We start from the raw sequence: 71,296 nt of genomic DNA on the forward strand, positions 1-71,296 counted from the left end.
AAACGCCATTGAAAATTGCTTTGAAAATTGCCAAACTCAACATAAAGGAGAAAGATAAAAAAATACTTTGTGTTGTTTACAGTTAAGCCTCAAATTTAGGGTTATGCATTTAAAGATTGAGTAAACTACTTTTTCCCACCCAAGGTTTGCCTTAATTGCCTTTTTCACCCAAAAAGTTTCAAAAATACCACTTTCCCCAAAGTTTATATTATGTTAATAGTCAAAATACATTTCACTTTCTTAGCCAGTGTTTGACGAGTTTCCAGGAACCAAGGTAAAAGAAGTTTTTTAGAGTAGAGGCCAGTTGGTCGAATAGTAGTGATTGATTGAATATTTGTTATCAGAATCAACCGAAAATCAACTAAAAATAAGAAACTCTAGCTTTACGATGGCCGAAAATCGGTGAGAAATTGGGTGTCAGAGTGAGAGAAGTTTTGTAGAGAGGAGACCAAAGGTTCAAATGGTGGTGATGGAGAGAGTTTCGCTGTCGGAATCAGCTTTGGGTAGTAACGAAATATTAACTTTGGGTAAAAAAATAGTATTTTGAAACTTTTTGAGTGAAAAGTTATTAAGGCAAACCTTGGATGGGAAAAAGTCGTTTACGCTTTAAAGATTTGGTGAAGTGATGTAGCAATCAGCAGTGGCACCTGAATTTAAATGAATTGGGTGTGGTCTTTAATTCCAAAGGGTTTGACAGTTAATTTACCAAAATCAAAAGTTAAATGACTTGTTAACACTTGGCGTGAACGTTTTGCACTAACATTTTACTTCTTTTTAGTATCAGAGACAGTGATTACTGATTTGGGTGTTCCCTTTTTTATAAGAAAACAAAAAACTTCGAAATCAACTTATAACATTAAATTTGACTATCCTTGTTCATTATGTTGTATCTTTTCCAAAATAATAATAATAATAAAAAATTCCTTTAATTCTATATTAATGTTCAATTTTATTTTTTCAAATTTATTAATTACAATCTGAATTTTAAAAAAAATATTTTAACCTTTTTTTTTTTTTTTTCTGCGAAAGGCAAGGGTTCATGACTTGAATTGGCCACGGTACAGCTTGGAGGCGTGACTGAAGACCGAGTTTGGCCCATTTTCAATTTGGGCCCAACCAGAGTTTCTCTATGTTCATGGTTTCAGGCTTTCAGGTAAGAGTTTGGACAGTTTCTCTATATTCAATGGTTTCAGACTTTCAGGTAAGTGTTTGATTTTGCAACGGTTATATATATATATGCATGCTAAAATGATTAAAAAAATAAAAATATATTAATGTAGTTATTTAAAAAAATTGATATCATCAAAATTTTATTCCGATTAATTAATTTATAATATAAAAACTAAAGTAAATTTTACATAAAAAAATGAAAGAAAAAGAAAACACATAGTGAAATTCAAGTCTTGGTCTTATTTATTATTTATAATATCAGAACTACAATATCCAAAATCTAAGTCATAAAAATGCTTTCCCGCATTTACTCCACACAATCAGCTACATTCTTTTAGTAGTAACACTAACACACCCTTATAACTTCAAAAATTCAACAACAATTAATAATCTCACACAATAAAAAAAAAAAAAAAATGAAAAATAACAAATTGATGTTAACTCAAATATCAATCTCACATTCAGTTCTCTCGAAATTCTTTGATGAAGAAAAGTGAATCGTCACCGGCGAACATATAATTCTCATAGTACGATGATCCGACTTCCATAATCCAACCTTGAATCGAATCTTTGCCTTGAGACGAACGTCTAAGTCAATTTCCCCCTTGGATTTGTCACGCCTCAAATCATTAGAAATGGATTTGGGTAGAGCGATGTTTTGAGCTACAAGATTCGCCTCTAGATGAGTCACATTCCGGGTGGGCTGGTGGAAGGGCTCCAGCGTGGTGAAGGCAATGTTTTGATTCTCATACTCTGCTGAAACTTCAATGCTGTCGTAGTAAATGGAGGCTCGTCCATTCGGGTTATATGCCCTTATGGTGAAATCAAACGTGGAATTGAGGCGGCTGTTGCCGGTGAGGTTGTAGTTGTGGATTGAGGCATCTTCAATGGTGTAAACAAGTTGCTTAGGCTTCACTATCCACCAAATGATGAGCACCGCTACACCCACAATCACGATTATAGAGAGCAAGAAAATGGCAATGTAGCGAAACAGTTCTTTGCGTGGTGGGTGGCCGGGGGGCGGCTGTGTCGTGACGCTATTATTAGCCATTGTGTTCAAGATTTTGTGGGAAGGCCTATTGTAACGATCAAGTAAATATAAGAGAATGTTTTGGGTGAGCCCTTTATTCTCTATTGTCACCATCTTTCTCGTTGTCATTCAACACTTTTTTACTTTAACATTTCTTGTATGAAACTCAAGATATCTCAGAGATTCTGGTTCCATGGTTCCTATACTAACTTTTTGGTGAAGTTATTATACAAAATCTCTAATATTGGGCTATGTTGATATCTGCCGCTTTAAACCGAAGGTATCAATGATCATCTGGTGGAGTCAGACCGAATCAGAAGACCTTTAAAGTTGATTATGCTCATAATCCCTCTAGTGCAAGTAACTTGGAGAAAAGCAATACATATATACAGAGTATATTGTTACTAAAGTGCAAAAGAATTCATATTTTTTTCTACTTGATGGTTCTTGCTTTGCCTCCAAGGCATTCCATAATGGCTTTATAAACTCTTGTCCCTTCTCTTTTTCTTGGTTGGGATTGCTGAACAAAACATATTTCTCAGTTTGTATTACTACTACTGAAGGCATCAATATTTATTTATTATTTGGTTGTGCCTGTTAAAATAGATGAAATTCTGCGTTTTTAATCTCAATCTCATCATCAAATGCATGCGGTCACCAAGAAACTATTGTGGCAGACGAGGGCTCTGTTTTGGTAGTGACATAGGATGGGAAAGAAAGCAACGGTCAATAAGCTGAAATTTGGGCTTTTTCTTAAGATAAAGAATGGATGTCTCAACTCAAATGAGAAAGTAGATAGACAGAAAGGAAAAGGTATCCATGAACTCACACTCCATGTTCAAGGAGAGGGCCAGAGGATGCCTATGCTAAATGGGCTTAAACAATGGTCTAGTTCAAATATGCTTTGTGTATATGAGAAGTACTAAATATTAAAACCCAAGGAGTTGGTCTGAATTTACTCCCTTCCCTTGACCTTTTAAGTTTGAACCTTGGATAGTTTATCACCTTACCTAGAACATTAAGCTTGTAAAGTATTTTATAGACCCTGAACATTAGTTGAAGTGTACGTAAAATTAATCTAGATATCCTGATAAAAAAATAAAAAAAATAAAAAGTAATAAATATTGGACTAACTAATGAGTTTTGATTTGGAGAAATGCTAGGCTTACAAAGAAGAATACAAAGATAAACATACAAAGATAAATCCTACCCTTAATCTTCATGATTGTCTTTCTCTCTCTCTCTTTTCCCTTCTTTTAAGGGTATAATTTATCTTTGTATGTTTGTCTTTGTATTCTTCTTTGTAAGAGTAGCATTTCTCTTTGATTTGATGCAGCATCTAACCATTTTAATAAGTATAATACTATACAAACAACATTTTTATACAATATTTCTCATACTAACGTTAATATTATGTTGTAAAAAATAATTGGGTAAAAATTTATTTTTAATTTAAAATCAACTAATCATATTTTGACATATAATATTGTATAAAAATATTGTATGTATAGTATTTATTTTTTAATAATAATCTTCATTTAAACCCGCCCGGACAATCTTTTCATGCAAGTTTGAACTTTAAGGAATCAAGCTGGTGTTTTCTTCCATGATTCCTGCTTCTCCCTGAAGTAATGCAAAGGAAACCCACCCACTCGCATATATAACATTAACTTAAGTAATTAAATTAACCAAGGCTTATCTCCAGATTATTCATGACATAAGTTGCACGGTGACGACTCTACCATAAAAGGAGATTTAGTGACTTCTGATTGCTGAATCCATTAAATTAAAATTAGGTATGATTTTTTTTTATAACCTTATATGATGACTTTCACATGACCCATCAATATCTCTTGTATTTATTTTATTAATGCATTACGCCATCAGTGGCTCCAAACTAATACAAAATCAAGCATTTTCTTTACAAAATCAGAACAGTGAAAGCCAGTGCTTTAGATAGATAAAAAAAAAAATCATTCGAGACAAAGACAAACACACAGCTAATTAACCAATATATTATATATATACCACCAACTATATGTCTATCGAATAAGTTGACATCATTTCTTGTGTTAAGGCTAGCTATATATTTAAGCCTCTATCTATCTAAACTAAAGGCATTAAATTGTTGGCTGTGTTGGGGCAAGGTATTGATTCAGTGGGGTACGTGTTAAACTAATTAGCACAAAGTAAAGGTTGAGAAAAGACATAACTTGGCTTCTCTTGAACAGTCCAATAACAATGGCTAAACAGAATTAACAAGAGAAATATAGAAGGTTTGGATTAAACTAGGTAAAGGGCAGTGGGTGTGGGGTTCACATTAGAGTACTTGTAATAAATATAAAAGAAAAGAAGTAGTTTAATTCGAAAATTAATATATAAATAAATAAAGGTGTAGTGTGGGGAATAATGTGGAGCAATGAGAGGTGGTCGCCGCATATACCCTGGAAGATGCCATCTTTTTACAAACCCATAGGAGAAGCCACTCACCCTGTCTTCTTTTATATAACCTTCCTATCTCTTACTCTCTTCCTCATCTCATTTTTTTCTACTTATATACACATTCAAGGCTGCTATGTATAGCATCAATATTCTTAGTACGTACTAGTAGCGGCGCCACCCCCACCATGGCACCAAATGCCTTGGTGGGTCGGTTTGGTGTGGTGGTGGAGGTGGCTCAAGCTCAAATTATCATCATCAACTTTTGGATTCGTTTTAATGGGAGAAATGGGATTGGTTAAGTTTCTATTTCTTCTCTTGAAGAAGAAGAAGACCTAATTAATCTGGTTTCTCTCTCAGGGCAACTTCAATCCTTTGGCATTTTCATCACTTTCCTAGCCTAGAATCTCTCTTGAAACGTTGTTTACTATCTCTGCATCGTAACTGCAAGAAAGATTCAATTTCCCCTCTCTCTCTCTCTTCTCTTTTATTTATTAATGTTAGCATGAATGAATAATGAAGAGCAGCCTGTAGCGCTTATGTTTTGATTTGAGTTTCTGATATGTATCAGAAGTTGGCATGCAGCCTGCAATAATCCTTAGATTTGATGTCTTGAGTTTTGATTTGAGTTTTTTTTAGTTTCTTTAATGTTATTTACTTGAGAGATCGTTGCGGCAATCCCTTGCTTCAAAGTCTTGGAGAGTTAATTTCTTCATCCAAACATCATGCATAAAACCAATATATTAGGAGAGTATGGACATTAATTCAAGCTCAAGGAAGCTATACAAATGAAATCTTGATGAATTACATGAAAGAAATCGGAAAAAAGGAATATTATTTTGGGTTGTGTTATATTAGTGAATCTCATGAAGCATGAACAATTTAATTGTTAGATGATGCCAACTTTCACAATCCTAAATAGTTTGTAACATTAGTTGTATTATAACCGTCGATTATGTTAAATCATCTCTCCTATATTAAAGCTAACTCATTTTCTTTCTTAATTCAGTGTTGAAACTCAATATTCAGAGCACTAATATTGTCATCCCCTCGATGTATATCCTCACATAGAAACCGAATTCGACTAAGGGAAGAAGATTGAAAAATAGTTTTTGGATCCGTCGCTCTAATCAAGATTAATTATGAGATGTAGTTAATTATTAGAGTAAACAACTTTTTCCCACACAAACAATGGCTTAATGACATTTTCTCTTTCACATACTTTTAAAATACCACTTCACTATTTAAATTTATATGCTGTTTCTGATTCTAGTATTGTTACGACCCTACACCACCACAATTCTCTTTATTGATTATCACTCATCAAAACGTCTTAAACCCTACTCTCGCCGAGCCCGCCAATCGCCAACAATCGAGCGATTAGAGTTTGCGTAGTCACCCCTCCCAAGTCAAATTTCAATCAATCCAACCTTTCACCATCCAACGACTCATCAGTCGCCTCTTTCCAAAAACCTTAATAGCTTGGATCGAGTTTGCTCTCAGTTCGTTGTCGGAATATAAATTTGAATAGTAAAATGATATTTTAAAAGTTTATAGGTGAAAAAATGTCATTAAACCATTATTTAGGTGGAAAAAAGTCATTAACTCTTAATTATTATTATCAAATTGTACTATTATTAAATTTACCCCAATTTTAGGGTAAATTTTCCGAGTTGCTTAGAATGATTTGATTTAAAGAATGTTTTCATTCAAAGGAATGACATAAATATAGGACATGTGCTTAATTTTATATTTTAGTGCTACTTACATGTTTTGATTCGAAATGTGCAGACAAAGCATGGTGGGTTACAATTTTTGCTCAGAAACCAAGAATATTCCGCATCTGTTCATAGAATTTTTCTCATATATGTGATGATATTAAATAATATGGGCCACGACCACAATAATACATTTTATCCAATATTAAACTGACGATATTAAAGATGTTGTTGTTGTGACTACGGAGCCAAGTTCAATCCAAATTAGAGTTGGATTAAGACATATGAGTTTTTCTAGTTTATATTTAAGTAAAATTATTTTCTTTTAAGAATATAATTAGAAATAAAATTATAATTGTATTAGGACTTAAAATATAATTCATATTAAGATATGAGATTTGAATTCTATTAGGAATTGTGTCTCATGTATGACCTATAAAAAAAGGGCTAAGTTCTAGAGTTAGAGAACACAAAAATTGAATAGAAGGCAAAATCACAATCAGAGTGAGAGCTACCAAATAGAGTTTAGTGAGTGGGCCAATTTGTGAGGTTTGAGAGATTCTTGTAATTTTTCTTCTTCTTCATAGTGAAATTCCGTAGTGGCAAAGTGGACGTACCTCTCATATAAAAAGTGAACTACTATAAATCTTGTGTTTGTGTTTGTGGTTATTTTGTGTCATTTGTTCCCATTATTTTTCGCTTTCAGGGATTTAAGATTTACTAGTATTCAATTAAATTCCCCCAACAACTGGTATCAAAGCTAGGTTCAAAGAAGAAAGCGATGGTTGGAGAAGAAGGAGGATCTGGACCTGGGATCAACAAGTTTGATGGAACATATTATGCATTCTGGAAGATGTAAATTGAAGATCATCTATATGGCAGAAAATTACATCTACCTCTCTTAAGAGAAAAACCTAAAAAGATGTCAGATGAAGATTGGACACTCCTTGATAGACAAGTGTTAGGAGTCATTCGATTGACATTGACCAAGAACGTGGCAAGTAACATGGTGAAGGAGGAGACAACCACAATAGGGTTGATGAAGATCTTGTCCGATCTGTATGAGAAGCCTTCTGCGAATAACAAGGTACATCTTATGAAAAAATTATTTAATCTTAAGATGAGAGAAGGTGCCTCCGTGACAGAGCATATGAATGATTTTAATACAATTATTAATCAATTGTCGTTTGTAAAAATTGATTTTGATGAAGAAGTTCGTGCCCTAATTCTTTTGGCCTCCCTACTAAATAGTTTGGAGCCTATGAGAGCAATAATTAGTAATTCAATAGGTAGTGCAAAATTAAAATTCATAAATGTCAGAGATAAAATTCTCTCTGAGGAGGTTCACAGGAAAGACTTGGGTGAGATAACGTCAAATGCTTTGAATGTTGAAACCAGAGGCAGGGGTTATGATAGGAATTCAAACCAAGGCAGAGGAAGATCAAAATCAAGGAACGGAAGAAGCAAGTCCAGGTTTGGGAAAAAAATAGATTGCTGGAATTGTGGCAATAAAGGCCACATACAGAGGAGTTGCAAAGCACTAAAGAAAGAGGTGAACAACAATGACGACATCGCCAATGTCGTAACTGAAGAGGTACAAGATGCTTTACTTTTATCTGTTGATAATTCTATTGACTCTTGGGTTTTAGATTTAGAAGCTTCATTCCATACCACTGCACACCATGAAATTCTAGAAAATTATGTGGCTGGAAATCATTGAAATGTATACCTAGCAGATGGAGAACCTTTGGATATTGTAAGTATGGGTGATGTCAGGTTGAAGATGACAAAAGAATCTGTGTGGAAAATCCAGAAAGCAAGGCATGTACCAAAATTGATGCGCAATCTAATATCAGTTGGGCAACTTGACAATGAAGGGCATAGTGTGTCCTTTCTAGCTGGTGTATGGAAAGTTACTAAAGGAGTCATGGTGGTTGCTCGTGGAAATAAAACTAGAACTCATTACATGACTTCTAGCTGTAGAGATTCAGTTGCAGTCGTAGATGCTAGTGTTACCTCGAGTTTGTGGCATCGTAGACTTGGGCATTGACCGTGAAAGGAATGAAGGAGCTTCAATCAAAGGGAAAACTATCAAAGTTGAAGTCGATTGATCACAATTTGTGTGAAGGTTGCATCTTTGGCAAACAAACAAGAGTAAGTTTTTCTAAAGTAGCAAGGTAAGTTTTTCTAAAGTAGCAAGGGAACCAAAGGCAAAGAAGTTGGAGTTGGTTCATACAGACGTGTGGGGACCCATTCCTGTGTCATCCCTTAGAGGCTTGATGGGAATGCAAAATGTCATATTTAACCCCCTTAATGTTTAGTCTTTTATACGTATTTGTTTCCTAATTGTACTCATTATTACTTTATTTTGGTTTAGGAAGCAAATGGAGGTGTTAATTGAAAAACGGAATTAATTAGGGGAATTCGGACAGTTTCGCCACTGCTTCGTATTCTGGGCATAATTCTCTCATCCGAGCTCCGATTGAGATGATTCAAAATGCTGTGGAACGCTAAGAAAGAGATCTACAACTTTCATGTTTTGAGTTTTTAGAGATACTGGCTGAATAAAGGTTGTAATCGAGCTTGAAGTTGATGCACCTGCATTGCCGACGTCCTGGAGCGTTCTGACTTGTTATGCAAGTCAGTCTATTATTGCACGTTTTGAAGACATACATGCTGCACGAAAATTACAGCTGGAAACACCACTTTCCTATTTTATTAGGACTCTATTTTATTTTATTTCCAATTAGAATTAAATTAGGATTAATGTTATTTTAGGATAGGAGAATATTTCTTTTAGGAGATTGAGTGGGATTCGAATTCTAAAACGGGATTTTTGCAAAGGGATCAGATTAGGGTTTTTGAGGGGGACCACGCCTCTCTCTTCTCTTCTCTGGAATTTTTTCTTTCTTTTGAGTTTGGATTATGGCCATGAGCGGCTAAAGCTTTTGTAACTTGGTCGTCGGAAACGGAGACCTCGGAATCAACCAACTGTGAGATCTAATCTATTTTATTTTAATGTTCAATTTTTGTGTTTGAGTATTGAATGTTATTCTGTGCATATCTTCATGATTGATGCAATTAATTACTAGGAGGCCTACTAGTGTATTATTTGTTGCAATCTACTGCTGAGTTTGATATCAAATCCGTAATTGTTTGATCCCTCTAACTTGTGAAGCAATTAGGGTTAATAATTTGCTGCGCCAGGAATTAATAATCTTAAGAAGAACATTCAACTAAATTAAATACAACCGCTTGTGTTTGTGTTGTTTAGCTTCATCGATTTCTCTAATTCTTAAGGCTGCTATTAGATTAAATTTTGAGCGCTTGTATAGGGTTGTTTAGTGGTAAGATTAATTAAGATCGCTTGTTTCCTAATTAATTACGATTAAGGAGAGGTAGGAAAATAGTTCCAACGGTGAATATTCAAAGTAAGAATTGATTTACTTTTGCATCAATGATCAGTTGTAAGATTCCGATGGTGGATGTTGACGGAGACCAAGTTTCGTTATTTTGATTGATTTTTGATTTAAATTGCTTTTGTTTTCCTGAGATTGTTTTCTGTTTTTACTCAAAACACCCAGCCTTGTTCACATCATTGAAAATTCGGCTAGACACTCTTCGTGGGATCGACCCTTGCTTACCCTATTTACAGTTCGGTAGTTAGGTTCGGAAGGTTTTAATTCTGGGTGCCTACGACAGCACGCCAAGGCTCAAAGTACTATGCCACGTTCATTGATGACGCAAGCAGAAAGGTATGGGTTTATTTTCTAAAAAATAAATCTGATGTTTTTAATACTTTTAAAAAGTGAAGAGCCATGGTTAAAAATGAGACAAACCTGAAGTTGAAGTGCTTGCAATCCGATAATGGGGGAGAGTACATTGATCAAGGGTCTAAGGAATATTGTGCCAATAATGGGATCAAGATGGAGAAGACCATTCCTGTAACTCCTCAATAGAATGGTGTCGCCGAAAGGATGAACAGAACCCTAAATGAGCGTGCAAGAAGTATGAGATTGCATGCTGGACTACCACAGACATTTTAGGCTGATGCAATCAATACTACATCCTACTTGCTTAATAGAAGACCCTCTGTATCGCTAAATTGCAAGATCCCAGAAGAAGCTTGGAGCGGCAAAGAGGTAAATTATTCTTTCTTAAGAGTGTTTGGTTGTTTAGCACATGTTCACATCGACTCTACTCTTAGAAGTAAGCTTGATGCTAAATCTAACAAATGTTTTTTCATTGGTTATAGTGACGCCAAGTTTGGTTATCATTTCTGGGATGACCAAAACCACAAGATTATAAGGAGCAGAGACGTCATATTCAATGAAGAAGTGATGTACAAGGATAAACTCAACATGAAGTTAGAAAGTCCAAACACTAAAGTGAAGAAGCAAAAGGTAGTTCTTTTGAAAGACTTCCCAATGAATGGCATGCAGGACAATGACTAGGAAGATCAAGATAATATAGCCCAAGAAGTTGAACCACAAACACTCGTGTTTGAACCTAGAAGATCTTCCAGGACTATAAGACCACCGCAGAGGTACCCTTCTTCTTTACACTATATTTTACTAACTGATGGTGTTGAACTAGAGTGTTAAGAGGAAGCAATAAAAGTTGAGGACTCAATCAAGTGAGAGCTAGCTATGAGGATGAGATGGACTCATTATCAACAAATCAAACTTGATAGTTGACAGAGCTACCACAAGGGAAAAAGGCATTACAAAACAAGTGGGTTTATTAGGTGAAAGATGAACATGATGGCAGCAAACGATATAAAGTAAGACTGGTCGTGAAAGGATTTCAGCAGAAAGAAGGCATTGACTACACTGAAATTTTCTCTCTAGTTGTCAAGTTGACAACAATAAGAACAATACTTGGGTTAGTGGCAAAAGAAGACCTTCATCTTGAGCAGTTAGATGTAAAGACGGCGTTTCTTCATGGAGAACTGGATGAAAAAATTTATATGCAGCAGCCACAGGGTTTTAAAGTACAAGGAAGCAAGAGAATGGTGTGCAAACTTCAAAAGAGCTTATATGGGCTAAAACAAGCACTTAGACAGTGGTACAAGAAGTTTGATGGGTTTACGTGTAGTAATGGTTTCCTTAGATGCCAAGCAGACCATTGCTGTTATTTCAAGAAACTTGGTAACTCCTATATCATCCTATTATATTTAGATGACATGTTGATTACAGGGACTTGTAAACAAGAAGTAGACAAGCTAAAAGGCAATTGTCAAATGAGTTTGCTATGAAAGATTTGGGAGTTGTAAAATCAAGACGGCGTAGGCGTGCAATCTGCGATCTGGCCACGCGATCGGAGAACTCTGATGCGTGCGATCTGCGATCTGGCCACGCGTTTGGAGAATTCTGATGCGTGCGATCGGAGAATTCTAACGCGTGCAATCTACGATCTGGCCACGCAATCGGAAAACTCTGACTCGTGCGATCTGGCCACGCGTTTGGAGAATTCTAATGTGTGCGATCTGCGATCTGGCCACACGATTGGAGAATTCTGACGCAGGTTTGAGATCTGAGCACGCCATCAAGGAACTTGGATGCAAGTTTGAGAATCGGATCTGCATGGGCCACCAAACTGTTGACGCTTGATTTTGGACGCCAACGACTCGCACGTGAGAAGCGCTAAACGGACTTAGGAATCACACATGATGGATCCATGAGATTTGAATATAGAGCTGAGATTATATATGTTGTAGAAAACATAAATAAAAGATTGGCAAGAGGGGTTTTTATAGTGGTTCGGATGCTCAACAAGCGACTCCTACATCAACTGTTATTTTATTCATCTCTGAATATTTCTATGATTTTTCCCAGAAGGCATACAAAGATAAAAGAAATACAGTGTTTACAGAGAGAGAATGAAATGAAGCTCAAATCTCAGCCCCTGCCCCCTTCTTCGGGAAGAGGAGTGCCCATTTATACACCTAAGCACTCAATGTAATGATTGTTTTGCAAGTTGTCTTGACACATGGAAGGCTCTCGTCCATTCATATCTTGAAAGGAGATAGAGTTGGTGAGAATATCTTTGGAGATATAGGGTTGACAGCTGGTACAAGAAGACATTAAATGAGCTGACAGAGGCGTGACTTTTTAGGCATAACAAAACCTATGGCTAGTGTTCCTCCACAGTTGATTTTGACATTCATGATTTCTCCAATTTGCATATGGTATGCAACACCAGCTTAAGGAAGTTTGGTAAAATACAATTTAGAATGTATGTATTGGAGAATTTTTCCATATATACAGAGGAGACTTATGCGACCTCTCTTTTTTAGTAAAAACAATGACACGAGTGTTAGGCTATTGAACCTAACACTTTGAATGCTTAATACTAAATACAACTTACACATTTAATGCACTTGGAAAATAACATAATTTAGATTCAAATCTTAAATCTATCCCTTATAGGTAATTAAAAAAAAACAATCCAAATGAGGAAGTTTTCTTTTACTAAATTAGGAAAAAAATAAAACCAAACTAAGAAATTATGTAAAATATATTAATTATCCTAATTCCTTAACAAAGGTAATAGATTGGAATAATTACTTCAATAGAATAATTTCAACTTTAATGAATTTTCTTTTCAAATAAGAATTAACAAATTTTATTACTACCCAAAGCGCACCAACTCTATCAACAATTCTTTTTCATGTAAAAACATTTCTATAAAGTAGTTCAATTGTGATAGTGAAATCTATTACAACAAACTAAACCATTTATCTTTTATCCCTTTGTAGTGGGTAATTAAGAATCTTGATTATAATTTTAAATCATAATATTAAAAAAGAATCTTATTAGAATTGTTGTATATGCATAGTGTCGAAGGGTATTCTCACACATTAGAAAAATTAGTGATTTCCAACTAAAATTGCATCGTAGTAGGGTAAAAAAATTATCTTGATTATAGTTTATGTCAGAAAAGATAAAACACCATTCTTGACGTTGTATTGCATTAAAAGAGATGTTTTATACCAATACTTGTTTTTGCATCGGGAGAAAATGGGTAAGAAAAACACAGTATTCTTATAATATTAGGACACGAGATTATGGAAGGCTTTTTTAGAAGAATAGTGGCCAACTAAAACCCCAAGGGGTGGTCTAGCGATCAAGGAGTTCAAACTTTAGAGTCACCGATCACATTGTGACTTACTTAATCATTTGTGCTTTTATAAAGTGTTTAATGGACCTTGAAGATTAATTGAGGTACACATAAGCTAGTTCAGACATTCTGATTATCCAAACAAACAGAAAAAAGTCACCAGCTAATATAATTGAAAAAGCATGGATGAAAAATTTAAGTAGTAAGTAATTATTTGAATGTTTAATTAATGAATTTAGATGTTCATTTAAATTAGTATCAGTGGTTTGGTGGTTAGTACAAAATTGTCTAAATTTTAATCTGAAGCCCAAAAATTGCCTAATGCAAATCCGATACACAAGTTTATATTAGCCGAATCCGTAAAGTATAGTATCCGTATATCCTTGTTTGTGTATGTAATTAATAATTAATTCAAATTTAAAGTGGGTAACGGCTAGGGAAAAAACATATTAGCCAGATGGCAGCACAAAAATCATTCCCGCCACGACGTAAATTACGAATACGACCAATAAAATTCCACATTTCCAATACAATTTAATTACACATTTTATCTCACCACCAGTCCGAGGCCGGGCAGACACAGCGGCCAATTTAGTCATCTCACGCTCCATTTTAACGTGCGTAAACTACACTTTTATTTCATATCGTTTCAGACAAGAGGCAAGCATTGCTATTCTTCCAGCCTAATACTTGCAAGAGGCCAGGCTGTTAAAATATTTGCAAATGAAATTCTTCTTTTTTATTTTGATTTTTTAAAAAGTTTTTATTATTTATTATAGATACTATAATATAGTATAATCTCTATCAATTAATACTCGATAAATTAATAATTTCTTACGATCTCGACTTGGTTTAATAAGTTAAATTAATAATTTTGATAAATTAATAAAATAATACTTTTTTGGAAACCCTTACATAACTTTATGATCTCATTCATATTATGAATAAATAATTTATTAATTGACTATGGTATTTTGTTAAAATATATCTCGATTGTTACTTTTTGTAATAGCACAAATATTTTTTTGTTGAATACATTTAATTAAACTAATAAAATTATATACAATGAATATTATTTAATTAAGTACATAAATTCAATGAATTTATTATACACAATGAATATTATTTAGTTAAGTACATTAGTACAATGAATTTAAATTAATGTTTTAATGTATATTTAGTGGATTAATTCATATTCAATTGATTAGATTGGTAAAATATAATAAACTTTTAGTTGATTAAATGTATGTTCGTCTCTATGAATTAATTTATCAATTAATTAATACATCTTTTAATTAATAGAATTTATATGGTCCTAAGGTTATTAATTTATAGAGGCTATACTATATACATATGTGTGAGATATTTTAACTAAATATTATATAAACTATTGTTTATAATTGGACACAAAAATAGAGTAAAACTATATTGTATTTCTTAAATATAATGTATCTTGCTAAATTATATCGTATAGTTTAAATTTTACAAGTAAGTCAGGAAGAAAAAATTGTAAAAATTAACTCCAAGGGATTAACTTAGCGGTCAAAGAGGTTTACTCCATTCTTTGGAGTATTCAAACCTTGAAACCACTTATCACAATAACATTAAGACCAAATAAGTGACAATGTTTTAGAATTACCTATCACAATAATATTATGACTTATCTAATCACTTGGGGTTATAAAGTCTTTAATGGACCTCGGAGATTAATAGAAGTACGCATAAAATGACTCCAAAACCTTTGTTACCAAAGAAAAAAAAAAAAAAAAATCTAAAGTAAAAAAATGGTAGCATATAGGAAGAGTGTGAACACGCAACAAAAAAAGTGGTGGGTAAGGTATTGATAAGCAAAAAGTCAATAGGTCAGCACAATCTAAAGCAATCGCGCGAATATTTGGCAATTGCCTATTGGCCAACCTCCCTATTTTTGTATGTGTGTATTGGCTCAGCCGCGAAAATTCACGACTTTCAAAATTATTAAGGCAAATTATTATCAGTTTTTACGATTCCGTTACCCTCTCCATATCTTTTATGTCCCGAATTGCCCCTCAATATTCTTTTAATTTCCATCTATACGACTTTGTTGTTAGTTTTTATTGGTTTTTCTTTTCAGGTACGTACATTGTCTTTATTTTGCATTTGCACCCTTGTATTTTTAGAAAATGTTAAAATTATTCACAAAGAATATGATTTTTCGTAAATTAATTAGTTAATCCCCATTCCTCAACCAAAATGGTTGTATTGATTCCATAAATTATATATTTCATATACGTTTTAATTAAAACGATTATTGTTTTAAGAAATGTCATTATTGAATGAATTCATTATGTTCTATATTATAAGAGTAATACTACACTTACAACCAAATTTTATAAATTTTTTCTCACAACCCGAACGTGTTAGCTTGCAATTAGTCTATGATGAATTTTTTCGCTTGACCAATTGCAAGCTGACTAATTGTGACTTGCCATGTCAAAATTGTGAGAGAGAGTTTATGAGATTAGGTTGTGAGCCAATTTTTATTGATATTATAATTAACATATGAACACTATAGTTGTTGAGATATATTACAAAGTTGAATCTCATATCAGTTACCTCTATAGAATTATAATTGCAATGCGTTACAACTTGCAAAAATCACTACGAAGCCACGTTATTGGTCAAACATAAAACTTTTTGACAGATCATAACTAGAAAAGGCCACAACCATCATTTTTTAAATGTAGTTTTGTTTTTTTCTTTACACAGATTACACGGTCATGCATGTTAGCCATTTGGAGGAATACCATATATATACAAAATACAATTAGGTTATTATTAAAGAAAATCATAATTGTGAAACGTTATAGTTGTTAGGGCCACATCAAAGCTACGTTGGCACCAAATATGCAAGTTTACAACCATATCATAATTTAAAATAAGATTTTTAGAATTCAATTTTAATTTTCTTTTCACATATTACAGAGTTAATGCTAGCTATTTGTGGCAATATCATTAGTACATAAAGCTATTGTCAGCCAATCTGAAGTTAAGAAATGGCACTACAAATAGGGTACCATTAAAGAAATCCGAGTGGTGAAACATTACAGTTTGCTAGGGCCATATCAAGGCTACGTTGGCACTCAAATGTGCAAGTTAGAGTTATATATGCTAATCATTAGGAGGAATATCATAATTAAACAGAGTTATTGTTAGCCACATTGAAGTTATGAAAAAACACTACATATAAGTTACCGTTAAAGAAAATCTTAATTATGAAACATTTAAGTTTGCTAGGGCAATATCAAAGCCACATTAGCACTCAAATGTGCAAGTTTACAACCCCATCATAATTTAAAGGCATCTTCTCTATTTTCAAATTTCAACTTTATTTTTCTTTACGCATACTAGTCATTTGGAGTAATATCATAATTAAATAGGCTCATTGTTAGCCACGTTAAACTTACAAAATAGCACTACAAATAAGTTACTATTAACGAAAATCAGAATTATGAAACTACATTTTGATAGGACCATATCAAAGGCACATTGGCACTCTAATGTGCAAGTTTAAAAACACATCATAATTTTAAAAACATCTTCTGTATTTGTAAATTCAACTTTAGTTTTCTTTGCATAGATTACAAAGTTATACATGTTGACCATTTGGAGGAATATCATAATTAAATTGAGTCACTATCAGTCACGCTGAAATAAGAAAGAACACTACAGATAAGTTACCATTAAAGAAATTATAATTATGATACGTTACTTTGTAAAGCGTATCATGGCCGCTTTAGCGCCACGTTTTTGTTCAAACAACTCAAACAAGCCATTTGGTAGCCACATCATAACTCAAAAGGGCCACTTCCTCGATTTTCAAAATTTCTCTCACTTATTTGCATATAAGTCCTATCCCGACTATTATTATTATAAACATTCTATCTAAAACACAAAGAACTAATTTCAAAACCAATCTTCATCTCTTACCTACAATCTTCTCACATGCTCCCCCTACGACAATAAGGGTAAAAGTGCAAAAAATTAGAACAATAAAACCATAAATGGAAATACCATAAATATTAGAGAAACAAATAAGAATACCTAAAAGTAGATGACCACCATTATCAAGAACAAAACAAATACTCGGAAACAACCCCAATGGTAATTGAAAAGGGGTAGTTTCGTCCATCTATGAAACTGAAAGTAGTGTTTATCCCTCTCCCAATCTCTGTTCTCTTCTCCTTCCAAGAAACAAACCGACTTGCCCTTCTCTGTCCCCATTATTTTTTTCCTCTTTTCTCTTAATCAAATCCTAAAAAGAAACCCTAAATTTTTCTCCTTTTTAGTCACCCTCCACAGAAAGACTCAACAACGCAGATTCTACTATTCAATTCAAGCCTGTCCAAATCAATACCATGAACACCCAATACATATACATATAACCCAGAAATGTTTTCTTGATTTGTCTCTTGTTTGTGTTCAAAATTTGAAACTTATCAAGAAAAATAGAGAGGGGAAAAGGATTGAAGTGTCGGGTTTCAAGCCATGGCGAACGGTGCGGATTCGGAGGATAAGTTTGTGGTATTATCAAAGATCCGGACGGGTTTGAAGAGGGAGTTCGAGTTTGCTTTGAAGGTTCAATCGGAGATCTGCGGGTCACTCGGGCGGACCCGGTCCAAGAAGGCACATGATAATGTGGATTCGGACCATGAGTTGGTTTCGCCGCCGCTTAAGAAGTTGAAGACTTATGTGTCGAGGAGGAAAAGGAAAGAGGAGGCGAAGGGTGTTGATGTTGTGAAGGATCTTGATAAAGATACAGAGGTTATGAGCGAAGAAGAGGCGAAAAGTGACGTGGTTGATCTTGTTGATGAAGTCAAGGTTGAGAGTATTTGTAATGTTGGTGGGGTAATACCTAAACCCAGTGGTGAGGAGGAATTGATGTGTGAAGATGAGATAGAGAAGGAAGAATTATGTAAGAATGATGGCAAAAAAGCTGTTGTTTACGAAAAGGAGGTTTTAGTAAATGTTGAAGAGGGCAAGGGCGAAAATAATCATGTAAAAGAGGGCAAAGGCGAAAATCAACATGAAGAAGAGGGTAAAGGTGAAAATCATCATGAAGAGGGTAAGAATGAAGCTGAAAAGGTGGTAATTGGCGTTGAGGAGGAGAAAAGTAATGGATGTGATAAAGTGTTAATGGATGTACAGGAAGATAAGTATGAAAAAACGGGTGAAGAGAAAGAGAAAGAGAAAGAGACTGAAAACGTAGTAGTTGGTGTTGAAGCGGAGAAAAAGGAGACTGAAAACTTAGTTGTTGGTGTTGAAGAGGAGACAAAAAATGAGACTGAAAATGTAGTAGATGCTGTCATAGAGGAGAAAAAGAACGAGACTGATGGGGGATTAGCGGAGAACGGATTGGTTGAGGGGAAATTGAAGGAAAAAGTATGGAGTAATTTGGGCGAGGAAGCTTCAAAGAAATCTGGTAGTTTGTGTGAAGAAGGGTCTGGTGCGGTAGAACCTGTTGTGGTTGGTGGTAATGAAGATGTTAAGGTAACGAATGGGGTTTTTGAGAGGCCTTTGAGAAGGTTTACGAGATCGTTTTTACAGCAGAAGGTGCAGTCAGTGAAGACACGGGGTGGAAAAGAGAGTGGTATGAAGGAAGAAAGTGATCATAGAGCAGCTAGTCCATTGTTTACTACTCCAGTGAAGCAAGACAGCCCAGTGAAGTCAAAGAAGGTCGCGAGAAAATTTTATACCAAGTTGAAAGCTTTTCTTGAGTCAGGTATACTTGAAGGAATGCCTGTAAGATACATTCGTGGCTCCAAGGTATGATTTTTTGGCTGCCATACTAATTTGATGAACCTTAATTTGTGAGGAGTTATATTCTGGTTTCAAATGTTGATTATGGTTTTTTTTTTTAACACTTTAGGTAAGAGATCCCGGTGTTATGGGCCTGCAAGGAGTGATTAAGGGCTCTGGGATATTGTGTTTCTGTGGTGATTGTAATGGGAATGAAGTGAGTTTTTTGTTTTTTTTTTTGGGACAATTTTGAATTATTTGCTTTTATTAATGTGTGATTTTAAGTTACACTAAGGTGTAAGACAATGAATTGAGGCTTCTCCCTGTCTCCTAGGTTGTTACCCCTAATGTGTTTGAGATGCATGCTGGTAGCACAAATAAGCGTCCACCAGAGTATATCTATCTGGAAAATGACAAGACACTTCGTGATGTGATGAATGTTTGCAAAGACTCACCATTGGAAACCTTGGAGGAGACTGTCCGTATGGTTGTTGGTTCTTCTAGGATTAAGTCTGGCTTTTGTTTGAACTGCAGAGGTTACTTTCACATATCTTTATTATTTTTCTTGGCATGCATGTTTTGCAGGCATGAAACTGTGTGTGATTTAATCAATTGCAGGTTCTATCTCTGAAGTTCGTACAGAGGAAATGCTGCTGTTATGTAATTCATGCATGGATTTGAAGGAGCCTGAAGCTGTCTCTGCTGGTTTGACTGAGACTAGTGATGGGTATGCTTTATTATGTGCTATTTGAAATTAGTGTCTTTGCAACAGCTGGGTTAATAGAGGCTTATTTTCCTAGTTTTTTTTATTTGTGCCATTATACTTAACTAGAGAGTTTGCTGATGATTCATTAGAAATGTGATGATGAGCTCTGTATTTGGGAGTTTTGTTTATTTATGATTATTAGAAAGACATAGGTAAAAATGAACAGATATGCATACATTTTGCTTATATTGTAGTAAATCATATCTTTAGTGTTAGACATGTCCTGAAGTTCCTTGTGGCATACATCTCATCTTGCAAAAATGGACTTTATAAAAGTTGTTACGATCCAACAATTGATGGGTTATTAGGTTTGTGGTGATAACACAAATTTTGTGTTGGCATTTTTCTTTCGCCAGATACACAATTGTGTCCCACTTTCCAGTCATTGAAATGTCATTACTATATAGAATTTATATTAAATTGTCAGTCTCAGATGTAGATGTGCATGTTAACTGGGCTCAAATGCATGCATATACACATTCAAATTAGGCTTCTCTTCCTTCTTTGAGTTAAAAATAGATAAAAACTCTTACCCTTCTGTCGATAATTTTTTCCCCCTCTGAAAATAAGTATATTTCTTTTGTTATGTCAGATCTCCAGAACCAAGTTCAGCCCAAAAGTTATCTTACAGTGTGATGAAGAATAGCAGTTCATCAAAAAGTCAAGGAAGAGTAACTAGAAAGTAAGTGTCCTTTTTGTGCACATAATATATTCTCTTTTCGTTAGTTCTTTGTTTAATCTGCTGTCCAAGGTTGAGTATTTTGTTATTGTCCACTCATTGTAACCAGAACTTTAAATTGTCTCCATCTCATGATGTTCTTTTGAAAGGGATCTGCGGATGCATAAACTGGTCTTTGAGGAAGGTGGCTTGCTAGATGGAACTGAGCTAGCATATTTTGTTCGTGGCCAGGTTGCTAGGAATTTATGCTAGAAAATGTTTATGTATTCTATTTTGGGCTATTTTGTTTCTGACTTGTTCTATGTTTTTGGTAGAAATTACTTGTTGGATACAAAATGGGAGCTGGAATATTGTGCTCTTGCTGCAAATCTGAGGTATTTTTACTTTTGCTGGAGCTATTCTTTTCCCAAGAATTCTGTTGTAGGGTTGATTTTATTTACATCTAATGAGCAGGTTAGCCCCTCACAGTTTGAAGCACATGCTGGTTGGGCAAGTCGTCGTAAACCGTGAGTATTTATCTCAAATGTACATATCATTGAAATTTTGCAAAGATGAGTTATAAGACTTGCAAACTTAATACTTTTCTTTCACATTTTTTATGGCATGATTTAAATGCAAAGATGTTTGGTGCTTGTTTTTGTGCATATTTCACAGTCCTTTCATGATTGTTTGATTTGGTCTCTGTTGATCTGACAGCTTTCAACACATCTACACATCCAATGGAGTTTCTCTCCATGAATATTCTATAAAACTATCCAAAGAACGGAGGTTCTCTACTAAAGAGAATGATGACCTTTGTGGCATTTGTATGGATGGAGGGAATTTATTATGTTGCGATTCATGTCCAAGGGCCTTCCACAAAGGTGAACTTCAAGTTCTTTTTTTCAATATTTTGGCTTATCAAGAAACCATGTTATGGTACTATGCATTTCATTATGTAGATGCTTACTATTGTTATGTATTTCTTAATTGTGAATCTAGGTAGAGAAAGGTGAAGGTAGCTTTTCTTTTTGTTTTATTTTTTGTAACCACTAGTTCTTTTTTAGGATGTTAGATTGTAAAAGAAATTGATTGAGAAAGGACACTGGCTGTTAATGTGTTGATTCCTAAATTTGCTGAGACAGCGGAAAGTAGGACGATAGCCATTGAAAATAGTCAAAAAATCCTAGGTAGATTTGACAGAGATTCATTTGTCTTGTTGAACTAATAGAAACTTATTGCTGATATACTCCAGTAAATTATATGCTCTTCCCAAGTAAACTATTATTCTTCAAGGATTCTTTCAGTTTTGCTTTGTGATTTATGTGAAATTTGTTAGTGGATTACTTATCTTATGAAATACGTAGGTGCCATTTGATTGAGGAAAAGGTCTTATTTTCTTAACTTTTTCTACTCATCATCTGTTTTTAGTACCCTGAACCTTATACTCCATCAATCAAGTCTGGTCTATGTGTATACTCACATGCAAATCTTGTAATTTGTTTGGACTTATGTGGATTGGTTCTCTGTGGCTTCTATTTTCATTTACATTTTGATGTAGGAGTGCTGTGTATTTTGACTGTTGTTACTTTCCTGAGAAATAAAAATATCTATTCTTTCATTCCAAGTTCATTTTCTCTCTTAATTTCATTGAAATAGTTGGATTTTAGCTTTTGTTATCAGTTACAATTGTATTCAGATTTATACCTACTTTCACCCGAAGCTAATCTCCTCATCTGTAATTCAAATGTAAAATTAATGCGGTGTGTGTGATCTACAGGCACCACTGGTTTCCTTAAAACCTTTTTTGGGTATCACAGCTTTGTGGCTTTTTTAACTTGATTAACATGCATGTTATATGGATAACTGTGGTGAAACATTGATCCTATTATCTTCTTTAGTTCATGGCTTGGTGCTTATCCTTATATTGACCAATTGCAGACTGTGTCTCTTTACTGGGTATTCCGAAGGGTGCTTGGTACTGTAGATATTGCCTGAATATGTTCCAAAAAGAAAAGTTTGTGGAGCGTAATGCCAATGCTAAAGCTGCTGGAAGGGTCCCAGGTGTTGATCCTATAGCACAGATAACTAATCGGTGTATTCGGATTGTTGAAACTCCGGAGACTGAATTAGGGGGATGTGTTTTATGCAGGTCAGTTCTACTATATTCCTGCAAATTGAGAATTTTCAAATTATGAGCCCTTTTTTCTATGACTTTTTGCCTCATTCATTTTTGGGTGTGTGTTTATTCTTTTACCCTATCCTTCAGTGTATGTTTTGGCTCTCTCTTGCTTACCGTATGTATTTCTCTCGCTCTTATCGTTTGGATATATCTGTTACATTTGTAGAGGACGTGATTTTTGCAAGTCAAAGTTTGGTCATCGCACTGTTATACTTTGTGATCAGGTATTACTTTTTTTTTTTTTGGGTTAAGTTCAAATGACACACACACTTTCAAAGTTTGGTTTCTAAGTGCTCTCCATATTAACTCTGTTCCACAATGATGTGTTAATTTGCCCAGTGTGAGAGAGAATACCATGTTGGCTGTTTAAAGGATCATGGAATGGAAGACCTTAAGGTGCTGAATATTTCTTTTTTACTATGGTCCTTAATTTGTGAGGAGTTATATTCTGGTTTCAAATGTTGATTATGGTTTTTTTTTTTAACACTTTAGGTAAGAGATCCCGGTGTTATGGGCCTGCAAGGAGTGATTAAGGGCTCTGGGATATTGTGTTTCTGTGGTGATTGTAATGGGAATGAAGTGAGTTTTTTGTTTTTTTTTTTTGGGACAATTTTGAATTATTTGCTTTTATTAATGTGTGATTTTAAGTTACACTGAGGTGTAAGATAATGAATTGAGGCTTCTCCCTGTCTCCTAGGTTGTTACCCCTAATGTGTTTGAGATGCATGCTGGTAGCACAAATAAGCGTCCACCAGAGTATATCTATCTGGAAAATGACAAGACACTTCGTGATGTGATGAATGTTTGCAAAGACTCACCATTGGAAACCTTGGAGGAGACTGTCCGTATGGTTGTTGGTTCTTCTAGGATTAAGTCTGGCTTTTGTTTGAACTGCAGAGGTTACTTTCACATATCTTTATTATTTTTCTTGGCATGCATGTTTTGCAGGCATGAAACTGTGTGTGATTTAATCAATTGCAGGTTCTATCTCTGAAGTTCGTACAGAGGAAATGCTGCTGTTATGTAATTCATGCATGGATTTGAAGGAGCCTGAAGCTGTCTCTGCTGGTTTGACTGAGACTAGTGATGGGTATGCTTTATTATGTGCTATTTGAAATTAGTGTCTTTGCAACAGCTGGGTTAATAGAGGCTTATTTTCCTAGTTTTTTTTATTTGTGCCATTATACTTAACTAGAGAGTTTGCTGATGATTCATTAGAAATGTGATGATGAGCTCTGTATTTGGGAGTTTTGTTTATTTATGATTATTAGAAAGACATAGGTAAAAATGAACAGATATGCATACATTTTGCTTATATTGTAGTAAATCATATCTTTAGTGTTAGACATGTCCTGAAGTTCCTTGTGGCATACATCTCATCTTGCAAAAATGGACTTTATAAAAGTTGTTACGATCCAACAATTGATGGGTTATTAGGTTTGTGGTGATAACACAAATTTTGTGTTGGCATTTTTCTTTCGCCAGATACACAATTGTGTCCCACTTTCCAGTCATTGAAATGTCATTACTATATAGAATTTATATTAAATTGTCAGTCTCAGATGTAGATGTGCATGTTAACTGGGCTCAAATGCATGCATATACACATTCAAATTAGGCTTCTCTTCCTTCTTTGAGTTAAAAATAGATAAAAACTCTTACCCTTCTGTCGATAATTTTTTCCCCCTCTGAAAATAAGTATATTTCTTTTGTTATGTCAGATCTCCAGAACCAAGTTCAGCCCAAAAGTTATCTTACAGTGTGATGAAGAATAGCAGTTCATCAAAAAGTCAAGGAAGAGTAACTAGAAAGTAAGTGTCCTTTTTGTGCACATAATATATTCTCTTTTCGTTAGTTCTTTGTTTAATCTGCTGTCCAAGGTTGAGTATTTTGTTATTGTCCACTCATTGTAACCAGAACTTTAAATTGTCTCCATCTCATGATGTTCTTTTGAAAGGGATCTGCGGATGCATAAACTGGTCTTTGAGGAAGGTGGCTTGCTAGATGGAACTGAGCTAGCATATTTTGTTCGTGGCCAGGTTGCTAGGAATTTATGCTAGAAAATGTTTATGTATTCTATTTTGGGCTATTTTGTTTCTGACTTGTTCTATGTTTTTGGTAGAAATTACTTGTTGGATACAAAATGGGAGCTGGAATATTGTGCTCTTGCTGCAAATCTGAGGTATTTTTACTTTTGCTGGAGCTATTCTTTTCCCAAGAATTCTGTTGTAGGGTTGATTTTATTTACATCTAATGAGCAGGTTAGCCCCTCACAGTTTGAAGCACATGCTGGTTGGGCAAGTCGTCGTAAACCGTGAGTATTTATCTCAAATGTACATATCATTGAAATTTTGCAAAGATGAGTTATAAGACTGCAAACTTAATACATTTCTTTCACATTTTTTATGGCATGATTTAAATGCAAAGATGTTTGGTGCTTGTTTTTGTGCATATTTCACAGTCCTTTCATGATTGTTTGATTTGGTCTCCATTGATCTGACAGCTTTCAACACATCTACACATCCAATGGAGTTTCTCTCCATGAATATTCTATAAAACTATCCAAAGAACGGAGGTTCTCTACTAAAGAGAATGATGACCTTTGTGGCATTTGTATGGATGGAGGGAATTTATTATGTTGCGATTCATGTCCAAGGGCCTTCCACAAAGGTGAACTTCAAGTTCTCTTTTTCAATGTTTTGGTTTATCAAGAAACCGTGTTATGGTACTATGCATTTCATTATGTAGATGCTTACTATTGTTATGTATTTCTTAATTGTGAATCTAGGTAGAGAAAGGTGAAGGTAGCTTTTCTTTTTGTTTTATTTTTTGTAACCACTAGTTCTTTTTTAGGATGTTAGATTGTAAAAGAAATTGACTGAGAAAGGACACTGGCTGTTAATGTGTTGATTCCTAAATTTGCTGAGACAGCGGAAAGTAGGACGATAGCCATTGAAAATAGTCAAAAAATCCTAGGTAGATTTGACAGAGATTCATTTGTCTTGTTGAACTAATAGAAACTTATTGCTGATATACTCCAGTAAATGATATGCTCTTCCCAAGTAAACTATTATTCTTCAAGGATTCTTTCAGTTTTGCTTTGTGATTTATGTGAAATTTGTTAGTGGATTACTTATCTTATGAAATACGTAGGTGCCATTTGATTGAGGAAAAGGTCTTATTTTCTTAACTTTTTCTACTCATCATCTGTTTTTAGTACCCTGAACCTTATACTCCATCAATCAAGTCTGGTCTATGTGTATACTCACGTGCAAATCTTGTAATTTGTTTGGACTTATGTGGATTGGTTCTCTGTGGCTTCTATTTTCATTTACATTTTGATGTAGGAGTGCTGTGTATTTTGACTGTTGTTACTTTCCTGAGAAATAAAAGTATCTATTCTTTCATTCCAAGTTCATTTTCTCTCTTAATTTCATTGAAATAGTTGGATTTTAGCTTTTGTTATCAGTTACAATTGTATTCAGATTTATACCTACTTTCACCCGAAGCTAATCTCCTCATCTGTAATTCAAATGTAAAATTAATGTGGTGTGTGTGATCTACAGGCACCACTGGTTTCCTTAAAACCTTTTTTGGGTATCACAGCTTTGTGGCTTTTTTAACTTGATTAACATGCATGTTATATGGATAACTGTGGTGAAACATTGATCCTATTATCTTCTTTAGTTCATGGCTTGGTGCTTATCCTTATATTGACCAATTGCAGACTGTGTCTCTTTACTGGGTATTCCGAAGGGTGCTTGGTACTGTAGATATTGCCTGAATATGTTCCAAAAAGAAAAGTTTGTGGAGCGTAATGCCAATGCTAAAGCTGCTGGAAGGGTCCCAGGTGTTGATCCTATAGCACAGATAACTAATCGGTGTATTCGGATTGTTGAAACTCCGGAGACTGAATTAGGGGGATGTGTTTTATGCAGGTCAGTTCTACTATATTCCTGCAAATTGAGAATTTTCAAATTATGAGCCCTTTTTTCTATGACTTTTTGCCTCATTCATTTTTGGGTGTGTGTTTATTCTTTTACCCTATCCTTCAGTGTATGTTTTGGCTCTCTCTTGCTTACCGTATGTATTTCTCTCGCTCTTATCGTTTGGATATATCTGTTACATTTGTAGAGGACGTGATTTTTGCAAGTCAAAGTTTGGTCATCGCACTGTTATACTTTGTGATCAGGTATTACTTTTTTTTTTTTGGGTTAAGTTCAAATGACACACACACTTTCAAAGTTTGGTTTCTAAGTGCTCTCCAAATTAACTCTGTTCCACAATGATGTGTTAATTTGCCCAGTGTGAGAGAGAATACCATGTTGGCTGTTTAAAGGATCATGGAATGGAAGACCTTAAGGTGCTGAATATTTCTTTTTTACTATGCAGTTTTCTTTGCTGAAAATTCAACATTTTGTGTACAAGTCTTACCCTCATTGTTCAACAGGAATTGCCAAAAGGAAAGTGGCTATGTTGTGCAGATTGCAAAAGAATTAATTCTGCTCTGCAGAAGTTGGTTGATCGTGGGGAGGAGAGGCTTCCAGACACTTCTATAAATGTCTTAAAAAAGAAGAACGTTGATAACACTTCAGATTGTGGGCCTGATGTTGATGTCAGATGGAGGGTTCTTAGAGGGAAGAAAATGGATGCTTCTGATGGTACTAGAGTGTTGCTTTCCAAGGCAGTTTCTATATTCCATGTGAGTATTTTTATTTATTTTTTATTTTTTTTATTTTATTTTTGTGTGTGTAGATAATTGCTGACGAAATGACATGAAATTGTCTTTGACAAATAGGGTCATGTTGCAGGCATTTTCCTGTATTGAATACAGCATAACGAGTTTTTCATGCATGATTTGAGAACTAGGCATTCATGATAGTTTGTTGTTTTTATTTTGTCCTTGAGCGAAGTTTTGGCATCAAATTCTAATGGATGTATTTTGTTCTTCTTTCTTCTATAGGATCGTTTTGATCCGATCATTGAATCTCAATCTAAACTTGACCTTATCCCATCGATGGTTTATGGGTGAGCTATAAGTTGTTTTTTTTTTTTTTTTTTTTTTTTAACCTCTTGGCTAACCTTGATTCTTACCAGTAACTATAGCTATCATCTGATATACATAGGAATGACTACATCTAGTTTATTTATTTTGCAGGAGGAGTCATAAGGGACAAGATTACCATGGGATGTATTGTGCGATATTGACAGTAAAGTTAGTGTCACTTCTGATGAGTTTTACTGTTAGTCTATAGAATTTTATTTATTCTGATTACATTGGTTATTATGCAGCCAAGTTGTGGTATCAGCTGGAATCTTCAGGATTTTTGGGCAGGAACTGGCAGAGCTACCTCTGGTTGCAACTAGTACAGAGTGTCAAGGCCAGGTGATTACATTAGGCTGCATGGCTCTCAATTTTTTGATTCTCTGCCTAATTTGTTTGTCGTGAACGATATCTTAACCTATTTAAAAACTGTTTCTGCAGGGTTATTTCCAGTGCCTTTTCTCTTGTTTTGAGAAGCTACTTGGCTTCTTAAACGTGAAGACTCTTGTACTTCCATCGGCCAGTGAAGCGCAAGCCATTTGGACTAATAAGTTTGGTTTCAACGAGATGAGCCAAGATGAGGTGTGTGTGCATTTTCACTTAAATTCTCAGTTATATGAATATTTTTATGTCGTTATTCTTACTGTCTGCATTTGCAGCAAAACAAGTACAGAAATGACTATCCTATGATGATATTCCAAGGAACATCAATGCTGGAGAAGGCAGTCCCAAAGTGCCGAATTGTTGCCAAATCAGTTGGTTGAAAGTTGGAAATGGATTTTCTGTGAAGATGGAGAAGCCATGTTATTTTTGTAGATCCTTTTTCCTAGAAAATGTACAGGGGTCCATTGTCTTTCTATGTACAGGGATTAGTGGTAAAGTTTAATATTATAATCTGGGTTAGCTGACAGAAAAGAAAGAATGAGAGAGATATCAGAGTCAAGATACATCAAATTTGGGGGTAGTTTATTTGGATTGAATCATTGAAAGGGGTTTTTTTCCCAATTTTGAAATCTGTGTATTGATCCATCTATCTACCTTTGAACTATTGAGTTTAAATAGAAGCGAAGCTCTTTTGTCTCTTCTTATTGATATCAGCATTGATTGAGCAAATTGATGATATTTCTTTAATTTCCACAAGAATAAATCAATAATTTGAAAAATAAATAAATAAAATCTTATAGCCGTTGTTGAATTTTTCAACTTTAAAAAAGCAAGAATGCCGTTGTAGATTATTCGACCGAAACTTGATTTGTCGTCCAATCATCGTTTTCAAAAGCGGGAGAGGTTCAAAATTTGAAATTCAAATTCCTTTTTTATTTGGAAATAAATAAATTATTAACTCAACTTAAGAAACGTGCATTTACTTTTTGGTCCCTCTTAGAAGTCTCTTATTACGCCTCTTCCCTCTTTCTTAGCAATATTTACCCACTTGCTCTTCACTCATTGCTCACTCTCTGCTCAGCCATTATAAAGGTACGCTCCTTTCAACCGTAGCAAGACCTAATCCGATTTACTTTGAAAACTTTTTATTAAAATTGTTCCATTTGAAGCCGATCCAATCTTTCAGGAATTATCGAGGACCAAAGTTCGACATGGGTCAGATCCAGTATTCAGAGAAATACTTCGATGACACTTACGAGTACAGGTATCATTCGATTCTTATTTTTCATTTCTATTTTTTTCTGGTTTTCGAGGAATTTTTAATTTGTTTATGGTGAATGTACAGACACGTTGTTCTTCCTCCTGATGTGGCCAAACTGCTCCCCAAGAATCGCCTCCTCTCTGAGGTATTTCTCTATCTGGGGTTCTTTGTAGCCATTGTTTGTTATTACTTTTGAATATTGGTTTATTAATTGTTTGACTTGAAAAAAATCAGTTAATGAAGTGGAAATGATACTAGGGTTTGTGTTAAGTTTGATTTGATTTCTTTTTATTTGGCGATGAAAGATGACCGTTTTCTTTGATATTTAAAAGAAGGGTTTTGGTGATTTTTCATTCTTGGATACTTTACTTTGTTTTATTTAAAGAGGGCTGGAAAATGCATAGAGAAAGTTCATTTTCCCTCTTCTGTTGCAAGGAAATGTCAGGAGTGATGGATGAGACAAGAATGAAACATCGTATTCAATTTGTAGAGAGGTATGCAAGATCGAGGCTTATGGAAGGGAGAGATTTATTGTCATATCCTTGTTGTAAATGAAATTTAGAAATGTAGATAACCGTACCTACCTCTCGGTAGGCAATCAATTCAGAAGTTTAAATTATAGGGGGAATTGGGGTTCCAGGAAAGGTAACAAATAGTAATAGAGAAATCAATCCAGAGGCTCATTTTATCCTGGGGTGAAACACTAGTAAGTAAATCCGAGACATGGGTCACTTTCCTTCAAAATTTTGACGCATAAGGTTATGATGATCAAATTAATGTATACTGGTTTTTCAGGGATGGAGCCACTAAGAGCTGAGTGTGGGCTCATGCCCCCACTGACGTTGGAAAATTCAGTTAATCCTCTTCTATTTTCTTTTTGTAACAAAAGCCCTTCTTTCTTCTATGAAAGTAGTTAAGTCTTTGATTACCCCATTTTTTATTTTTTATTTTAATTTGCCTGCACTGAATCAAAATCCTGGTTCTGTTGCTACCGGTTTTGTTTGGCTTTGGGAAGAGATATTAACTTGTGAAAAGGGGCACTTATCTCTCTCTCCTTTTTTTTTTTTATTGATTTATCCTACCCATCAAAAGGATGATTAAGATGAATCCACTTTTCCTTCTCTCTCTACCCTTCTCTTATATAGAATGTTGTTGTAGATTATTTGGAACTTCAATCATGTGTTCTTGGGTCTCCAAGTATAGGAATCATGCATTAAATTTTGACGTTATGAGGTTTTCTTTGAAATTTTGCTTTTGCTTTTTGCTTCTTGTCTCTCTAATTCAGTGATTAAAATTGATTGATGATATTATGGGTATTTTTGTGTTTATTGGTTCTGAAAATTTTACTTATTTTTGAATGATTTGCTTTTGTAGACTGAATGGCGTGCAATTGGAGTTCAGCAGAGCCGTGGGTGGGTTCACTATGCCATTCATCGCCCTGAACCACACATCATGCTCTTCCGGAGGCCTTTGAACTATCAGCAGCAGCAAGAGAATCAGCAAAGCATGCTTGCTAAGTGATTTTACTTTTTAAATGTCAAAATGGAGAATAGGAAATATTTAGGGTTTAAATGTTTTGGGAGTTCTGGTACTGTATTGTATTTTAGTTCGCCCTACCAATTCTATGCTTAGCCTTTATTTGGTGCATGGCTGTGGTGTCGACATCTTTCATGTCACTGATGCTACTGGTTTAGATATGTGATGGAGTACTTCTCGTGTACTGCTTGTGGATGAAAAACCACTGGTGGAATTTGAATGATTAAAAGCTTTTTATTCTATCAGTGCTTTTATGCGGCTCTGATTATCCTGCCAGTTCAGATCACAGGTTTGAATTTGTGTGTATGTGATGTTAGTTTGATGGCCAATCATTTGCTTTCAAGAGACAGGATCTAATTTAATCATTCCTTGAAGGAAGTAATATAAGAATTTGGTAGGTTTTATTTCTTTACTTCAATCTTGAATATATGGTTAGAACTTAGAAGAACCTTTTACTTATTATTAACTGCTAATGTTAGATCTTGTGTTTTGTGGTGAGGTTTTACTTTTCTGTTGCCCAAAATGGAAACAAGAAATTGTATTTGGTTGTTGAAACACTTGCCTGAAATTTTTCAAGTAATTGTTGATTAAATAAGAGAAAGTTGTGTATTAAACTATTGATAGATGGATTAATCAGGGGTCTTTTTTATCCTGTGATGAAATAAGAGAGTGCAATTAAGTTTTTGAATTCAGTAAATTCATATATCTGTAGGAAGAAATGTATGCAAGTCGTGCTATCCGACTGAAAATGTCAACAGAAATGCTTGTTTGATCAACTTGATCTTATTTACATCAAAAGAAATGTGGTAAAATAGCAATCAAGATAATATACCGTATAAACCACCAATGGGTGATTTTGTGGTAAGGAAGCAAATGAAAGCCGTTTATTTTCAAATTCGAGTTCTTTTGAGTAAATAAGCAAGATAAAAATCTAATATGGCATCCTGAGTCTGAGTCCTCGTGATTGTTAAACCTCAGTTGTTAAAAAAGAAAAAAGAAAAAAAAAGATAATAAACATATATTTATTTATTAAGATTTCATCTAATTTCATATACACAATAGGTCTTAGCATTTGTCATGATATTTAATCTTTTTAATGAAAAATTATACATGAAAATATGAAATTTAAAAATTATGACTAATTTTAACTCCAATTAATTTCCTTTTCACAAACAAACAATATAACATTTAAACATGAAAAGGTCATTATCCTAATTCTCACAGGAATAGTTGCATCAAACTACACTAGAACTTCCATTATCCATGAGTCACCATGGCTGAAAAAAGGAAGAATTACACAAATTCAAACTTAAACTCTTAACAATAACTTAAACCCTAACAATGTCAGTACAAATATCACAACCCAAGATGATAATTAAATACATTAATCAATTCCCATTTGCAGAATCTCCAAGAACCTCCATAATCAAACCAGTCTGCTCCTTAACCAACTCAGCTTTCTTAATCACAATCTTGGCTTCTTCAATCCCAATCGATTTCCACTTCTCATCCATTTCCCTCAATTTCCCACTCCCCAAAGACCTCAACGCCTCTCTCCACACCAAACTCAACGGCAAGTACTTGGAAAATTCACCCACTAGCGCTGGGTAATCCTCCAAATTCACCACTTCTTCACGTTCCTGTTCTCGTTCATCATTTCTTTCAGCTTCAGCCAACGCCGCATTTTCTTCTTCTTCCTTTTCTTCTTTATCACTGGACTGCAGGTCTCCAAGTCTCTTGCTTTTTCGCTTGATTTGCTTGCCCCATATTTTGCGGGCAATCTTGAAGAGCTTCTGATCATGTGGGGTTTTGATAAGAGACTTGGTTCGTGCTTGTTTGTGGTACTTGGTTCGCAATGTACGGAGCTTGTATGTGATCTGTGACTGGGTGAATTTTGAGTTGTGTGCCGAGCTGATGCGGTTGAATGTTTCGGGATCGACGGTGATTTGAGGGGATGGTGGGGTTGATTTGGTGAGTTTTTCAAGGGTTTTGAGAAGACGAACCTCGTCTGAATCGGTGAACAGGCGGCCACCGCCGTTTTGGTTGGCCGACGACGACGACGGTGTGGCCTGCCTCGTCTTAGATTTGGAAGGAGTTGACATTGTTGCCTAAACGGATGGACAACGGAGATGGGTAGTGGGAGCTACTGTTTTGAAGCAGTTTATAAGCTCTCTTTACTTTGGTTACTGTAGCCGTGGTGAAGCCATTGAAATTTTAATTTTTTAAATATAGTGATGTTACATTTATACCGTCCATTACACCATTTTTATTACACTATGATGTGATACATCCACATCAGTTTTTAATTATTTTAAATTTTTAATATTATAATAAAATAATTATTAGTAAAATGGTCATAATGTAAATGGGTGGTGTAAATATAACATTACTCTTTTAATAAAAAGTGAGTTGATGGTCAAGTATGTAAGTTCAATTCAATTACTTATAATTAAGTTAATGGAAAATGCTACACTTATAACTTTTTTTAACAAATCTTCTCTTACAACCCTGACATGTCAGCTCGTAATTAGTTAGTTCGTAATGGTGATAAATTACAGTTGACCAATTGCAAACTATCATGCCGAAATTATGAGAGAAAATTTGTGAAAAGAGATTGTGGTTGTAACATTGCTCTTAAGTTCATTCCAATTGAATTAGCTAATTTAAAATTAAATTTTCTTAGATTCAAATATGAAAATGCTTCCATTGAGTATGGTTTTAGGAGCAGTAAAGACATTATATGGTCTAATTATACTGAAAAATCATTTATAAAATCGATAATTGTGCAAATAAAAATTACTCAATTCAATCCTATATTCTTTCTAATAGCATCTTAATGAGTCCAAAATAACTTGGCCACTAGATTTGAATGAGCAATAACCAACATAGACACCAATATTTTGGATCCGCATCGATTAGTTTAGTTTAGGTCATTTGCTTTCGGTGCAGAAGAAAAATCTGAAAATGATCACTTTAGACACAATTTTTATGATATTAAGATGGGTTAATTTCATTCGCTTAAATGATTTTTGAAAAGTATTAAATAATTACAAAATTATCAATAATATTTTTAAAAATATTACTAAATCTCATATGATCACTGTTTTAAAGCCCAACACGGGGTGAAACCCGACAAAGTGGTCGGGTCCCGGGTTGATCGGTTGAACTGTGACGTCACCATGTAAAAAGGTTTGAAATCTAGCAAAAACATCCCCAAAAATCACCATGAGTTCCTACAAGTAAACGCCAAATTACACCGCTAGCATCAACAACCCAGGCCAAATAGGGCCTATTTCCTGTGTCAACAACACTCCCCATCACTACGAAAACTCTTCCCTTAGCCTCTTGACCAAAACCCATATCACCCCACCCTCGTTTGCCTCGTCAATCACTGACAACAGCCTGTTGTTTCCAACGATCGATTTTTGTGATTTTCAATCGTTTCACTCACCAAAAATCATGTCCGTCACCACCTTTCGATTCATAGGTCCTTCATCTTCAAAAGCTCTAACATCTCAGTCACCAGTTGTTCGCCGATTGTTGTCCTAATCTTTAGGGTTTGCCATGAACAGTCAAAATTGAAAACCTTGGGTCCCGGTTCAACCGGTTATATTGATTGGGCCAGGCCGAGTTTTAAAACACAACATATGGTACAAAATCATTTAAGATTTTTAATATTTTCAAAAAATAGTTAGGGCGATTAAACTAATTATCTTTTGTTGTGCTTGGGCAAATAAATTAACCCTATTAAGATTTATATTTATTTATGATATACAAAAAATTTAAGAAAAAACTGTTTTTAATATGGAAATGAAACATAAAAACCCTTAACATTTAAATACATATACATTTAAATTAAATTAACGGATTAATGACATTAATCCTTGTGAGATATGATAAACAAACAAAAATTCCCAAAGGTTTCGAAAATAATATAAATTCTCATTATATTAAGTTTTAATTATTAAAATAAACGGTAGTAAAATAATTTGGTAATATTTGCTAATTCACAACATAATAAATATTAATAACTCACTAACTATTCATTAACCTTAGGAGAAGTATTATTATTTTAGAATCCTCAGGGGAAACTTTGTTATTTATATCATAACTTGGGGGGGTTCATTAACCCCTAAATTAACCTTATGGAAATCAGTTTATAACTCCACCAATCCACTGGAGCAAAGGATTAAAAGGCCATGTAGTTTTTTTAGTCTTTACTAAATGGCCTTATTTTTTATTAAGACAAACTAATAACAATTAAACACTAATCATGGCTTAATTAAGATTAATAAAGTATTGTCTAATCTATTCAAAATTATAATATGTCCCCAAAAACCTGAAATTATTGCAAATAAACCCAAACATAACATCTTCTTCTTCTTCTTCCCGCCATTAACGCATCCCTCCACTAGTTGTTATTTATTCTAAGCTTCGTCTACATCTTCTTCTTCCTCTGCATCTTCTTTTTCCTCATTCCTGTACATCTTCTTCTTCCCGCCATTAAACCTATCTTCTTCCTTCGCCATCAACATCTTCTCCGCCACAGATCCGCCTCCTCCTCCTCCTGATATTTCGTCCAAGTATGTGTATCTCCCCTTTCCATTTTATATTTCGATTTACAAAGATTTAATGATGAATTGGGTTTGAGTTATGATTTTGATTTAGTTGTTGGGTTGTGTTTGATGTAATACAAGTTGAAAGTAGTGAAATTTGTTGAATATTTTCTTGCATTATGGGTAGCTGGGGATGGTAGTACTGATTGTAGGTGGAGATGACTGAAAATGTGTTCTGGATCTGATGGATCATTTAAGCGATCTGGTATGTCGTATAATGCAGCAGATCGAAGATCACTTAAGCGATTAGGTATATGGCATCTGATCGCTTAAGCGATCTTCTTTAAGTCTGACATATGGCAGCAAATCGCTTAAGTGATTAGGTATATGGCATACGATCGCTTAAGCGATCGGACTTATTTATACCAGATCGCTTAAGCGATCAGACTTATTTATACCAGATCGCTTAAGTGATATACTGGATTGCTTAAGCGATCTAGTAAGCGATATAGCAGATCGCTTAAGCGATACACCACATTGCTTAAGCGACTTTGCAGATGCTTTTTAAAATCTATCAACCCTTAATATATCAGTTAATAATTTTTTTTTCTTGCATTATAGGTACTTGGCTATTATTAGGCATGGGATAAATTGTTTTGGGTGTTGGATATTTTGGTGAGTGGGTAGAGGAAGAAAGTTGTTGGAAGTGGATTGGGAAGAGCAAACAAGTTAAACCAATTGCAGTGAGTACAGAAGTTAGTTTTGATGAGTTGATTGATAGTTTTGATGAGTTGATTGATGAAATTATTAGAAGAAGTGGGTTGAGTTGTTGAGGTAGTGATATAGTTGTGAAGTATGTTTTAAATAAATTTTTTAAAACATATGGCTCTTGCCATCACAATAAATTTTTCAGCACAACAGCTATATCCTGTAAATGTGTGATGACATTACATTTGTGTTTTGAGAAGCTTGAATAAATCATCCTTTATATCATATTAAATAAAATTAATTATTTTTAACTTTCATCCATTTTAAATATTATCAAAATAATTGTCGTGTCAAATCAATCAATTTACTGAATTAGTCACGAGTGAGCTGTAAAAAGCAACACCAAGCCCAAGGTTACTGCATTAGTCAGGCACTCTCTTGGTCTACAGAGTGCAGAGCAAATGGTTGCAGAGTTTAATTTTATATAAATATTATATTTATTTATATATTATTTTCTTGCCAAGAACTAACCAAAATAATAGAATAACAATAGATCATTCAGTTTTATGTATGGTGCTGACTGGCAAAGACCGAAGTGTTATTTTCACATTCTATTGAAATGAAAAAAATTATTAATAATAATAAATATTAAATAAAAAAAGGACTAACAATAGTAATAGAATAACCGTAGATCATTTAGTTTTATGTACGGAGCTGTAACTCTGCAAAACCCTCTACACAAACAATCGTTTAACTAGTCATTCAAACTTCGTTTATTCCTTAAAATAACAACTCTTTTTAAAATCAGATTGAGAAGAATCTCAAAAGAGTGTAATATTTATCAATGCTCTAAAAATTTCACCGTCTTCTTTTTCGTCCATATCTCAACTCTGAAGCCATTTTCTTGCTCAAACTCTTAGCATCTTTATGTTTCGAAGAAAGAAGAAGAAGATATGTTCACTAAGCTTGCATAGTTATCTAGTTCTCTTCTACCCAAATCTCTACCCTTGAATTTGAGAATGATTATTGTATAGTATAAAGGAAATTAGCCTTGATCTCTTAAGCGTTGCAGGATATCTCTTAAGCGATCACGACTTATGTATACTAGATCGCTTAAGCGAGCCTGTATTTGAGAATGAATTATTCAAAGTACAAAAGGAAATTTTCCTTGGTCGCTTAAGCGGCGTATGTTATCGCTTAAGCGACGTATATGTTATCGCTTAAGCGATCACGACTTGTGTATATTGGATTGCTTAAGCGAGAGCCCACATCGCTTAAGCGATCCTTAATTTAGAATGATTATTAAGTATAAAGGAAATTAGCCATGATCGCTTAAGCGCGAGGGATGCCGCTTAAGTGATCAAGGCTTATGTATACTGGATCACTTAAGCGAGAGAAGACATCGCTTAAGCGATCCTGAACTTGAGAATGAATTTTCAAGTACAAAAGGAAATTTGCCTTGATCGCTTAAGCGACGTGGGTTATCTCTTAAGCGATCACGACTTATTCATACGGGATCGCTTAAGTGAGATATGAAATCGCTTAAGTGATCCTGTAGTTGAGAATGAATTTTACAAGTACAAAAGGAAATTTGCCTTGATCGCTTAAGTGACTCGTGTTATCGCTTAAGCGATCACGACTTATGCATACTAGATCGCTTAAGCGAGATATGGAATCACTTAAGCGATCCTGTAGTTGAGAATGAATTATTCCAAGTACAAAAGGAAATTTGTCTTTATCGCTTAAGCGATCAGGGCTTATGTACACCGGATCGCTTAAGCGACAACCCATATTATTTAAGCGATCCATCATTTAGAATGATTATCAAGTATAAAGGAAATTAGCCATGGTCGCTTAAGCAACGTGGGATATCGCTTAAGCGATCCAATGTATTTGAGAATGAATTATAAGCCCGAATAATTCCAAGTACAAAAGGAAATTAGCCTTGATTGCTTAAGCGACATGGTATATCGCTTAAGCGATCATGACTGATATATACTAGATCTCTTAAGCAAAGTATGATATCGCTTAAGCGATCTTGTATTTGAGAAAATTAATGGAGTATAAAAGGAAATTAGCACATCGCTTAAGCGATCAAGGCTTATGTATACAAGATCTCTTAAGCGACAACCTACATCGCTTAAGTGATCACAGCTTATCGGTATAGGATCGCTTAAGCGAGACATTAAATCGCTTAAGCGATCAAGTGAATTTCCTTTCATAGAATAATCATTGTTAAATACAGGATCGCTTAAGCGATGTTATATATCGCTTAAGCGATCCTATATGCATAAGCCATGATTGCTAAAGTGATATCCCGCGTCGTATAAGCGATCATGCCTAATTTCCTTTGTATTATACAATAATCATTCTCAAATTCAAGGGTAGAGATTTGGGTAAAAGAGAACTAGATAACCATGCAAGCTTAGTGAACATATCTTCTTTGTCTTTCTTCAGAACATAAAGATGTTAAGAGTTCAAGCAAAAAAATGGCTTCAGAGTTGAGATATGGACGAAGAAGAAGACAGTGAAATTTTTAGAGGATTAATAAATATTACACTCTTTTGAGATTCTTCTAGGTCTGATTTTAAAAAGAGTTGTTATTTTAAGGAGTAAACAAGGTTTGAATGACTAGTCAACAAATTGTTTGTGCAGATGATTTTGCAGAGTCACAACTCTGTACATAAAACTAAATGATCTACGATTATTCTATTACTATTGTTAGTCCTTTTTTATTTAATATTTATTATTATTAATAATTTTTTTCATTTCAATAAAATGTGAAAATAACACTTCGGTCTTTGTGATGTTGTGAACGTCCTGAGTTAACATTAATGTTACTTAATATGGGGTTGTCAAATAATCCAAAAATAAAAAACAGACCACTTAAGCGATGCATCTCTTGCTTAAGCAATCCAGTATACATAAGCCTTCGTCACTTAAGCGATACCATACTTCGTTTAAGTGATCATGTCCAAGGCAGTAACATAATCATCCTTAAGTGCACAATCGTTTAAGCGATTCAATGTATTTAGCCTTTGTCGCTTAAGTGATACCATGCTTCGCTTAAGCGATCAAGTGAAAGGCAGAATGAAGATTATCCCCTTGTGCATGATCGCTTAAGCAATTTAGTGTATTTAGCCTTCGTTGCTTAAGCGATACCATGTGTCGCTTAAGCGATCAAGTGAAAGGCAAAATCAAGATCATCTCCTCATGTACGATCGCTTAAGCGATATCATGTCTCGCTTAAGCGATCCAGTCTATTTAGCCTTCGTCGCTTAAGCGATACTTGTCGTCGCCTACACGATCATGCCCAAGGCAGTAACAAATTCATCCTCAACCGCACGATCGCTTAAGTGATGCCATGACTCGCTTTAGCGATTCAGTGTATTTAGCCTTCGTCGCTTAAGCGATGCCATGACTCGTTTAAGCGATTCAGAGTATTTAGCCTTCGTCGCTTAAGCGATCAAGTGAAAGGCATAATCAAGATCATCTCCTCATGTACGATCGCTTAAGCGATGTCATGTCTCGCTTAAGCGATCTAGTCTATTTAGCCTTCGTCGCTTAAGTGATACTTGTCATTGCCTACACGATCATGTCCAAGGCAGTAACAAATTCATCCTCAACCACACGATCGCTTAAGCGATGCCATGACTCGCTTACATCGCTTAAGCGATTCAGTGTATTTAGCCTTTGTCGCTTAAGCGATACCGTTGTTCGCTTAAGCGATCAAGTGAAAGGCAGAATGAAGATCATCCCCTGGGCATGGTCTCTTAAGCGATGTAAGGTCTTGCTCAAGTGATTCAGTTTATGAAACCCTTGATTGCTTAAGCGATATACGCCATCGCTTAAGCGATCATGCCCAACACATATTAATTCTATATTTTCTCCTCAATTTGACAACCTTTTTGCATCAACACATATTAACTATGTATTTTCTCAATTTGACAACCTATTTGCATCAACATATATTCATTCCATTTAAAAACATCCCTAAATAAACTCAAAGTCAAAAAAGGGAAAGAAATACTGAATTGCTTTATTAGAAATCTTAAATGTGTCAATTACATGAAAATACAACATTATACACATTAACTAAATGTCCTAAACCAACCTAAACTAACAGCAGCCTCGACAAGCTCTATCCTCCCTCTTCATCATTGTCTTCAGCCACTTCCCCATCCTCCAAAGTTATCCAGCATTAGCATTAGCATCAGCATCAACAGCAGCAACCTCTTCATCTTCTTCTACAACACCCTTTCGAACAATATCAGTTTAATGCACCACAACCCAATTATCCAATTCAAGACAACCCAATTATCCATATAAGAAATGCAATTCACATAAACTATAAAACTCGAAGTCCAACTTCCATAACTGTTAACGACGGCATCAACAATGGCTTGGATTGAATGCAATTGTCACACCCATTAACACTACCTTTTGACATAATTGATGTAGTCTTTGCTCAGTCCCAGGTAGTAGTATCCGAGATGAATTCTTTTACCTTTCTGTCTTCCTTGACTCTAATCTTCCCTGCAATCATCAGACTCTAGGGCTGCATTCAACAGCGTCTCTGCAGGAGCCTAACTACCAAAAGGTTGATAATTTCTATGGCGTGCTTCACAATCCTAACAGCCATCGGCAGAATCTGTATTAATAATGAAAACAGCCAAAATAAAAGAACTGGCACAGATTAGTGATCACAAGCATATCTTCTGTGGTAACTAACAGATCCATATGACCACGAAAGCACTCAACAGCCAAGCGCTCCTGAAAGTTGCTATTGTATCATCATTCAAGTCATCTATTGGGGTGTTGGTCATGTCGAACTCAAGAAATTTTAGTGCATATACCCCTCAATTAGCACTACAATATGGGGAAGACATTAGTATTACAATCAGCTTATAGAACAATTATATTATGTAAGTTTTACACAAAATTTACTTTGTGTCATTTGTTGGGACGAGAATGCGCTTGTGTTGCCACTTTCCCGTCAGTAGTTCATCGCCCAAGTGCTGAAACATACCACTCTCTCGCAACAGCCGCAGGAACAATGTACACAACAGCTTTATCTCCTTCTCCAACTGCCTCCCCGATAAATATTGGGGTTGCAATAAAAAATCTGCAGCAAGCCCTCCTCTAGTTGCCAGACGATAGCTATCCAATGCATATCTTTGATGTTGACGATGCAGTATACTTTTTTCACATTTGCCCAACTTTGCCATATTTGGGCCTTTCCCCCCTCACATACTACATCATCCTCTCATCAAACCGATAGCTAGCAAGGACACCGTCATACTCATTTGCAGCCATTCTTTTCCGCTTGCCTCCCCTTTTGACTCCTCCATCATTGGCCTTTTTCGTTAACTTCTCATGTATGCTTACTAGTCTTTGGCTAAATGACACATCGATTATGGCACAATGCGGATAAAAATTGTCACCCTTAGTGCTCTGTCGCAACCTCATAAGTGCCAAAACCTCATCAATGTGCTGCATCAAAACAAAACAACATGATAAGTGTCATCAAATCAAAACAGATTGCTTAAGCGATCTATTAAACAACGATCACATAATACCTTATGAAAAAATAAGGCAAAATACGGAAAAATAACTCACTAAGTCGTCAACCCAGCGGCCCATTGTCAAAATTTGATCAAACCACTTTCGAGGAATCTCTTTTCTTACACTTCACAACCACATCGCTTTGTTCATCATTGTAATAGACGTAAAAGGATTTTCTCCCTTCCTCATCTACTACCCTAAACAAATCAAGCTTTAATTGCTTCACTACCCCACTTCCTCCTTCTTCCTCCGTATCAGCTTGCTTCACTTCCTCATTTCCTCCTTGTCCTCCGTATCAGCTAGCTTCACTTCCCCACTTCCTCCTTGTTCCTCCGTATAAGCCAGTTTAACTTCCCCACTTCCTCCTTGTTCCTCCGTATAAGCCAGTTTAGCTTCCCCACTTCCTCCAACTTCCTCATTTTCTTTCGCAACTCTCCTTTTCTTTTCATACTTTAATTGCATGAAAGGAGATGTCACATGCTTGCTTTTTTGGGTCTCTCTTTTCTTAGGTTGAACTTCCTTCATTTCCAATAGCATATCAACCTTCTCCTCCACCCTTTGCACCTTCTCTTCCAATTTATCTACCTTCTCATAAATGGTGCTGCTCAACATGTCAAACTTGTCACTTAACAAGTTAAATTTATTGTGTAGACCATTTATGAGGTCAACCAACTTAGATTCAGGATGTGTAGGTAAACTGGTACTTGGTGGCAAACTGGTACTTGGTGTACCGGTTTGCCAATTAGAAGGAGGCGTATGAACATGAGCCTCCATGTCTTCCTCCTCATCCATCTCTCCTACTTGGCCTTCGGCCTCAGTCACATGCTCAACAAACGACCTTTCCACTGCAGTCAAATGCATGACTTTTTCTAAGTCCCGCATTAGGTGGTCTATCTTCTCATAAAAAACATTGTCCAATGGTTTGAACGATGTAACATAATCCATCACTGATTCAGTCCTAGTAGGAGTGATGAACGGATGGACCACTCCTTGCCCAAAAAATAAAATTAAAAAATAAATCAAATTTTCAAAAACCATTTAATCTATTACATATTCAAAACACAAATCCTTTAATCTTACTCAAACCAGTTCAATTTCCATTTCAATTTTCTCATAGTCCCAATGGACACTCTTCTCGATGTGCCACTGCAACATCCTAGGAAACTGCAGTGCCTTATCCGAACTCTCCATCCGCCCCCCGCCTTAGCTAGGACAAGGAGGACCTCATATATCCAAACCTACATTGTAAAAAAATAGTCTATATCAGAATTAAAACACATATAATACAAAAAAAATTAACTAAAACCTATTAATATTTGCTTGTATTGCCCAAGGGAAACTAAACAAATTATATGTGCTGGGTTTCTGCTTCTCGGCATATTGGCGGTATTTAATCGCCATGTCTTTTCCTTGCAGGGAATCAATGGTTAACTTAAATGATAGCCTTCCCCACGGATAAGAATAAAAGAAGTCCTCGTTACTTGCATATCGCACCCAATCCTGGTTTACAGCTTTCGTTGAGTCAGAAGCCATCAAGACTGAATGCACAAACTGTACCAAGCACATTCGAAACTTCTCTAAAGAGCTATACTGATTTCCTTCCACTTCTAACCTCTCCTATAAATCATGACCCGTAATTGACTACTACCCTGCGAACACCTTTCTAACAAACGTTTCGGCAACCTTGCTATTCTTTACCCTTTCTTCAACTTCTACGTCTGGAAATGCCCACAATTTAGGCCCGTCATTAAGCATAATTCCATCATCCCAAACCGAATCGGCTTTTCATCAACCAAAACCACATTTCATTCTTCTTTTTGCATTTAATAGCATGCACCAAAAGATAATGTGCACCCTACCCCCAGAAGGCCTTACTCCAATTATCTCCTAACCCCACAAAATGACCAAAACATGAGTTTCTGAATCGCATCATCCTTTTTTGATGCCCACCTAGAATGTCTTTAATTTTCCTAAACACTTGCCAACTAGACCTAATGGTAACCCTTGCCAGGAAGTATGGCACAACATCATTTACAACCTTAAGCCCATAATCCTTATAATTTATGCTCTTATAACACTGCACAATCGATATACACTACATATCAGCACAACAAAAAACCAAAACAAGCAACATGTTGGAGTGCATTGGGGGAGTGGCTGTTTTTGGCTTCTAGAGGTCCGTGAAGACAAGGGAGGCTGCTGTGGCAGGTTCGGTGCTCTGGACTTCGCAGAAGAGAGCTGCATAGGGGGCGCTTGGGGCTTGCCTACATATTACAAGCTGGCTGCACATGGACAACCTTGTAATATACAAGGCAGCCCCCTAGCCCCCCATATTCCGCTCTCTTTGCCAACAGAAGCCATCCAAACTGCCACAAATAACCTTCCTAGGGAGAGCAATATGCAGGGCAGCTCCCTAGCCCCCCCATATTCCGCTCTCTTTGCTAACAAAAGCCATCCAAACTACCACAAACAACCTTCCTAGGGCCTCTATTGGCTTCCCCAGCCCCTGGAAGACCAAAACATCCACTTCTCCAATGCCCTCCAACTGTTTGACAAAATACAATGACCCCAACAACACACCAACCAAATATCCCCTCAAACAACCAATAGTTTCATAAAATATATAGATTAGTACCTTTACTTCATCTTCTTCCTCCTTCTCACCTGACATTGTGCCGACATCCTCCTCTTCATTCAATTTTGGCTCCTGCCCTCCCTTGTTCACTTGGCGGGCTGTCTTCTACTAGCACGATATCGTCTCCTACTAGACCAACTTCAGTCATCAGAATTTGCTCCACCGCAACCTCCAATTCTTTAATTTTCAAACCACTTGCGTCCACGATTTGAAGAGGGGCTGGGTCTTTGTCAAAATCTTTGTTTAGGTCAACCATTGTTTCTTTCAAAGCAAGAGGGAATGTCTTCAATACAAATAGTAAACGATTGCGACAATGGGTGGCAGAAAACGGCAAGAAAAACGTGGTGAAGGGTCGCTGTTTTGTCAGGGTTTTCTTAGGGTTAATTAAGCGATTGAGTTTGCTTAATCGATTTTGATTGGAGAAGGGGGGTTGTTTGCAATTTTTATAATTTAAACAAACTTCTATTAATTATAATATTACCCACATATGTTTAAATCTTTTCTGCTTTACATGTTTAATCAATCCTAAGTATGCTAGGTCAGTTTTTTTAACTTAAACAAAATTGCAAAATTTGTTGAGAGTTATTTTTTAAAATGCAAACTTGGGATGTCCGGGGAGTTAAATTTCCTCCGAGTCCACCTCCGAAAAAAACTCTCTAAATGCACTTCCTTTTCATCCCTCAGATTAAGCTGCTGGAAGCTCACTAGCTGAAACCACACTGACAAAATCTTAACCAAATTACTAGTAAATTGCTTTAGGTTCGCGGCGCTGATTCCGAGTTTTCGGTGCTTTTAGGTAACTCCATCTAACTCTTTCTCGAGCTAGGGTTTATTAATTTCGTTATGTTCTCATTTCTCAATCAAATTTCTACTGATAGCTTTGAAATTGTCTAGATTGTAATATTCGTATCTTCCACTAATAATCTTGTTATTTTAGTTGTTCGAAATTTCTTTTAAAACTTTATTGATTATTAGTGTTATTACTTCAATCAGCTATGGACAGTTAGAATTGATTTTAGTATAGACAACTAGTGAGATTGTTGCGAAGAAGTCATTGTGAATGCCAAAGCTAGGAATTTGAGGCAACTTCTGTGATTTATCAAAATTTGAAATTTTCATTATGTTCTTGCTATAACAACTAGATGGGTTATATGTGCTATTGATGTGCAGGGTAAGAGAAACCAAGTTTAAAACCAAAAAGCTCGTTTTGGTTTGTAAGCCTGAGAGAGAGTGATTATGGTAGCGGATTAAAATTTTTATTCATGAGTTTACAAAAATATTTAGGAAGAAAGATTGAAGGTCATGATTTGCACTAATTGTATGGAAGTTTTATTTTGTGATGAAGCATCAACCATAAATTGTATATTGTTGAATAGCTTCCGATACATAGTTTACCTGAAGTGAGAAAACATATTGTTTGCTTGAATGTGAAATTTATTAATTAATGTACTAAAATTTATTTTTCAGATTCTATTTAGAAATTTATTTAGTGACATTTTTGTGTTCCTTCCTCTTGTAGACCATTTTCTTTTAAGCAGCTTGGACGTTCTCAATGAATCGAGCACGGAATGTCATTGTGGCTGCTGGCTTAGTGGCTTTCGCTGGAGCAGGCTTGGCATTTCCCTTTTACATGGCGTAAGTACAAAGGTTTCTGTGTTGTTATGCACATATTATTGAGAGAGCCAACGTTCACATGATGTAATTTCTATCAATCAGGTCATCAAGGAAAGGGCCAGTGATTGACTCATCAAAGCCACTGCCACCACAAGCAACTTTTCGAGGGCCTTACATAAACACTGGCTCACGTGACATTGGACCCGACCATCAAACTTATCCAAAGAAATGATTCATCATGTGAAAGATTTTTTCTGGATGGAAGTAACCCTTGCGCGTTCATCTGTGTGCTTTCTGAGTTGAAGTTTCTGAAATTTGGTCTCTCAGACTCATGGAGCTGGACCAAGAGATCTAATTGTTTTATCTCATCTAGATGAGCAATATTGAGACTGATTCATGGTCATCAATATTTTAAAATTTGGAATTGACAGTGAGTATAAAATTTCTTTGTATAAGAACTGTAAGGTGAAAATATACTAGTTAAAGCTTAATATCTAATATAAATAAACTGTTATGCGTTCTTTATTGAGTATTTGATACTTGTTGGTAGGTGTGAAACTTCTCCCCTCTAGCTGGTGACAGAGCAGTTCCTTCGTTAAGGAGATAAGAAATTTTATTTCTTTAGCCCAGGGTACTTATTTCCTTGTTGCATGTTTAACAGCCAAATTCTGGAATTACTTACTGACCTAGTACTGTATACATATCTTCCTCCGAACAAATCTAGATACACTTAGTGTTTGTGCTTCTATTCTTTAGTTTGACCCCTCAATTTGTCTTAGGAGTAGAGAAGTTTAGCAGACAATTTTGGAAATCTCAATCTGTCGTGTTTATATCTGGGTTTGGCTGTTTGGGAGACTTTGGGAAATCAGACAGTTCTTTACTACATTTTGGTTTGGGTTTTGGGTGAAAGGAATGTGTTTGATTTTTGAGATCATTTCTATGATTCTGTTTTACCTACAGCAAGCAGCTACTTTCCAGAAACTTTTTGAATGAGTGCTGGCCTGGTTCAGCCCATTGCTGTCAGCTGCATATGTTAGAAGGTTCGCATATTTCTCTCCTTCCCATTGCAGTTGTAGATATCTTTATCTAGAGAGTAGAGGTTATTCCTTCTCTAAATCCCATAATATAAACAAGTCTGAATGGGAATAAATTTACCAAGATGCGCAGAGAGGTGATCATTAATTGAACTAATCCCCTCTGCACGTGTGCATTATCAGAGTCAGAGAAAAAATTGAACCCCACCACTCGGGATATGTTTGATTTGACGAAGTGCATGATAAAAAAGTTGCACCTTTCTTAGGTTTTGGTGTGCGATTGCCGTGGGCGCTCTATGAATTTTCTGGGATGATGAGGGAAGCAGAGACTCTGGTAGGAAAGGAACCTTGATGTGATTTATTTGTATGTTCTACAGGACCTAATATCAGCGTAACATTGCTGATTTTAAAAGTTATTAAAGTCGGGTGTTTAAAAGTTGGTCATTATCAGTAACTACGAATATATCAGTGTTTAATTATTTGTGAAGCTTTTACATTTATACTTTGAAGTTTGAACTTGAAAATATCTTATGTTAACTATCTATGGATGGATGGTTGAGTAATTCGTTAGAGACTTTTAGATGTATTGTTTAAGAGGTTCTGAGTTCGAGTCTTTTATCAGTTACTAATAGGGATAATTGTTAGAGTTCTTACCTGGCCGGTAGTTCTACAGTTCTAGAGGATTAGTTAAGATACGCGATAAGCTGATCCGAACATGCCTGATCATAAAAAAACCCTAAACCCTTAAAAAAAAAAAAATATCTTATGTTACCCGTAAAACATTGAATGAAATTCATTAACTATAATTATAGTCACTTTGGTAGTCTAGATTTAATAAAGACAACAGAGTAACTTTATCAATCAATTGTTAACTAGTCTTTTTTTTTTTTCTTGTATAGTTTAACGTAGGCTATCAAACTAATAATGAGTTGGTCGAATGATAAAAACTTAGGATTAAGAGATAGTTTATAATCTTCTAATTCGTGATCAATAATATTAATAATTATTCTCGTTATCCAAACCTAAAACGGAGGGGGAGCAAACCCGTTAGCCCGTTTTAGGTTTGCTAATATTGTTACCAATATTGTTGGTTTGATAAGTCTTTACGTCAAACCTTACAAAGAAAAGACTGGCTAGCAATTGATTGATAAAAGTCACTCTATTATCTTTATTAAATATAGAAAAGACAAGTTGGGTTGGCTAATTGGATGAGAAAATTGGTTCCCGGTTTGACTGTCGTGAGTTATCAACGTGGGAAACTTGATGCATCCAGAGTACGCGTGCCACCTCTGAGTGACACGTTTCTCTACATATTTAAATTTATATTACCGTTAATTACGTTATTAATTGTGGCTGTGAGAAGCCAAGAGACTATCTTCCATCGGCATTTCCCTTCTAGAGTTTTTCAATCAAAACACGACACAATGACCGTAAATCCGTAATTGAACCTTTCACCATCTATCGTGTAGACATTTAATTGGCTGCCGCAACGTTAAAGAACTGAAACCAAAAGCAATGGGTTCAAAGTGGAAAAATCATACATAGAGGCTAGAGCAGTTCGTTTCGCTTTCTGGCGTGAATACAAACAGCCAGACAGACATCGAGTGCTTAACTCTCAAACTTGCACGCAAAGTTCTGTGTCTCTGGAAGCCTCAGTTTACTTTCTCTTTCTACAACATTAAACAATTGAACAACTTGAATAAACTAAGGCAAAACTTGAAAAACCACTCTAGAAATGGCGCTACTTCTCTCTACTAATGCTTATGTCACTTCATCACAACAAAAAACTCTTCCTTTCTTGTCCACCAGAACCCCAAAACAACAATTGTCCATAACGAACTCACTGAAAAGAACCAGGAATCTCAATTTCTCTCCTTTACGTGTTGCAGCTCCTCCATCAGTACCGGCCTCAGATCAAGAAACTGTTAAAAGAGAAGAGGAAGAAGAGTACAGATCAGTTGATGATGAGTTTGGTGAGGAGAGTACGGATTCTAAGTTCTCTTGGAGGGATCATTGGTATCCAGTTTCTTTGGTAGAAGATTTGGATCAAATGTTGCCCACACCATTTCAACTTCTGGGTAGAGACTTAGTACTTTGGTTTGATAACAATAATAAAGAATGGGTTGCTTTTGATGATAAATGCCCGCATAGACTTGCCCCATTATCGGTAATCTTCTCAATTCTCTATCTTCGATTTGATTTTTGTTTTATTTTGTAATTTAACTGGAAAATAGCAGTATTGTAATTTAATATATTTTTGACTATAAATTGTCGACATAAGAGCTGAGAGGTAATGGAAGGAGTAAAATTGTGGGCCTGATTTCCAAAAAAATGATTAGTTGGATGAGGTAGTTGTATCAGGATAAGATGAGCGGAGGTTTTTTTCTAGTGTCCAGAACTGTGAATGTTCTATAATTAAAAAAGTTTAATTCTTTTCAATCTCCTCCTTTACCTGTTTTCTCCAATAAGAGCCTCATATAAACTCTCTCTCCAGATTTCAGTTGTCACCATTAATTTAAATAAACTATTTGCCATTTTAGAACCTTTCAGTTTCTAGTTTATAGTGGCAACCAAGTTGAGAAGTTGCCATCGTTAATACGATTGATGGGTTCCTCTTGTTTTGTAGGAAGGGCGGATAGAAGAAAATGGGCACTTGCAGTGTTCATACCATGGGTGGTCCTTTGATGGGTGTGGATCCTGCACTCGGATTCCTCAGGCAGCATCTGAAGGTCCTGAAGCTCGTGCATTTCGGTCTCCTAGAGCTTGTGCTACAAGATTTCCTACAATGGTATCTGAAGGTCTGCTCTTTGTTTGGCCAGATGAGAATGGTTGGGAAAGAGCCAATGCTACCAAGCCCCCACTGTAATTGACTCAACTTCTCTGTTCTGACTCTTGTCTATGGATGAAACCAATTAATAGGCTTGCTGATCAAAGTGTACTGTCTGGTTAACATTTTGATTGTGTACTATTATTATGATGATTTTAGGTTGCCTGATGACTTTGACAAACCCGAATTCTCAACGGTGACAATTCAACGTGATCTGTTTTATGGCTATGACACTCTGATGGAAAATGTCTCAGATCCTTCTCACATTGATTTTGCTCATCACAAGGTACACACTTGAAATAAAACATCTTTCTTGGAATCCTTCCATTCAATTATCAGAGAACAGCTGCAGGTTGTATAAGATACTGTGGATTGGCGTAGTTTAGATTATAGGGAAATATAATATTGCCAAGTGCCATTTGTGCAATACTAGTTGGGTTAATACACAATTCAATATGTGTCTCAAACATGGTAATCTGCTAGTAGTCAGCTGTATTCTGGGATTTATTATCTACAAAACGAGGTCTTCTTGAATTATTTGAGGAAAAAAAAGTCCTTATTTAATATGGCTAGCCTGAGAGCATTGCATTAAGATTGAGTTAGTACTGTAAATGATCTGCTCAACATCATTGAGAAGTTGTCAAAATGTACCTGGGATATGAAACAATTACAATTCTACCTACTTCACAGGCCACACATGCATCTCAGATGACTGAACTAGTTTACATTCTTTAGGATTTCCCTCTTGAACAGTTCTAAGGGTTCGATTGGCTGGAAGCGTGAGTAGAATTAGGCCTATTCTCCTTTAAAAAATGTCATTCAGAAATTATTTTATTTTTGAACTATTTTTCCTGGAAAGTGAAATAATGGATAAATTTGGATTATTTATGATGATGGGCCTACTTATTGACTGTTGTTGCCTGGTTTTCTCTTAAGTTTCGTAAAACACATCCAGTTGAGGGTGTGCCTGGGATTTTTCTGGGCCATGTTATGTCTACATGCTGGTATATTGTTAGTTGTCGTGGTGGCCTTGTATTTCTGGCTAGATTGCTAGGCGAATGTAACACTAATTTCACTTCCTTTATTAAAAAATCTCCACATTGCATAATGAGAGACATGACTCACAGGTTACAGGAAGAAGGGATAGAGCGAAGCCATTGCCATTCAAGTTGGAGTCTAGTGGTCCTTGGGGCTTTGCTGGAGCAAATGATGGGAACCCCAGGATTAGTGCCAAGTTTGTTGCTCCATGTTATTATATAAACAAGTAAGTTCACTTTTGTATAAGCCTTAAAATTGCAGCAACCTGAGTTAAATACTTGTAACCACTTTTCTGAGAATAAAATCACCAATAATTCTGCCAATATTTCCAGTTGTGATAATCCTACTGTTACTCATGTTTCTGATTCTGCATTTGATAAACATGATGCATCCACTAATTTATATGTTTCTAATTCTGTGCTTGATAAACATAATGCATCAACTAGCTTATATGTCTCTGATTCGTAGTTAATAAGCATAATTTGTCAACTACTTCACCTAATGATAACAGTGTTTCTGATTCAGTGCTTCCCAAGCATGGTTTTTTAACTAGTTCACATGAATTTAAACATCTCAACATACCATCTGAGATAAGCTAACTCCTATCCTCTGCTTTTTTTTTGTGATTCTGAAATTCCATGTCTATGATCTTTGTTCTTCAGTAGTTGGGGATATTGAATAGTTTGTCAGTCTCATTGTATATTATTTTTTAGTAATCCCGACAAAGACATTTTGTCATAATATTATTTTGTGAAAATGTTTGGGCTTACCCATCCAACATTTCCTCTTTCCAAAATTAAAAAGTTTAGTTATCAAGGCTATCATAAATAGCGGTTACTGACACTCAGTGCAGAGTTGTTTGACCCCAGCTGTAGTTTAAGGAAGTTGAAGAAATATCACATCTTGTATTTATAATTTCAAATAACTTTTTTAAACTTTCCTCTGATTTGTTGATTTGAGGATTATAGCTGTTTTCGAAAGATTTGTGGGTTTCCAAACTTATCATTCTTGTACCTTTTTTTTTTTTGGCCTCTCTCCAGAATAGAGATAGACACAAAGCTTCCTATAGTAGGTGACCAGAAATGGATAATATGGATTTGTTCCTTCATGTACCAATGGCACCTGGGAAGACTCGTTCTATAGTTTGTAGTGCCCGGAACTTCTTCCAATTCACAATGCCAGGGCCTGCATGGTGGCAGGTAAGAACCCATCAATTGTGCTTCTGCTGAAATTTTATCGTACAATATGCATGGAAATTCGATCATCTGCTACTTTCATGATCTAACTTATAGCATGCTATTCTTTTCTTTCTTTGTTTCTTTTTTATTGTTTATTTATTTATTTATTTTTGTGTCATATGCTAGTTGCTTCTCATATGCCTAAGTACAGATTTCCAAAATGCATTACAAATGTTTTGAAATTATATGTAACTGGTCTTCAAAATTAGAAAAATTCATCTGTGGTGCCAACTGCCAATCTTCAAAAGCATTCTGATCATTTTTAGTACTTCTATATTGTAGTACATGAATGCATTTATCTTTTTGTTGGGTATTAAACCACACACTATTTTAATACTTTTTATAAGTTCACCTGATAGCTGATCATCATGTTGCTATTGTAATAATGGGATAAAAATATTCTTCTATGTGGTGGGTCATTTGTGTTAATCAGAACCAATTGCATTTTTATGCTGTCCAGTTTTTGGGAGCCTTTCCATTCTCTCAATTTTACTTTCTCTTCTCATTTCTGTGCTAAGTCATATAAATTTTTACGATTGGATGGTACTTAGTCCTGTTAGATGACGAACTTTGTTATCAACTGGGGAGTTTTTCTCTTACTTTTTAACAGACTTGTGGAAGTGCACACATACTCACTCAGAGACCCCTTATGATCCAGAAAGTGGAGAGTGCTAAGTCCTGTTGGTTATGCAATTGGGAAATTTTGTCTTACTCTTTAACATGTGCTAGTACACATATGCTTTGCACAGACACACAGATGTAGCATCTAGTTTGGGAAATCCAGCTCTGTTATCTTTGATGCCATCATGTTCTTTATTAATACAATATTTTGCAACTTTTTGTCCTTATACATGGGTGAATTTCCTCTTATGTGGTCTCTGGTTATGACAGGTGATTCCTAGATGGCATGAGCATTGGACTTCAAATAAGGTCTATGATGGAGACTTGATAGTTCTTCAAGGCCAAGAAAAGATCTTTCTTGCGCTGTCAATGGAGGGTTCTAGGATGTAATAAACAATATACAAAACTTACATTTACACCCACACAAGCAGATCGGTTTGTGTTGGCATTTCGAAATTGGTTGAGACAACATGGCAAAAGCCAGCCTGACTGGTTTGGGCGTTAGCAGTCAACAACCTTTGCCATCAACAGTCTTGTCAAAACGTCAGGTACACAAACCTATACAGTCCATTCTTTCAAGAAATCTAAAAGGAATATTGATATTGAATGTAGACCTTCAAAGTATGTGAATGCAAAATGTGTATATTAAGTGGATCAATCATGAAGATAAATGTTTAGCGTGAACAACCGAAAGTCTCCAAATGTATTTAAGTGATCTGAGTATGTTTCATTCCATATGTTGCAGATGCTGGATAGATTTGAGCAGCATACTCTTAAGTGTTCATCGTGTAAGGGAGCTTATTCAGCATTTCAGATGTGGCGAAAGTTTCTAATTGGTGCAACAATTGTATTCTGTGCAACTGCTGGGATTCCTTCAGATATGCATTACGTGTAGTTTTGGCAGTGCTTGCACTTATAGGTGCTGCGGTTGCTTATGCTTTGCATGAACTCCAAAGAAACTTTGTGTTTATTGATTATGTACATGCTGAGATTGAGTAGATAGAATATATACTGGGGACTAGCTGAAAGTGTTAAGTGTGCAGAGATATAAAAAATTCTTGTGGATCGATATCGTAGAAGTCTGAATATTGTACATATCATAGAAAGAAAGTCAGCAATAGGCCTAGTTGCTTGCTTTGCTTCCCAGATCAGTATCACTATTAATCTATAGGGTGTTTAATCTTTTTCTTATCTGCTACATTTAATTAACCAGACACACACATGTTTGAGTTGATTGACACTAAGGTGGGAAAGGTGCCATTCGGCCAGTTTTATAGTGTTTTTTAGTATCAAGATCCTCTCTTGATGCAACTTTAATTTCAGGAAAAAAAAAAAAAAAAAAAGACTGGATGGTCATACCGCGATTCTCAGGTCTCCATGAACTTTCAGGAAATAAAATTCAAAGAAAATGGATCCAACTCCCTCACATTTGCCGTAATTCTTAAAGTGTTGTTATTTAAGCTCCGCCAAAACTCTTTTTGAACCCTAATATTATTTACAAAATAAATTTATATTTTAAATTGAAAATTACTAAAAAGGGCATCATCAATTTAACCAAACTAAAAAATCAGACTTCTCTTCTCACTCTTAAACACTTTACTTCGCTTTGAATTAAATTTGAATTTATTCAAAATTCAATCAATCATTCATTTTGTTTTGGTTTTTATCAGTTCACTACTTAATGTGAAGAAGTGTTTAAATAGTTGCAAAGGATTATTCAATACTTCATTTAACTATTTGTGTTTTTCGTTGTTGCTTCTTTTGAGGGTTGACTTCGAGTTTGAATGGCAAAATACTTTTTGAAGGTTGTTGTAGTTGTTTATGTTAGCGCCTCTTTGCGGAAGCAATGATCATTGAGCTATAGAACCAATAAATCAGAATAGGAAAATGATGCTTGCAGGGCCTCGGGGATTCGTTCTTATTCGGCCAGTAGTTTCAGGGTCCCAGTGTGATAATAGTTGGCAGTTATGGTATTTCAAAATACGAATTTTAATTGCTTTTTGGACTGTTATGTTCTAAAAGTAATTGAATTCTTGGACTGTTATGCTATTGAAAGAGTAATGGAATTCTTGGACTATTATGCTATTAAAAGCAATTGAATTGCTACGGTTACTACAAGAATGAATTAAGGGAAAGCGGTCAGATTTTCAAGTATAAAAAGGGGTGTGTTTCTCATTTGAAAAATACAATTTCACTTGAGAGAATCCTTATTTCCACTGTTTTTTATTAACTTTCTAGCTCCCCTTCACCATTATTACATTTCCTTATGCTGTTTTAAACCTCTGTTAGAGTGTGCACTCTAAAAGGAGGTTCATCATTGTATCCTGGAAGTTAGTCTATTGTTGAGCATTTTTACACCATGAAGATTCTTCCAGTAGGGGCAGAATTCTGATCTTAAGGGCAGTGCTTTTGCACACCTTGACACTGTTGTTTTGCTGCTGTATCGCCGCTATATCACTGCTGTTTTGTTGTTTCACTGTTGTTTACTGCTATTTCTGTTGTTATTTTACTATTGTTTTCTTGTTGTTTTACTGCTGGATTTTTTGCTATTTTGCAGTTAATTTGTAATAAATTTTCAACAATCTTAAGATCAGAAACTTTAAGTGAAATCTACCGAAATGGACATTGCAATTCTCACCTTCAAGTCTCTTCCTGACATAGCCAAAATTCAGCCCTTTGCTGGAGCTCATTTCAAGAGGTGGTAAGAAAAAGTGTTCGACTCCCTGGACGTGCTCGGTTTTGCAGAGTACCTCACATCAGAAGAACCAAAACCTAGAGTGGCCAATTTTGATAAAAAAAACTTGACACCTGGAAGAAAGGAAATAAGGTAGGTCATCAAACTATCCTCAGTACATTATCGAGTGAGCTTTATGATGTTTATTGCACTTATAAGACTGCACATGAGATATGGACAATCCTGAAAAAGAAATATGTTGTTGAAGATGTTGAATCAGAAAAATATGACATAGGAAACTTCCTAGATTTTAAAATGGTAGAAGAAAAAGAGGTATTCATGCAAGTCCATGACCATCATTTATTGATAAATGACTTGAAAAATGAAGAAATAATTCTTCCTGAAACTTTTGTGGGTGGTTGCTTGATTGAGAAACTTCCAGATTCATGGAGAGATTATAAGAATAGTATGAAACATAAGTTGAAGCAAGTGAGCTTAGAAGATATGATAGTACATATTAGGATTGAAGAGACGAATAGACTTAGAGATAAAGTCGATACGGCCAAGGAATTGACATCCAAGGCTAATGTTGTTGAAAACCAAGTGGCTCCTCCTCAACCTAAGAACAAGAAACCGTAGAGTTTTAAGAATAATAACAAGAAATTGTTTAACAACAAGAACCCCAATACTTTCAAAAAGAAAGGACACTGTTTTGTGTGTTGGAAAACTGGACATTTTGCTAGCCAATGCAGATACTATAAAGTTGGAGACAACAAAAATCCTCTTAAAGCCAATCTAGCTGAAGGAGATGATGTTATTGTTGCTGTGGTTGTCTCACAAGTGAACATGGTTGCTGAAAAGAAAGAATGGATAATTGATTCTAGGGCCACAAAGCATATTTGTGGAGATAGAAATTCTTTCTATAAATACATACCAGTGAGGGATGAAGAAGAATGTGTTTACCTTGGTGATTCCTGTTGTACTCCTATTTTGGGAAAGGGAAAATTCTTCTCAAACTTACTTCTCAGAAAACCCTCTCACTGAATAATGTTTTACATGTTCCAAACATTCGATATAATCTTGTATCTATTTATGTATTGGGAAAGGTTGGAGTGAAAGTCTCCTTTGAGGGTGACAAAATTGTAATGTCCAAGAATAGGGCTTTTGTTGGGAAGGGGTATTGTTTTGGAGAGTTATTTAAACTCAATGTGCTTAATATTATTATGAATGAAAATGCATCTTCTTCTACTTGTGTTATTGATTCAATAGATTTATGGCATGGTAGATTCGGTCATGTGAATTATGGTTATCTGAAAAAGATGAAAGAACTTGGTTTATTATCAAATGTCAATATTTCAAATATTGATAAATGTAATGTGTGTGTGGAATCTAAATCCACTAAAAAGACTTGTAAACCAATTCTAGAATGAGAAAATGAGCTTCTCGATTTAATTCACAGTAATCTTGGAGATTTGAAACAAATTAACCATGACCAGAGGAGGAAAAAATTTTTATACAACTTTTATTGATGATCACTTTAGATATACTAGAGTATACTTATTGAGAAGTAAAGATGATGCAATTAAAATGTTCTTAACTTATAAAAATGAAGTTGAAAATCAACTCAATAAGAAAATTAAAAGGCTAAGAATGGATAAAGGAGGCGAATATAAGTCAAATGACTTTGATTCCTTTTGTAGAGATCATGGTATTATACATGAGACCACACCTCCTTATTCTCCACAGTCTAATGGAGTTGCTGAGAGGAAAAACCGAACTTTAAAAGAAATGGTGTCGAACCGGTCGTCACGGCCACAAAATTAAACCTAAATACCGTAGTTAGCGGTAAACAGGGTCGAATCCATAGAGAGCAAGACTAATGACCTAATGCATATTTGAGTAGCGAAAATGAAATTGACAATTTGATTAATTAAACTAAACAAACTAAATGCAAATAATAAAAGCGTGAAATTAAACTAATGAAGACTTTATAATAAAAACGTTGCCGCTACGGTTTTGGTTCGACACGAGACCAACTCACACAATTCTCCTCCACCCTCTACGATCCCCTAAACCTACAAGGCAAGGTAAATCAATGAAATGACTTTCCAGCACTCTAGGTATAATCTATCATGTCTCACTCGATTACTCAAGTTCGATTGGTTAAAGACTATCATTGAATGCTGATAAACGCTAGAAGACAATACCACTAGTTGGTACATGATTAACAAATACAATTTGTCAACACGTATCTTCCAATCAACCAACTTCACAATAAACGCAACAACAGTAGAAATGAAATTAAATCTGAACACAACTCAGTTACAATCGATACGAAGTAATGAAAAACAATATTCATCATTTAATTATCTCAAACCAACGTCTATCATTCAGTAAGTTCTATGAAAACATTTAATCACAATGGACAACTATATTCATCACAAATTATGCTCAAACCATATTAAAGTATCGAAATTAAACATGAAACGAAAACAAATATAATTCGAAACACAATACTACCAAATGTCCTACAATCGGGCTCATCCAACTAGTCGAGAGTTGATGAGGGAGCAGTGGAGTCAATCTCGATCTCGCCTATGCCGTAACAGACACCAGGAACTCCACCGTCATGGTGGTGTCGACGGAGGTTGAAGCGGTGGAAATGAAGCTGATCATGGCAGAGAGGAAGTAACCGAAAGCGATATGATGTGAAGAAGGGGTGAAAACCCAACGGACAACCCAAAATATGAACAGTCGCACTCGCCAGAAATGTTAGTTTTCCAGCGGGTTTCTGGCAAATGGTAGCAGAAATGGGATCCGAAGGTACCAATGGAAAGCTCTGATGATGGGAAGGTCAGATCGGATCTTAGGAAGATAAAAGGTTGCAGAAATGGGAGAGATCTCGGTTGGAAGGTGAAGAGGCGCGATGGCGGTGATGGTGGATTGTTAGAGTCATGAAAGTGACTCTATTTTGGTGATAAAATACCCCATTTGTGATTAAACTGAATATATTGAGACAATTAAAGAATTTATGAATTTATTCATGAAAATCGCTTCCTAATATTTTTCTTATGAATTTAACATGGTTTGGAATGATTTTGGAAAATATATGAGTTGATATTAGGTGGTTTATGGATTAAGGGTGATTTTGTCTCATTTATGCTGTTTAGGGGGTAAAATGTCATGTTTTAAGGGGCTGATTTTGTCACTTTTAATTGTGCAGGGACTAAAATGAAATTTTGCAATATGTGCTATAAAAGAAAAAAACGCAGATCGCACCAGGGGGCTGTTCATCTTCATTTTTCCGGCGACCCTTCACCTTCTCCGATCAAGCTCCGGCGACGAGTGGTTCCTTTTCGACGACGATTCACCTCCCCTTGCTCCGGTCACCATCATCCCTCCATCACCACCGTGAACCAAGCCACTGCGGCGTTTCGTCTTCCACCGCGACTCTTCGTCTTCCCGGCCAGTTTTGGCCATTTTTCGGTGACGTTCCAGCTCCCAAGGGTAGATCTCACTTCCACAGCTGGATTACACTTCCCTAGCTTCAGCCGCCGCGAAAACCGCCGGAATCCGTGATTTAGCCGCCGCGACTCTTCATCTTCCAGGCCAGATCCTGCTCATTTCCGGCGACTTCTCACCTCCCCGGACTGATCTGAACTCCATCACCAGAGCTTTCCATCGGTACCTTCGGATCCCATTTCCGCCACCGTTTTCCGGAGACCCGTGGAAAATAAGTTTTCGGCGAACCGTGGCTGTTCGTATTTCGGGCTGTCCGTTGGTCGTTTTCGCCCCTTTTTCGCAACCATATCGCTGCGGTTACCTCCTCTCCGCCATGGTCAGCTCCGTTTCCACCGTTTCGGCCTCCGTCATCACCACCATGAGCGGCTAAGCTCCGGTTGTCTGTTACGGCATAGGCGAGATCGGGATTGACTCCACGACTCTCTTCATCAGCTCTCGACTAGTTGGATGAGCCCGATTATAGGACATTTGGTAGTATTGTGCTTCGGATTATATTTGTTTTCGTTTCATGATGATTTCGATACTTTAATATGATTGGGCATAACTTGTGATGAATATTGTTGCCATTGTGATTTAATGTTTTCATAGAACTTGCTGAATGATAAACGTGGTTGGAATAATTAAATGATGAATATTGCTTACATTACTTCGCATCGATGTAATTGAGTTGTGTTTGGATTTAATTTAATTTCTACTATTGTTGCGTTTATTGTAAAGTTGGTTGATTAGATATTACGTGTTGACAGATTGTATTTGTTAATCGCGTACCAACTAGTGGTATTGCCTTGTAGCGTTTATCCGTTCAATGATAGTCTTTAACCAATCGAAATTGAGTGATCGGTGAGACAGGATAGATTATACCTAGAGTGTCGGGAAACCATCATTGATTTACCTTGCCTTGTAGGTTTAGGGGATCGTAGAGGGTAGAGAAGAATTGTGTGAGTCGGTCTCGTGTCGAACAAAAACGTAACGGCAACATTTTTATTATAAAGTTTTTTATTAGTTTTAATTGCACTATTTCATTATTTGCATTTAGTCTATTTAGTTCATTATCCATTGCCAATTTCATTCCGCTACTTAAAATACATTAGGTGTTAGTCTTGCTCCGTGGATTCGATCCTGCTTACCGATTACGGTATTTAGGTAATTTTTAGACTGTGACGATCGGTCTAACAAAATTTTGACGCCGTTGCCGGGGAGCAACGTGCTTTTGACTTTGTGTGTTTGGGTAGTTATAGTTTTATTCTGGTTTATTTTAGTTTTGTTGTTTTGTTGTTTGTTGTGTGTATTTTCTTTCTTGTGATTATTTGTTTGGGTGAATTGTTTAATATTTGTGTCCCGTTTAGTTTGTCTGTTTGCATTTTAGTTAATTATTTTCTTTTTAGGTTGTTTGCGTAATTTCATTTTTACTTTGTTTATTTTATTTCATTGGAATAGTTCATTTGGTTTGTTTTTGTTGCAGGAAAATTGCAATTGGGAAAACGCTTCAGCGTGTCATGACCATTGAAGATCCTGCACGTCCCGATTGTGAAATTCTCTTAACCTTTGATTTTCTTTTGTTCCTAAGATTAATTTTGTCCTTAGTATTAAATTCTTTTGGTTGCATTGATAAATTTAGTTTTGATTAAACATTTTGTTGTGGGAAATTTCATTGAGGATAGTTTCGTAGATTAGATTTATTTTAGTTTTGTTTCGTGCTTAGTAAAATTTGTTCTTAGGTTTTGTGATGGGAATGCAAAATGTCATATTTAACCCCCTTAATGTTTAGTCTTTTATATGTATTTGTTTCCTAATTATACTCATTATTACTTTATTTTGGTTTAGGAAGCAAATGGAGGTGTTAATTGAAAACGGAATTAATAGGGGAATTCGGACAGTTTCGCCACTGCTTCGTATCTGGGCAAATTCTCTCATCCGAGTCCGATTGAGATGATTCAAAGTGCTGTGGAACGCTAAGAAAGAGATCTACAACTTTAATGTTTTGAGTTTTTAGAGATAATGACTTAATCAGGTGTAATTGAGCTGAGTTGACGCACCTGCATTACCGACGTCCTGGAGCGTTCTGACTTGTTATGCAAGTCAGTCTTTTATTCACGTTTTGAAGACATACATGCTGCACGAAAAAATTACAGCTGGAACACCCACTCCTATTTATTAGGACTCTATTTTATTTTATTTCCAATTAGAATTAAATTAGGATTAATGTTATTTTAGGATAGGAGAATATTTCTTTTAGGAGATTGAGTGGGATTTGAATTCTTAAATTAGATTTAAAAGGGAGATCAGAGGAGGTTTTGGGGACCACGCCTCTCTCTCTTCTCTCTCTGAAATTTTCTTTCACTTGAGTTTGGGTGATGGCCAGAGCGGCTAAAACTTTTGTAACTGGTCATCGGAAACGGAGACCTCGGAATCAACCAACTGTGAGATCTAATCTATGTACTTTAGTGTTCAATTTTTGTGTTTGAGTATTGAATTATTTCTGTGCATATTTCATGATTGATGCATTTAATTACAGGAGGCCTATAGTGTATTATTTGTTGAAATCTACCGCTAAGTTTGATATCAAATCCGTAATTGTTTGATCCCTCCAACTTGTGAAGCAATTAGGGTTAGTAATTTGCTGCGTCAGGAATTAATAACCTTATGAGAACATTCAACTAAATTAAATACAACGCTTGTGTTTGTGTTGTTTAGCTTCATCGATCTCTCTAATTCTTAAGGCTGCACTAGATTAAATCTTGAGCGCTTGTCTAGGGTTGTTTAGTGGTAAGATTAATTAAGAGGCTTGTTTCCATTTTTAAAATTAAGGAGAGATAGGAAAATAGTTCCAACGGTGAATATTCAATGTAGAATTGATTATTTTTGCATCAATGATCAGTTGTGAGATTCCGATGGTGGATGTTGACGGAGACCAAGTTTCGTTATATTAATTGATTTCGAATTGATGTTTTTGTTTTTTTTTTTTTTTGTTTTTGCTAAGAACGTTTTCTGTTTTACACAAAACCCCCCAGCTTTGTTCACATAACATCAAATTCGGCTAGACACTCTTCGTGGGATCGACCCTTGCTTACCCTATTTACAGTTCAGTAGTTAGGTTCGGAAGGTTTTAATTCTGGGTGCCTACGACAGCACGCCAGATTTTGGCGCCGTTGCCGGGGGAGTGATTCTAGTTGATTATTTTGTTTTTGTGATTTTTTTATTGCGTTTTTGTTATATTTTTTTTTATTTTGCAGAAAAAAAGAAAAAAAAAAACTGTGAACAGTAGTACTGTTCCGGATGAACAGTAGTACTTTCATAAGGAAAAGTTTGGTTGAGTTAGGAGTGGTGCGAGTACCCATTTCGAAGAAAACGACGTTCTGAGAAAAACTAGAAATTTTCTAGCCCCACCCTCTTGAGGCCAAATTCGAATGTTTTGATATAGTTTTTGCCATTTTAGTGTTTCTGGCCAATTTAATTTAATTTTTTTTTAAATTTTCTAGTTAGTTTTCAATTTTGTCATTCATTCTAATCTTTTATTAGGTTTTTTGTGTTGACCAAGTCCTCTAACCTTGGTGATTTAACGTTCGATCCAGAAATGAAAGCACTTTTGAGGTTAAGGAAGGAAGTTCGGAGAAATTCTGAGGAAAGCAATTTGGCTTTTGATTCCCAATTTGCTAGCAACTCTGATATAGAAGAGGAGGACGTCATGGCTGGAAATCGAACTTTGAAAGAGCTTGCTGCCCTGATTTGAATCAAGCACCTTTATGCATAACTTTCCTGTTTTAGATGCTGCAATACTTTTGAATTGAAATCTGGACTAATACACCTCTTGCCCATTTTCATGGTCTTGTAGGTGAAGACCCTCCACAAGCATCTAAAGGAGCTTCATGTGGTTTGCACGAGTATGAAACTACGGGGGTGACCGAGGAGCAAATCAAATTAGAGCCTTCCCGTTTTCTTTGAAGGATGCGGCTAAGGATTGGCTCTATTATTACCCTCCGGAACTATAACCACATGGAACGAGATGAGAGATTATTTTTGGAGAAATACTTCCAGCTTCGAGGGCAGCAAACATTCGGAAAGAAATTTGTGGTATAAGGCAGCACAACAGAGAGTCCTTACATGAATACTGGGAGCGTTTTAAGAATGTGTGCAAGCTGCCCCCATCATCAGATAGTGAGCAGTTACTAATCCAGTACTTCTACGAGGGCCTCACATACACTGATAGGAGCATGATTGATGCTGCAAGTGGAGGAGCTTTGGTGGATAAGACCCCTGAGGCCGCGAGGAACTTGATTGCAAATATGGCGGCCAATTCTCAACAGTTGGCAGTAGGCTTGACCTTCCATCTAGGCGTGATAATGAGGTAAATATTTTTCCCTAGAACAACAAATCTCTAGTCTAACTTCTCTTGTTCGTCAAATGGCTGTAGGAACATGCAAACAGTGAAGGTTGCGGGATTTGTTCGGTAGTAGGGCATCCAACTGACATGTGCCCAACTCTTCAAGAGGAGCCTGTTGAGCAAGTGAATGCAGCAGGTGGTTTCCCTGGACAACCGCAAAGGAAATATGATCCTTATTCGAGCACATTAACCCGGATGGAGGGATCACCCTAATCTTGGCTATGGGAATCAACAAATGAATCAACCTTACCCTCAAAACAGCCTAAATTACAGCTGTACAAGCAGCCATACCCCCCTAGACAACAACCGAGCCAAACTTCTAATTCTGGTATGTCTTTAGAAGATTTGTTAAGTCTCTTGCAACTAATACTTTGCAATTTCAACAGGAGACGAGAGCCAGTGTTCAAAGTTTGGAGAATCAAATGAGTAAATGGCAACCGCGATAATAGGCTGGAGGCACAAAGTTCAGGGAAATTACCTTCTCAAACGGTGGTAAATCCAAAAGAAAATGTAAGTGCGATCCTCTTGAGAAGTGGTAAAGAGGTTGAGATTCCAATGAAGGCAGCCCCTGCAAGTTGAAGGAAGAAAAGGAGAAAGATGTAGTTGTAGACCAGCAACTCCCAATGACGATAGTGTTCCTAAGCGTAAGTTTCCGCCTCTGTCCGAATATAAACCGGTACCACCTTTTCCTGAAGCTTTAGCAGAATCTAGAAGAGATGAGCAAAACAGAGATATATGAGACTTTTCGTAGATGCGAGGTAAATATTCCACTTTTTGATGCTATTAAACAGTACCTCGTTATGCTAAATTTTGAAAGAATTGTGCACACTTAAGAGGAAACAGAAACTTAAGGGGTGTGAAAGGTAGGAGTGGGAGAGAATGTTTGCAGTGATTCAGAGAAAAATTCCAGCGAAGTGCAGGATCCAGGTATGTTTACTATCCCTGTACGATAGGTAACACTAGGTTTGAGAAGGCCATGATAGATTTAGGAGCTTCTATAAATGTCATGCCATATTCCATATATGCTTCTTGAACTTGGACCTTGAATAAAACTGGTGTTGTAATTCAATTAGTGATGGATCTAATGCCTATCCTAAGGGTGTAGTTGAGGATGTTTGGTACAAGTTAATGGCTTAATTTTCCCTACTGATTTTTATGTACTTGATATGGAAAATGGTGATCAAACTGCTCCTATTGTTAGGAAGACCTTTCTAAAAACTCCAAGACTAAGATAGATGTTCATAGTGGCATACTTACCATGGGTGTGATGGTGAACTTGTCAAATTTAATTTATGATGCCATGAAATATCCTGATGATGATGATGATCATGTTTATTCTATTGATATGGTTGATTCTTTAGCACAGGAAGTTTTTGAACTCAATGGAAAAGTTGGATTGGGAGTTGCCATTAGTAAGCATCTTGAGGAAGAGAATGAGGAGTTAGCTTTTAGTACTGATTTGCAGGAAACGGTTGCAGCATGGAATGATTCTCCAAAGTTACAGCAGCAGTCAGGTAACTTTCCTTGTATTGCATTACCAATTTCTAACGAGAGGCCTTTACCTTTTGTTTTGCAGGCCCCCGTTCCAGATTTGAAGCCTCTCCCTATTACCTCAAGAACGTGTTCCTGGGAGATGGTAGAATGTTACTTAGTGCATCGCAAGAACAAAAGCTTTGAGTCGAGCCAACGACAATAAACAAAGGCGCTGCTGGGAGGCAACCCAAGGGGAGTTTGTTTTCTTTTCTTGCATTTTAATTTTGTTATTTTTGCCCTTTTCTTGCATTTCATCTTCCATTGGGGACAATGTCAGTTTTAAGTGTGGGGGGAGGGGATTAGGTTTTGTTTAGGTTCTGTTTTTAGTGTATTAAAAAAAAAAAAAAAAAAAAAAAATCTGCCTAGTTTAAGGGTATATCGGCTGGAAACCAGAACCGCCTTAAAAAATGCCTAGCAGGACTTGGCAACCTCGGGTATAACAACGCCACGTACACCTTAACGAAATCGCATTTGTTTTTAGGAAAGTTCATGTTTAAGTCATGTCTTTGAACGTCTAGTGATGCATAAAATAGTAACTTGACTTGTTATTGAGCATATTCCTTGACTTAGGATGTTAGCAATCTTTCATAAAATAGAGTTAATCATATTTGAATCTTTGTAGTTTGAAATATATGTCTTGAGAAGTTGTGTAGACTTGGTGACGAGCATGATTGAGGAGTGTATACAAAACCTTAAAGAAAAAAAAAAAATTGTTTCTCTTAAGCTAGTCTAAATTGGGTTTAAGCAATAGGAAAAAGAAAAGAAAGGTATGTGGTGAGTCGAGATGGAGCGTAAAACGCACTCACTCATAAACACAACCCTGATGAGATGGAGCATAAAATGCACTCATTCTTTTTCAAAACAAAAAAAAAAAAAAAAAAAAGAGAAAAAAATTGTATCCTTAGTTTGCTACCAGTTTGTAGTAGTAAAGAGAAACAGTAAAAGAAAAATTGAGAGGTGAGTTGTACACGAATTGGTTGTGATTGTTTCCTTGTTTGCATTGACTAATTGAGAGTAATTGTGAAAATGATTAAGAGAGATGAATGTCATTAACTCTGTTTTATTTTATTTTGCTGCTTCCTAAGTTAGGTATGAATATGCATGGATTAAATATTGTTGCTTATGCATATGCTGATGTTCTTGAGATGACTGGAGTGATGGTGTTCTGATATGACTGGTGTAGGGTTTGTTTGAATTAGTTTGCCCGAGGACGTGCAAAAGCTAGTGGGGGGATTTGATGGGAATGCAAAAAGTCATATTTAACCCCTTAATGTTTAGTCTTTTATATGTATTTGTTCCTAATTGTACTCATATTACTTTATTTGGTTTAGGAAGCAAATGGAGGTGTTAATTGAAAAACGGAATAATTAGGGGAATTCGGACAGTTTCGCCACTGCTTCGTATTCTGGGATAATTCTCTCATCCGAGCTCCGATTGAGATGATTCAAAGTGCTGTGGAACGGTAAGAAAGAGATCTACAACTTTCATGTTTTGAGTTTTTAGAGATACTGACTTAATCAAGGTTGTAATTGAGCTTGAAGGTGACGCACCTGCATTACCGACGTCCTGGAGCGTTCTGATTGTGTATGCAAGTCAGTCTTTTATTGCACGTTTTGAAGAAATACATGCTGCACGAAAATTACAGCTGGAAACACCACCTTCCTATTTTATTAAGACTCTATTTTATTTTATTTCCAATTAGAATTAAATTAGGATAATGTTATTTTAGGATAGGAGAATATTTCTTTTAGGAGATTGATGGGATTTGAATTCTTAAATTAGATTTTAAAAGGGAGACAGAGGAGGTTTTGGGGGACCACGCCTCTCTCTCTTCTCTTCTCTGAAATTTTCTTTCACTTGAGTTTTTGGTTGATGGCCATGAGCGGCTAAACTTTTGTAACTTGGTCATCGGAAACGGAGACCTCGGAATCAACCAACTGTGAGGATCTAATCTATGGACTTTAGTGTCAATTTTGTGTGTTAGGTATTGAATGTTATCTGTGCATATTTTCATGATTGATGCATTTAATTACTAGGAGGCCTACTAGTGTATTATTGTTGAAATCTACCGCTAAGTTGATATCAAATCCGTAATGTTTTGATCCCTCAACTTGTGGAAGCAATTAGGGTTAGTAATTTGCTGCGTCAGGAATTAATAACCTTATGAAGAACATCAACTAAATTAAATACAACCGCTTGTGTTTGTGTGTTAGCTCATCGATCTCTCTAATTCTTAGGCTGCCACTAGATTACTTGAGCGCTTGTCTAGGGTTTGTTAGTGGTAAGATTAATTAAGAGCGTTGTTTCCTAATTAATTAAATTAAGGAGAGATAGGAAAATAGTTCCAACGGTGATATTCAATGTAAGAATTGATTATTTTTGCATCAATGATCAGTTGTGAGATTCCGATGGTGGATGTGACGGAGACTAAGTTTCGTTTTATTAATTGATTTCGAATTGAAATGTTTTGTTTTTTTTTTTTTTTTTTTTGCTAAGAACGTTTTCTGTTTTCACCAAAACCCCCCAGCTTTGTTACATAACATCAAATTCGGTAGACACTCTTCGTGGGATCGACCCTTGCTTACCTATTTACAGTTCAGTAGTTAGGTTCGGAAGGTTTTAATTCTGGGTGCCTACGACAGCACGCCATTTTGCATCTAGTTAATTTTCTTGACATGTTGCTGCGTTGCTTGTTGAGCCTTTTGTGTGTTTGGTTGGTGAATGCACAACTAGAAGGTCTTGTAACGAAGAGTTGTTACTTTGAATCTTGAAATTGAACGCACTTGTAGAAGAATAGAAAAACAAGCACGTAGGATGGTGACCAGGATGAAACGCATATGTGCCCTTAGCCAACATTTCGCACCCACACCTACACTTCAGCCTCATGTATCCATATCCCCAATGTCCAGACACAGCACTATGAGATCAAAAAATAGTGTCATCCAATTGTTGCCAAATTATTATGGAATTTAAAGGAGGAGCCATACAAACATTAGATGAATTTTTAGAGGTTTGCTCCACAGTTAGACTTCTCACATGTGAATGAAGATGTCGTGCGCTTAATTTTGTTCCCATTTTCACTTAAGGATCGAGCAAACAGTGGCTCAATTCTTGGCAGCAGGGTCCATTACCTCTTGGACCCAAATGCAACAAGGATTCTAAAAAAGTATATCCCATTGGTAAAACCAACAGCATACGAGAGCCATACTAGTTTCGCTCAACTTGATGGCGAGGAATTTTATGAGAGTGGGAACGTTTGAAGGAAATGCTTAGGAAGTGTCCCCATCATGCAGTCCCTAGGTGGCAATTAGTTCGTAGTTTCTATGACGGACTAACCGAGAGGCATGGAATATGGTAGACGCTCTTGTGGAGGAACATTTATGCACAAGGACGAGAATGAGTTATGGAAACTCTTCGAGACTTAAGTGAAAATTCAATGCACCACATTTCTGCTCTAGAATGCCTATCTCAGAGCAGCCATCCAAGAAGGGTGGCGGATATGAGGTGTCACGGTTAGATGACATTAGTTCTAGTTAGAGGTGTTGGCCCACCGATTTGACCAGTTTCTATCTATACAAGGGCAACCCTCTACACAATCATTCAGAAGGCGAATCAGGATGTTTTTGCCATGCACTCCACTCTTGACCATCCGGTTGAGGAACCTGTCCCTGACCCTTTTGAGGAGCAAGTGCAAGTTGCACACAGGCTTCCAGAGACGGAGCGATCCGTACTCGAACACATATACCTGGGTGGCGTAACCACCCTAATTTTTCATGGAAGCCACAACCACCTCAGAATGTCCTAATAACATGCCATACAGGAACAATCCTTCCAATCAGCAAGGCAATTATAGGGAGCAACCTTCAATCCAACCACCATCCAACCTAGGTTCTCACCTCCCGTTCAGCACTAGAATCAATGATGGCTCAAATGCTTCAAACCATGCAGGAACAAAAAGCCGACATGAATGCTAGGTTCAGGATTTAGAGCAGAATACCCAACTTCACATTCCCCTTCCCAATCCATTAGTAAGTAGAGACCCAGATTGGTCAAATAGCGAAGCAGTCAATAGGAGGGAACAAGGCCAATTGCCTAGTCAAGTCATAGGTAACCCTAGTGGTTCTTCTCAGCAGAGAGGGTTTTTCGAACAAGCTAAGGCCGTGATGACTCTTCGGAGCGCGAGAGCTAATTAGGCCTGAGAGGGAAGTAAAAGTCCAGGGTAGAGAAGAGGAAAGTCTAGGTAGAGACCAAGCCAAAGAGAGTGAGAGTGAGCCTCTTGTTGAGTTAAGTGTTCAGAGACCGGGTAAGGAAAAAGTTGGGGAGAATGAACCATCCCTGCCGTACATAACGAGAGCACCTTTCCTCAGTGCTTAGAGCCCCCAAATGTTCCCACTACTAGGAAAGCGCTAGGATGGATGAAATGATTGAGTTGTTTAAGCAGGTGCAGATTAACATTCCACTCTTAGATGCCATTAAGCAAGTACCTGCTTATGCCAAATTCCTAAAGACTTGTGCACGCAAAAGAGGAAAATGAAATCTCACACACCTAAGACTGTACATTTACCGGAAAATGTAAGTGCGGTGTCTCCAAACCGCATTCCCCGAAGTTAAAGGATTCTGGAGCTCCTATTATTTTTGTGTGATAGGGAATGTCACGATGATAGAGCACTCTTAGACTTAGGGGCGGGCGTGAACTTATTACCTACTTCCGTGTATGAACAGTTTAACTTAGGTGAGCTCAAGTCGACTGAAGTCATACTACAGTTAGCTGACCGATCGGTCAAAATGCCTAGGGGCTTAATTGAGGACGTGTTAGTTAAGGTTGAGGAACTATATTTTCCGGTGGATTTTCTTGTCTTAGACATGGAGTATACGAGCAGTGGAAGTATGCCACGATTATTTTAGGGAGACCTTTTCTAGCAACGGCAAATGCTTGCATTAACTGTAGATCTGGAGAGATGGAAGTGTCTTTTGGGAATAGGAAATTGAGACTTAATGTGTTTAATGCTGGGTTAGGACCAATGCGTGAGGACGATAACGAGTGTTTCATGGTTGATGCTATTGACAGTCTAGTGGAGGCTCATGCCCCACAGATGTTATGTGATGATGCAATTTACACTCTTATGAATCCATTGTTGAGGAGATATCTAGCTTGAGTGTCGTGTCTGAGATTCAGGAGGTTAGTGCGTATATGCTAGGTCGCCCACTTTAGAGCGTGACTTGGAACATCAAGTATGAAACCTTACCACCTTTGTCTAAGACGACACAACCGAGGTCCATTGAGTCTCCACCAGTCTTAGAGTTGAAAGCCTTGCTGATACTCGAAGTATGTTTCCTAGGACCAACAAGACCTACCCGTATCATTGCCGCCAACTTAGATAGTGAGCAAGAGGACAGATTAGTGGCGGTCTTGATAGCACATAAGGAAGCAATCGGTTGGTCGGTAGCCGATTTGCGAGGGATTAGCCCTTCTTTGTGCATGCATCGCTATTTTGTGAGGAGAATGCAAACCGGTGCATGAAGCTCAAAGAAGGTTAAACCCGAACATGAAGGAGGTAGTGAAGAAAGAGGTGATCAAATGGCTTGATGCGGGTATCATTTACCCTATATCCGACAGCCAATGGGTGAGTCCAAACCCATGTTGTATCTAAGAAGGTGGCCTCACTGTTGTTGAAAATGAAAAAGGTGAGCGAATTCCTACCCGTACTCCCACAGGATGGAGGTTTGCATTGACTATAGGAAACTCAACTAGCCACTAGGAAAGATCATTTCCCGCTCCATTTATTGACCAAATCCTAGAAAAACTCGCAGGGAAGCTTTCTATTGTTTTCTGGATGGCTATTCGGATATAACCAAGTACCAGTTGCCCCGAAGACCAGGAAAAGACCACGTTTACATGTCCTTTTGGCACGTTTGCCTTTCGTCGCATGCCCTCGGGTTGTGCAATGCACCGGCAACGTTTCAAAGGTGCATGTTATCGAATTTTCTGACATGGTGGGGTCAATTCCTTGAAGTCTTCATGGATGATTTTTCTGTGTTGGTACATCTTTTGATGATGTCTCGAAAAACTTGAGTTGGGGTTAAAACGTTGCAAAGAGACAAATCTTGTCTTAGTTGGAAAAGGCCATTTCATGGGTCAAGAGGGAATTGTCTTAGGTCATGTAGTTCTAAGGAGGGGATATCAGTGGATAAGGCAAAGGTAGAGTTGATTTCTCAACTACCCCTGCCTTCGTCGGTCAAACAAATTAGATCTTTCTTAGGC

At 36.2% G+C, this 71,296-nt stretch overlaps 6 protein-coding genes and 1 pseudogene across 7 annotated transcripts; 5 read left to right on the plus strand and 2 right to left on the minus strand.

The window, feature by feature from the left end:
- Positions 1–1,451: 1,451 nt before the first annotated feature.
- LOC116131483 (uncharacterized protein At1g08160-like) lies at positions 1,452–2,310 on the minus strand. Its single transcript, XM_031417157.1, has one exon. It carries the CDS (start codon positions 2,219–2,221, stop codon positions 1,613–1,615), a length of 609 nt encoding a protein of 202 aa, XP_031273017.1. The 5' UTR covers positions 2,222–2,310; the 3' UTR covers positions 1,452–1,612.
- A 15,369-nt stretch (positions 2,311–17,679) lies between these two features.
- On the plus strand, positions 17,680–28,834 carry LOC116126883. Its single transcript, XM_031412587.1, has 29 exons — positions 17,680–19,284; positions 19,388–19,474; positions 19,592–19,793; positions 19,876–19,984; positions 20,616–20,705; positions 20,852–20,933; positions 21,017–21,076; positions 21,156–21,208; positions 21,399–21,565; positions 22,623–22,833; positions 23,030–23,087; positions 23,203–23,259; positions 23,356–23,442; positions 23,561–23,762; positions 23,845–23,953; positions 24,585–24,674; positions 24,821–24,902; positions 24,986–25,045; positions 25,125–25,177; positions 25,367–25,533; positions 26,591–26,801; positions 26,998–27,055; positions 27,170–27,226; positions 27,314–27,565; positions 27,827–27,891; positions 28,022–28,078; positions 28,156–28,249; positions 28,349–28,489; positions 28,567–28,834. The coding sequence occupies exons 1-29, from the start codon at positions 18,007–18,009 to the stop codon at positions 28,669–28,671; spliced, it is 4,344 nt and encodes a 1,447-aa protein (XP_031268447.1). The 5' UTR covers positions 17,680–18,006; the 3' UTR covers positions 28,672–28,834.
- A 418-nt stretch (positions 28,835–29,252) lies between these two features.
- On the plus strand, positions 29,253–31,333 carry LOC116123667 (cyclin-dependent kinases regulatory subunit 1). 2 transcript variants are annotated; one of them, XM_031409441.1, is made up of 4 exons: positions 29,253–29,383; positions 29,478–29,555; positions 29,637–29,697; positions 30,927–31,333. In XM_031409441.1, exons 2-4 carry the CDS (start codon positions 29,503–29,505, stop codon positions 31,071–31,073), a joined length of 261 nt encoding a protein of 86 aa, XP_031265301.1. In that variant the 5' UTR covers positions 29,253–29,383; positions 29,478–29,502; the 3' UTR covers positions 31,074–31,333. The 2 variants fall into 2 exon arrangements, with proteins under 2 accessions (XP_031265301.1, XP_031265358.1); XM_031409498.1 differs by having other exon boundaries at positions 29,309–29,383; positions 29,461–29,555.
- A 1,018-nt stretch (positions 31,334–32,351) lies between these two features.
- LOC116130491 (GLABROUS1 enhancer-binding protein-like) lies at positions 32,352–33,294 on the minus strand. Its single transcript, XM_031416255.1, has one exon. It carries the CDS (start codon positions 33,188–33,190, stop codon positions 32,477–32,479), a length of 714 nt encoding a protein of 237 aa, XP_031272115.1. The 5' UTR covers positions 33,191–33,294; the 3' UTR covers positions 32,352–32,476.
- Positions 33,295–45,124: 11,830 nt separating this feature from the next.
- Positions 45,125–46,699, plus strand: LOC116131028. Its single transcript, XM_031416700.1, has 3 exons — positions 45,125–45,348; positions 46,072–46,187; positions 46,269–46,699. Exons 2-3 carry the CDS (start codon positions 46,105–46,107, stop codon positions 46,396–46,398), a joined length of 213 nt encoding a protein of 70 aa, XP_031272560.1. The 5' UTR covers positions 45,125–45,348; positions 46,072–46,104; the 3' UTR covers positions 46,399–46,699.
- A 2,056-nt stretch (positions 46,700–48,755) lies between these two features.
- LOC116130582 lies at positions 48,756–53,938 on the plus strand (annotated as a pseudogene).
- Positions 53,939–55,913: 1,975 nt separating this feature from the next.
- Positions 55,914–56,642, plus strand: LOC116126971. The gene is made up of 2 exons (XM_031412667.1): positions 55,914–56,233; positions 56,351–56,642. The coding sequence occupies exons 1-2, from the start codon at positions 55,914–55,916 to the stop codon at positions 56,640–56,642; spliced, it is 612 nt and encodes a 203-aa protein (XP_031268527.1).
- Positions 56,643–71,296: the final 14,654 nt, after the last annotated feature.

Source organism: Pistacia vera, unplaced genomic scaffold, assembly GCF_008641045.1.
Source record: "Pistacia vera cultivar Batoury unplaced genomic scaffold, PisVer_v2 Contig100, whole genome shotgun sequence".
NCBI lineage: Eukaryota > Viridiplantae > Streptophyta > Magnoliopsida > Sapindales > Anacardiaceae > Pistacia > Pistacia vera.

Excerpts from the sequence above, each read along its gene's own strand:
- LOC116131483 (XM_031417157.1), bottom strand. The coding sequence starts at position 2,221 with ATGGCTAATAATAGCGTCACGACACAGCCGCCCCCCGGCCACCCACCA.
- LOC116126883 (XM_031412587.1), top strand. The coding sequence starts at position 18,007 with ATGGCGAACGGTGCGGATTCGGAGGATAAGTTTGTGGTATTATCAAAG. Across the intron at positions 23,763-23,844 it reads CTTTTGTTTGAACTGCAGAG|GTTCTATCTCTGAAGTTCGT; the intron begins GTTACTTTCACA and ends AATCAATTGCAG. Across the intron at positions 27,566-27,826 it reads AGGCAGTTTCTATATTCCAT|GATCGTTTTGATCCGATCAT; the intron begins GTGAGTATTTTT and ends TTTCTTCTATAG.
- LOC116123667 (XM_031409441.1), top strand. The coding sequence starts at position 29,503 with ATGGGTCAGATCCAGTATTCAGAGAAATACTTCGATGACACTTACGAG. Across the intron at positions 29,556-29,636 it reads GATGACACTTACGAGTACAG|ACACGTTGTTCTTCCTCCTG; the intron begins GTATCATTCGAT and ends GTGAATGTACAG. Across the intron at positions 29,698-30,926 it reads AGAATCGCCTCCTCTCTGAG|ACTGAATGGCGTGCAATTGG; the intron begins GTATTTCTCTAT and ends TTGCTTTTGTAG.
- LOC116130491 (XM_031416255.1), bottom strand. The coding sequence starts at position 33,190 with ATGTCAACTCCTTCCAAATCTAAGACGAGGCAGGCCACACCGTCGTCG.
- LOC116131028 (XM_031416700.1), top strand. The coding sequence starts at position 46,105 with ATGAATCGAGCACGGAATGTCATTGTGGCTGCTGGCTTAGTGGCTTTC. Across the intron at positions 46,188-46,268 it reads GCATTTCCCTTTTACATGGC|GTCATCAAGGAAAGGGCCAG; the intron begins GTAAGTACAAAG and ends TCTATCAATCAG.
- LOC116126971 (XM_031412667.1), top strand. The coding sequence starts at position 55,914 with ATGGTAGAAGAAAAAGAGGTATTCATGCAAGTCCATGACCATCATTTA. Across the intron at positions 56,234-56,350 it reads CAACCTAAGAACAAGAAACC|ATACTATAAAGTTGGAGACA; the intron begins GTAGAGTTTTAA and ends TAGCCAATGCAG.